This window comes from Akebia trifoliata, chromosome 10 (assembly GCF_017979445.1).
Source record: "Akebia trifoliata isolate Shusen 1 chromosome 10, ASM1797944v1, whole genome shotgun sequence".
Lineage (NCBI taxonomy): Eukaryota > Viridiplantae > Streptophyta > Magnoliopsida > Ranunculales > Lardizabalaceae > Akebia > Akebia trifoliata.
In genome coordinates this window covers 29,584,949-29,657,037 of record NC_141384.1, presented here as the reverse complement: position 1 = coordinate 29,657,037, position 72,089 = coordinate 29,584,949, and the positions used below count along the sequence as shown (strand labels likewise).

Below are 72,089 nucleotides of genomic sequence, written 5' to 3'. Positions count from 1 at the left end.
ATGAATCTGTTGATTATAAAAATGACAAATTCACTAGAAAAACATGTTCTGGAAACTAAAATAAACAATGTACTGAAATCAAAATTTAGAAAAATCCCAATAAAATAAGTAAATGATTGAGAATAAGTAAAAGTTGGGATGCCAATAGAAGTTCTCTCTCACTTATTATTTTTCTATATTTTTTTTAAATTTTATTTATTTAAGATTATATGAGCTTAATCATAATCCTAAACAACTATTGAAATTGTTTGAAAAAGTGTTGTAATGTTGAGATAATAATTTGAGTCAAACCCTTTTATTTTTTTAATGGTGTGTTTCAACTTTCAATTGGGGTGTGATAAATAGTTTATGAAATTGAGGTGTAATGGGTAAAAGTTTGGGTGCTAATAGCATCTCTCTCTGTTTATAAAAGCTAATGAAAAATGCTTGAATGGCTAGAAATCACCCATAAAAGGTTTTTTTTTTTTTCTTTAAAAAAAAAAAACAAATCCATAAAGGGGTATATCAGATATTAACTGGCCTTTGGGACTAAAAGAGAAAACTTCTATTGGCACCCCAACTTTTAATTCCCAAAACATATGAGCATTGCTACCATAACTTGGGGTTTCAAAACCCACCTTATACATCCAATTTAATTTTGAGTGATTTAGAGGTACCCCTCCACGTTTTGGTGAATATTTTGAGATTACACCTTTAGGGCTGTTAATGGACAGACTGGACAGGGATCGTGCCGGGCCTTTTAGGCCAAAAATTAGGCACTAACCTAACCCCTCTAAATATCGGGCCAGGCTTAAGAAACAAAAAATAAACCCGGCCCACCTACATTCAGATAATTTGCGAGCCGCAGGGCCCAACCCGTTTTCAAATATTTTTTATCATACCGAAGGCATACTAAATAATAATAAATTGATAAAAAATTATATTTGATTGTTAGACTTTTCAAACATATTTTCATCTCTAATTTCAAATTTAAAATATCTTAATTCTCAAAGAAACTACGAAGGGATCATTATTAATTTATAAGAAAACTATTATATGTTTGTATTTTAATATAGTGTAGCGGGCCGAGGCTACATTCAAATCGGGCCAAAATCGGCCCATTGACGGCCCTAAACATCATCCACATTTTGGTGAATATTTTGAGATAACACTGTGTTTTATAACTAAAGACATGACCCCTTGTTTTTGGTCTTCTCTTATATGACAAACGCAAAATGACCTAAATGCCTTCTTTAATATTTAGCCAAAGAAAACTGTTTATTTTTCTCTCCAAAATACGTCATCTTTGACATCTATGGTAAATTACTTTTAATCTATTGAACTTTGTCTTCAATCCATCGTTTTCAATCATCTCTTAATCCTTTGTAGAAAACTCTTAGTTTAATAACCAAATTCAATTGTTTTCTACTTTCCCAAAATATTCTATCTTGCTTATGTTTAAGTATATATAATTTTAAGGTTAAAGATGACTGATTTTGAGAAAAAAAATTCTAGAAGTTAAAGACAAGGGCATTTAGGACATTTTTTGTTATTCTATTATTTTAAGGTTGAAGATGAGTGTAAAATATCTCAACCAAAGAGAAGTTGAAGATGACTAGTTTTGAGAAGGAAAAATTAAGGGTTTTTGACTAGATATTAAAGATAAGGGCATTTAGGTCATTTTTTTATTAGTCTGTTAAAGAAGATCAAGTTCATGTGGGGGCATGTGATTTACTAATATTACATGTGCCATTAAGGTCATAAATAGCCCAATTTAATGTGGGCCTGAAAATCCTATTCCAGGCCCAACCCATCCAATATTGGGACACAGGTCCTGCAAAATAAAAATCATATATGGACGTCCAAGTCCGATCAAGCCAGCAAGATTCTGGCCTATTTAGGGGTGTACCCATATTCAAACTTGAAGCATATTTTCTACAATAATTTTATATTTATAACTTATATTATAAATAAATCATTAAAAATATACTATTGGGAGCTCGAAATCCAAACCCAAGCCCAAACCGTCTAATGATCAGGCCAGGCAAGGCTGATGAAAAATCATCAATGTCCAAGCCCAACTTGGCCAAAAAGATTCGGGCCTATAATATGGATCAGGGTAAACCCACTTCCAAACATTATTTTTTTAAAATAAATTCATATAAATATACTTACAATATATTATAAGTAATCATCCTCAATTTCGTTTTCATGTTATCTTCAACTTGGTCAAAAAGATTCGGGCCTATAATATGGATAAGAGCAAACTCACTTTCAAACATATTTTTTTTTAAATAAATTCATATAAATATACTTATAGTATATTATAAGTAATCATCCTCAATTTCGTTTTCATGTTATCTTCAACTTCTTTTTAGAAAACCCCTTATCCCCCCCCCCCCCCTCCTCGCTTCCGAGTATGATTTGTGAAGCCTGATAGTACTAATTAACAAGGAGATATTGTAAATCAAACCACACCTTCACGTTGATCGAGCTCAACGATGAGCTCGTTGGGAGGTTTGAAAAGAAAATTTTCCAGGTTATTTTCATGATTTAACTATTATTATGTAAAACCTTAGTTAGATTTCCTAGAATACTTATGTTTCTCATTTTTGGTGAAAGGTGTAACTTGTAGCTATGAGTTTTTTCTTCATAGTGGATTCGATGTGATTCATGGACGTACCTCAATCTTGAGGAACCACTAAAAAATTGTGTTTTTATGCATGATTTCGATTCGTTTCTTGATTCGATTGTTCCTCTCTTTTTTTCATCAACCCACTCCTAGATGAAAATTTTGGAAGGAAAAAGTCAAGTTTAACCTCAACTACAAGGAAATGTTGATAGTGGATTTTTTTTCTCCCTCTCCTCCATGGATGTAGGTAATTTGTCGAACCACATAAAATCTTATGGGTTCATTTTTCCTTTTTTATTATTACTCTTGAAACATTCCACAAAACAAAATCCTCTTGAAACATAAGAGACAAAATCTGTACCAGGTTTGGGGAAGAAAAAACAAGGGCATTTAGGTCATTTTTTATTAGTATTGCAGAGAACAAAACTCAAGTTGTTCAGAACTTGAGGATTTTTAACCAATAAAAAAGATAAAATATCATCTCAAGCCTTGTTTAAATTAAAATGAAGAACTAATTCATTTAAAAAATAAAATAAAAAGAATCTCCATTTCAAAGCTCAACACAATTCACTACAACACAACCCACCCACCACAACATAACTTGACAATTTACACATAACCAACAATCCCTAGCAATAGTTCAAGAGAGAAAAACAAAGAAAATACACAACAAACTTAGAAGAAAAAAAGAGAAAAAAAACCCATATTTGTTAATGATAGAGAGGGAGGTGTTCTTTTAAGATCTGGCCTTGAAAGGGATGGCCCTAATGACAATTTGGTGGTACACTGCAGCAAGAGCAGCTCCAATGAAGGGTCCCACCCAGAATATCCACTGAACCCAAACAAACAAACAAACATTAGTTCCTATTAATGGAATTATGAAAAAATATTTATATAATATAAAGTATGATAAGAGGGGTGTAGACATACATGGTCATCCCAAGCATGGGTTTTGTTGTAGATGATGGCAGCACCAAGGCTCCTAGCAGGGTTGATGCCTGTTCCTGTGATGGGGATGGTTGCCAAATGTACCAAGAACACTGCAAATCCTATTGGAAGTGGTGCCAATATCTGTTGCATATAACACCAATATATTCACATAGTGTGAGAGAGAATCAAGGATTTCTTGGTTAAAGGTTGAAGACCCATCCATTTAAGACATCTTTTTATTGGTCTCACAAAGAAGACCCAAATCAAGGGGTATGCCCTTTTGTTTGAAAAAACACAGGGGTATCTTTATAGAATATACACCATTTTTATTTTTATTTTTTAGTTTATTAAAACAATAATTGATTAGCAGGGACCACATACTGGAATAAAGCACCTTCCCAGCTACAAATCTGACACAACCAAACCAAAAAAGATAAAGAAGGGAACCCACCACAAACTCATCCAAAGACAAATGGCAGACAAAAACCACTTTTGGTTTCAGAAACCAGCTTTTAATAAATAAACCAAGAGCTTCTACTGGCACGCCATCTTTTATTACTTTTATTTTCAACTATTGACTTTTTTTTTTTTTTTTTTTTAATTGAGGCAGAAAACCCATTTGCAGGATCATACCAAAACCAACTTAGATTCACCAATACTACCATGAATTAATCAAACCTAGAAAACTAACTTATGATCTCAATTAATATTTCCAAGAACCCAAAGCGGGTCTGGTCTACAAGTGAACAACACAAAGATTATTAAAAAGAAAAAGAAAATACTTACAGGGACATGTGAGTCTCTGGCGTTTCTCTTGGCATCAGTAGCAGAGAAAACAGTGTAGACAAGAACAAAGGTGCCAATGATCTCAGCACCAAGACCATCACCCTTGGTGTACCCATGGTTTACAACATTGGCTCCACCACCAGCTGTCACATAGGAGTGATGTTCAAATCCCTTAATAACACCAGCACCACATATGGCACCAAGGCATTGCATCACAATGTAGAACACTGCCCTTGTTAGTGACAGCTTCCTTGCTAGAAGTAGACCAAAGGTCACAGCAGGGTTTATGTGTCCACCTGTATAGTTATTTAACACACAAAAACAATATTAATGGGTAATTTTTAGTACATAAGGAGAAGAATCTAACGGAAACCCAAGAGATATTATCACCACTCAAGGAGCAGAAGCAGAAACCCATCAAGTATTTCTCCAAAAAACATGAATCTAATATAAGCCCATCAAATATTTCTAAAAATACACACACACACACACACACAAAAAGAAAAGAAAAGACAGATTAAAGGGTTTTAGTGAAGAGGGAGGAGAAGAATTTCTCAGAAATCCAAAAGCCCAACCCAAGAAACAAGCTTAAGAATTTTTCTAAAGAAAACTAAGAGAACCCCATCACATATTTCTGAAATATACAAAGAAAAGAAAGATCCCAATAGGAAAAAAAATAGCTGAAGCCCATCAGGTATTTATCCAGAAGGTATTAGTGGGGAAAGATTAGAGTACTTTTTGGTATAGAAGGAGAAGAATTTTAGAGAAACCCAAGAGACAAACCTAACTAAATAAAAGATATGTTCTAACAATAGTAGAATCCCAACAAATATTAAAGGATTTTTAGTACAGATTAATGATGAAGAAGAATCTCAGAGAACCCAAGTAACAAAAATAAGAGATATTCCAAGAAAAACTAAGACAAACCCATCAACTATTTCTAAAATATAAATAAAACCAAAAAAATAAAAAATAAAATAGCAATGAAGCATATAAGGGGATTTTTTTTGCTCACCTGAGATACCAGCAGTGCAGTAAACAAGGGCAAAGATCATACCACCAAAAGACCAAGCAATCCCTTGGATACCCACAGTGGCACACTTGTTAGGAGACTTAGCGACACCCATAACAGTCAAAATGGTGATGTAGAGGAACAAAAAAGTGGCCATAAATTCTGCAATTCCAGCCCTCCAAAAGGACCATGACTTCCACTCTCCAGGCTCAAACAATGGTGCTGGTGGTGGTTCCTTATAGTCCTTATCTGTTTGTGCTGATGTCCCTATGGGTTGTCTTTCTGAAAACTTGTTTGCTCCAAGCTTCACATCCTCCTCTTTACCTTCCATTCTCTCTCTCTCTCTCTTTGAATTTTTTTTTCTTCCCTTTAAGAACACTGGAACTTCAAAAGCACTTATGAGTAATGTGAGAGACAAGAAGGATTGGTGGATACTTATATAGAAGATTAGAAGCTCTTATCAAATGATAGAAAGAATTAAAAATGGGTTTTGCTTTATTTGTTTCTTTTTGTTGGATAATAATTTGAAAGTACCCCTCTTTACTATGGTGAATAATTGAGTTACCCATGTGTTTTTACATTACATACATGTCATACCCCTTCACCTTAGATATATTCTTTTACAATAAATTGATAAAATGACCAAAATCTCCTCGTCTTGTTAAAATTCTTTTTTTTCACTCATTTTTCAACCTTGGATTTTCCTCCGAATTAGGGATGTCAATGCATACCCATTTATTCAGAACAAAAAATATTGGCTTTAGATCCCATTTTATTGGAATCGATTAGAATTCATTCTATTGGAGTCAAATTGAAATTGATATGGATTAAGAATAAAAATCATTTAAGGAAAAAAAAAATTATAATTCTGATTTCGATTCCATTAATTTGATAACTAAAGCTAGAATCGACTTATTAGCATCCCTATTCCCACTAGCTCTTTGTAAGATTTGATATATTATTTATTTATTTGTATTAATTATATTTTATATTTATAAGAACTAAATAAATAAATCGTTGATAAGCCAAGGATTGCTCAGGCATTTAACCAAAATTCAAATCTTATATATTAAAAAAAGAGTCTTGATTTTCTTACTTGCGTATTTTCACTCGATTTGATGTGGCAAGGGTATAGAATCGTTGATCAATTTTTTCAAGATGCTTCAGGATACACAAGAAATTGATCAAAGGTCGTGTGCCCTTGACCGGGTGAAAATACTAAGTCAGAAAGGCATTAGCCAAAAAAAAAAAAAAAACCAAATAAATCAACTTTTTATCCTTAAAGATTTAAAAGGATCCATTTTTTGCCATGTGCCCATGAAATTAAAGTTTAGGGTTTTTCAGTCATTTTATAATCTCTCGTGAAAGACCATAGTCAAAGGATCATTGGTTTCAAAACAGAGGGTTTCTTTAAATATTCATCAAATGGTGGGGTGTAAATGTCTAAATCACCCTTAGTTTTAAATGTTGTATTTAAAATTAATTAATTACTTCATCAATCAATCATCATCAATTATAAAATGAGAAAAACGTTAGGGTTTAAGATGATTCTGGAAATAAGAATGCTGACATGTGGTGGTTGGACGATGTGTTGTTCTTATCTGTTTTTGCAATCTTACCGTTCATTTCACGTGATCATCAATCATATTGAAAAGAAAGAAAGAGAAACAAAAGTTCTTTAAAATAAAGAAATAAAAAGAGAGAGAGAGAGAGGAAGAGTTATCGAGTGTTATAACTGTGCATCAACACCCGATGCGCTTATCTAATCTAATTAGCCTCATTGTAAAATTTATAACCATTAAATCTTGAACATTTTTATCATGATCACCAGGAATATGATCAGAATGGGCTCTATCAACCCTTTTAAAAATCCAAAACCCCATGTTTAAAAATTATTGATCACTTTGGTAATAACTTTATCCAATAACTTTGAATGTAGATCGAGGATTTTGGTTTCAATGAGCATCTGATCTGATAAGGTTCCAATCCGATAACCTATCTCATTTTTGGATCAATCATGCCCCATCATGATCGAGGTCAAACCAAAGAAAATGAGAAAGTATATTAAATTATTATATCATATATTTTGTATACTATATGAAGTTTATGCAATTTTCTATGACAAATCATGTTCGATTTGTCCCGAACCCAATCCAATTGTTATTGGATCTGGTTTGAATCCCAATGTTGAGATCCGATGAAAACCTAATCCGATAAGAGTCCAATCCGATGCTTATATCAAGTTTGATATGATCCCTATCGAATGGTCCCAATCAACCACAAATGGGGGTATATTAAATGATCAATGGGTTAGAGTTTGACTATTCTTACTAAGATAGTGAGGAAAAAAGGTCTCTTACTAAGCCTCATCCACAATAAAAAAGATCTCGAGATTGAAAAAAAATCCTCAAGATGCATAACAAATCTTGAGATTTTTTTATGCATCTCGATGTCTTTTTGACAGTTGGATGAAGTTTAGTAAGACCTTTTTCCTCACTGTCTGGTAACGAAAAGGGTTTCTCAATTCTAGGAATGTCTGTATCAAACTTATTAGCAAGATAACTATATCGTAATTTTTCCAAGGTATGTTCAACGGATCTATTTCAGAATTGTAGATTTGTGAAATGCATCTCGAGGAAAACATTTATTTTGAAGTACAATTATATAATTTTTTGAGAAATATTTGTTGGGGCAAAATATGAATTTGAAAAATATGAAAATTTGTGTGGTTGAGAAAATTTTGCCGTTAAACCGACCGTTGGGAAAGTGACGGACTTGGAATCATTGGCTGTTTGTGATGAAGTCGAGAAAGTGAGGCACACCGTCCACATGGGGGGCAACGGCTATATCTTTATGCAAATGTAATTACTAAAATACCCATCTTTGTAAAAGAAATGGGGACCATAGATGGTTCTTTATCAATTCTCACACATCTCACCATAGGAAATAATAATTTATGAAACAAGGAGTTGAGTTGACACCATTTCTCTCGATATTTCTATAATTTACATTTAAAGTGCATTTTGTGTGAAAAGGTAACATCTGTTATTTATTTATTTTGGTAACTCAAACTAATCTATCAAGGTGGTATGCACCATCCAACACCCTATCACATGTTATGACATATAAGTAGCCACATTTTTTCGGGGGAGAAGGGACCGGGAGGGTATGTAGTTTTTAAAGTCATGACTTGGGAAGCAGACTCAATCACTTTTAAACATCTCAGCTATCCCTTGGTTGGTAACAAAAATTAATTGAATTGATGTAAATTTTGATTCAAACTCCAATAGACTCATTAATTCTTTCTCTATTCTTAATATTTCATATTCTTTATTTTACAAACAAATATTTATTAAAACCTATCCAAATCTTATTGAAGGTCATATCTTGGCGTCCAAAAACATAACTCAATGACACAAGCTGGTAGAAAAAGAAATTCTAAGAACTTTGAAAGAAAAAAAAAAATTCACCGTTTAATTTTAATTGTAAGTACCTTTGCCCAAATACATATATATATATATATATATAAATCTTTTTAAACTTAAAAAAAAATAGAGTTTTTCCGTGAACTCTATAAGGATATTATGTTGAATTGCCAATGTGGTAATCCAAGTGGACCAAACGACCCTTAGTAAGATTTGGATACTAAGTTAGTGAGAAAAGTGTTTTTCATCTTTTTGCCTTAAAAATCTATCAATAATATTAAATTTTCACCTATAAGTAACCTTGGAGACTCTCTACAAGTGAAACAACCCTCTTTATTTTAACATTTTCTTTTAAAATAGTCTCTTAGAGGCATTTTTTCACCATTCGTTCTTTAAAATAAAGAGCCAACAAATTTTAAAGAGTTTTTTGGAGATGCTCTAAGTCCTCCATTTTAGTTGTTTTGAGGGTTAAACCCCATAATCTCATTATTGTAGTGTTTTTATTGTCCCTAAGCTCCACCTCACCTTAAGTGACGACTTGATCCATATTAAATGATTTTTTAATTACAAAAGTGCTTTTAAGTAGAACCATTTATATATTCTAAATAATTTAAACATAATGAATTAAGGGATCAACTAGTATATTGCCATTTTTAAAAAAATATTTTGTTGAATAGTTGCAAATCACCTAATATCAATTGCATGCCTACTTCACTCCCTAAGTATGATTTCACTGTTAAAAAATTATATTGCACTTCTTTATCTTATTTTGTCTTGATCAGTTAAAGTTTGTGATGTCGTTTGTTTTCTTATTCTTCATCATTACTATATCAAAAAAGAAAAAAAGTAAATTGATGTGTAATTCACAACTTGTGATCTGAAAATATAATTATATACTATGGAAAAACCTACAATTTTGAAGAATGTTTACCTTAGTATCACGTACATAACAGATGTCCCTTCTCTTGAGCTATTACAATGAGATAAGTGTGAGTATTATTGATATGCAAAAGTATTTTAATTACCAAAGCCCAAAACCCAAATCCCTGATCTAGATCAAGAATGAACCATTTTAACCCATCCCTTAACAACTTGTCTATACATGCATAATATAGGGGAGGCAACCTTAGCACAACCAACAAATACAACTAGAAAATAACACGAAGTTAGTGGGTTTTGGTTGAACCTAATTTTGTTTGTGTAATAATCACGTCGACCCATCTTACCCGATTATTAAATGGGGTCATGTCTAGGTTAAGGACCTCAACTTGCTTAATCCATTTTAACTCGTTTAGTTATCGTAACATTAATATGTCGTGTTAACTCACATACAACCTGATTTCTTTATAGCCGTTTTAAATCATGGGCTTATGTAGTATCTCAGATATCAACATTTATTTTAGGTTTTTTACAAGTTCCCATTTTTACCAAAATTTTATAGAATTTTTACGGACATGTTTTCATGGAATATTCTTTTTTCTTATGGAGAGTGTTAATATATCAAATGATCAAGGATTAAGGTTTTATTTTAGGAAAACCTCTTTACAAGACTAATATGATGACCAACAACCCTAAATCCTTATTTTAGTGGTTGTGGTTCTTTTTTACTATACAATTCACTCTCATTTTCTTAGTTGTTGTAATTTAAGAAAAAGAAGAACACCACAACACTTTACCTCTTTGTCTTTATTTCTTTTTCTTATAATCTATTTGTTAATATATATATGTGGGGAGTGTTCAGAGGCCCTAAATAGAGCCAAACATTTTACAAAACATAGTTAGAAGTTTTGGAAAAGATCATCCTCACCAAAAACCAACTCATTCTGAAATTTCTAACCCTAATTTATAGGTTGAAGAATCTTGGACTGTCCAATTTTTGTAAACCACTTTTGATAGAGTTAGAAATTTCAAAATTGGCTGATTTTTGGCGAGGATGGTCTCTATGATGTAAATATCATCTTCATCAAAAATCATCCCATTCCAAAACTTCTAAACCCATCAAAAGTAATTTACAAAAAGTGGACGGTCCAAGATTCTTCAACTTATAAATAGAAATCGAAACTTTTAACCCATATACTGAAAAAATGTGTGGCTCTCTTTAGGGCCTCCAAATGCCACCATATATATACTGTTTGGCGCCACATTGTTTACCAAACCGTTTAACAAACATATAGGGACCGTTCGATAACAGTCGAGATTGAGATTGAAAATAACAGTCGAACTGCGTTAGTTTATAAACTATGCATCTATTCACAGTGCCACCCTCAATTTTTTCTTATTCAGTACCACATCTCTCTTCCCTTAAAACAGAAACAAAAATAATAGAGAGAACTCTCTCTCTATCGTCTCTCTCAATTTTTTAAAATATGAAAAAAAAAAAAATTTAACTTGCGACCTTCGTTATCAACGGCGATTCGAACAAAATAACCTCGATTCAAGAGACGGTTCACGATAACAACACCCATGAACGAAATACCGCTCATGACACACACCAATTTCTCCTCTTCTTTTTCGATTTTGGTCTCCATACGAAGCTCTTCGTCATCATCTTCTTCTCCTTTTGGTATCCTGTATATACCAACGCACTCAATTAACATACGCCGAAACTCTTCTAACTCATGGTTTTTAAACTCAATATTTGGTCTCGTCTCGTTCAGCTCTGATACTGAGTTGACTCGGACGATACGTCTCGTCTCGTTCGACATTAAGACAATGATTTTTAACCATTTAAAAAATCTGAAAAATATAGGAAAAATTCATAAATGATTCCTATTAAAAAATGAACCCAAATATATATATATATATAATTAAATTTTTTTTCATAATATACCTATCAAAATAAATAAAGTAAATATTTACAAGTTTTTCTTCCATGAACATCTTGGAAATTAACCATGGATCTTGAACCTGAACCACAGAGATTAAATCACCACCATTAAAATCAAGAATAAACATATTCTTCATCTGTGAAGATATTTATAATAATCAAACAAATGAGTAAAATAAATTCATATAGATCAATCCAAAATTAATGATTTTAGCAAGTATTTTTTTCTTGTATATAATGTTTTTTGGCAAATGGGGACCTCCATGAATTGTCCTTCTCTAGTTGCTTTCTATAAATTCAATATCTAAATTAAGAGAAACTAATACAAAATTTATTGAAACATGAAAATAAAATAACCAAAATCACTTGCACTGATGCACCTACCAAACAAGCTCAAATCCAAGATAGATAAAAACTAAAAAAATCACTTGGGATTGTAAATTTAATAAGAAACCTAAAAACTTGATGGTTGATTGTGAAGTACAACCGAACACAATAACCTTGACCTTATGTCTTCATAATTAAGTCAGATAATGGGTACTGTTCTGCAATTGAATCTAATCTATAAAGGTTAACAATAAATAAAATACTCCAATTCAGTATGTTAATATTGAGAGTAAATTAAGAAATACAAATCTCCCAATTAATCACTAAAAATAGTCAACTTAACCACAAAAGATGAAGAAGATGAAGTTTTCTTCAAAACCTTGACTTTTTTTTGTTCACTTGGTGGAGAAGATGAAGAAATAATAGAGAAAATTTGATTTGGAGGGTGAAATAATAAAGGATTGAGGCTTAACTTGGTGGAGAAAATAAAGTTTTCTCCCAAAATCTTACATTTTTGTTCATTTGGTGGAGAAGATGAAGAAATAATGGAGGAAAATCGATTTAGGGGTAAATAATTGAGGATTGAGGTACAACTCGGTTGTTTTGGTTAACTCGGAAGAGATTTTCAAAATCTCGTCCGATACAACTTGTTTATCTTGCGAGTTAACATAATATATGCGATGTCTCGTTCGTATCGCCCGAGTTTTGTGAAAATATCGTCCGAGACGACTCCCTTATCTCACGATACGCGGTCGTCTCATGATACATTGTGAGTTGGTCTCGTTAGGCTCCGATACCGAGTTAACTCGGTCTCGAACGAGTTTAAAAACCATGTTCTAACCCGGCCATCCTGGTCTCCCTCGTCCGTACGATCCCCATCTCGTTACAGCTTAAAACCTTCTTCTTTTTGTTTTCAAGAAGAACAAATAATTTATAGGAAAAGAAGACTTATGGAAGATAAGTTCTTCTTCTTCTCTTTAAAAGTGACAGCATACACCCTACGTTTGACGTCGTCCCAAGTCTTAGACTGTTGGATGATTACGGAAGTTATTAAAAATCTCTAGGAATATATATAACGAAGGTTTGCAAGTTCTAATTTTTTTTTTCATATTAAAAAAAAATTGAGAGATGGTTTGAGAAAGATGATAGAGAGAGAGTTCTCTCTGTTATTTTTGTTTCTGTTTTAAGGGAAGAGGGATGTGGCACTAATTAAAAAAAAATTGAAGGATGACGCTATGAATAAATGCATAGTTTTTAAGTTAACGTAGTTCGGCTGTTATTTTCAATCTCAATCGTCCATTAGAGTTATATCTTACGGTCCCTATACGTTTGTTAAACGGTTTGGTAAACAATGGGGCATCGAACGAGATAGTAGAGCTATTTGACACACAACATCAACTATACACACATCAATTTTTTTGGACAATCTATTTTTGCGATACACATGCCTTCTTCTCTCTTTTGTGTGGATTTTAATTTTACCACTTATCTGTGTCAATACTTAAATCCACAACATTATTTTTGTGATAAAAATAAAACTTATTTTTTTCACCTTAGATTAAGATTTTATTGAAAGAGTTGTACAAATAGGATCAGGTTACCTATTTAATAAATATGTCGGATTCGAAATTTAAGTTTTTGATATAATTATTAAATGAGTCGGGTTTGTGTTAGAATACCCCTTCCTCAACATGACACGAACACAACCTAACCCGGCCCATTGCCACCTTAGCATAACACATGTCCCTTCCCTAGAGAATTGGGAGGGGGGCAATTTTGTCTTTTTAAAAGTATTGATATAGTGTATCATCCTCTCTCTCTCTCTCTCTCTCTCTCACACACACACAAATGCTTACCTACTCTAGAATGATAGTAAATGAAATGAGGAGAGATGGTGGGGGGGACCACATCATATGGTCATCACTCCTTTATTTGGGTGTGGGCTCAAATCCTTTGATTGAAATATTCCTAATAAAGAATTGCCAGTTATGCTAGACAACGCATACATATAAGTTGCCCTCTTGTCTTGTGCCCAACTCACATGGAACCCTCGGGGCCCATGCCAACGATTGGTGACAATGAAAACAACAGAAACCCTAATTTTTGCTTATAATACACTCCAAAAAAAATTTTTACTTCACAAAACCGCCGAAACCTTATCTATTGTCCACGTGGCCACCATATGATGTCATGAATTTCAAATCATTTAGGCACAACCGCCTGCCCACTGATTCCCTGCCACGTGTCTACTAATAAAAAATAGACAAATTCATTCATAACAATCATTGTTTTGACTTCTATAAGTTTATAATTTTTTTTTAAAATCATTTTTGGGGTATTTTAGAAACACCACCCTACAAAATTGGTGATATTAGGTTTACCCCCTGCATACATTACGTTTTCTTGATGATTTAATGGAGAAATTTTGATTTTTTTTTTCAAAATATTTTTTAAATATTTAAATTACTAAATCGAAATTTAAAAAATATAAAAATTTCACTATGAAATCATCAAGAAAAAATAATGTTGCCTTCTGATCAAGGGAGGTAAACCGAATATCATTAATTTATAGGGGGGTGGTTCTAAAACACCCTTTTTCTTGGGGATGGTACGTCCCCTTACTTGGTATGGGCTAGAATCATATATTTCTTTCCTCAGGATATACAACTGCACATATTTATGAGGATGCACAGTTGTGTATATTGATGAAAACGATCTATGGTTCGAGCCCATGCCACATCATGGGTGTCAGAAAATCATGACTCTCTAAATATATCAAAAGACTTACCACATGTATTAAATAAGGACCCAGAGTTGGGTAGCTACCAAACTCCCTTGTGTATTGGATCTGGAACCATTTTATGTATAAACAAAGGGATTAGGAGAATATATGGTAGAAGGATGAGTTTGTGTGGACAAATATTATATAGAACATGAGATGATAGAGTGAGGATTGTGGGGAATATCATGAACGCTTGTTTCCTTAATTTGATCATGAAATTGTTTTATATGATCACAAATTCAAATATAAATTGTGAAACACGAGCTATTTATAAATTACAATACAATTCCATCAACCAATCATCATCATCGAGTCTCATCTCAAAGATTTTCAGTCAGCTAAACAAATTTTGTTTGTGTTGAGTGTATATTTTCTTCCACTATCAGGTGTGTCATATCCCAGTTAAGCCTCGTGAGTTGTGACCCTCTTATATATATTAATAGTTCTCCCCTTCTCCAATAGATCAATCTTTTGTAATAGTTGGTTGGTTAACATGGTATCGAAGTATTGGTACGAAAAGGTCACGGGTTCGAATCTTTCCACCCTCATAGGTAAGGGGGGAGTGTTGAATGTATATTTTCCTTCACTCTCAGGTGTGTCATACCCTAATTTAGTCTCGTGACCTTCTTATACTCATATTTCTCCACTTCTCCAATAGATCGATCTTTTGGAGTAGTTAGTTAGTTGGTTAGCAGTTCGTATCTGTTAAGAAAACATGGATAATTGAACCAAGAAACAAATTGAAACAAAAAAACACGCATATTTTACATATTTCCTCAAGATTGAAGTACATTCATGGATCACACTGATTCGACTTGTGCGAACGCATGACTTGATTTATAGTACCTCCTTGTTGTTCAGTACTATCATGCTCCACAAACCACAATAGTACCTTTACATTTGCTTCCAATTCCATCCCGTTTATGTTTGAATTTTGGAGACTATTATATTAGAACATTAAAAGAGAAGCTTTAGTAAAGCATCGTTTAAGAAATCGTCAAGTCAACTCAAACTCGAAGTATTTATAAATTCAATACATTTTTATTTGACTTGCTTAAGTTGGCTAAAAAGTTTTTAATTGACTCAATAAACATTATCACAACGGAAGTGACAATCCATTCTTGAAAAATTAGATCGATAAAAAAAAAGAAGAAGTTTCTTTGCAATATTGAATCTTAGAGAATTAATTGACGTGTGTGGCAAAACTCTCTCTCTATTGAAACGTAGAACCGAAACTCTTCATAATTGTACTAAGAGTGTTTTTGTAATTTAAAATATTAATTAACAGGATTTAAAATATAATATTTAAGAACCTTCTTATAATTTTTTAAAAGTAACTAACGAGATTATAAGATCGTGAGATTGTAATTTTATTGGTTTTTTTTAATCATAATGACCTTGATTGTATTATCTTTAAATGTAAAGATGGGAGCATTTGTGGGAGCCAAATTTTCGTGTCGAAACACACTTACTCTTATAATAGTAAAGGTGTCTCCGAAATATTAATCATATTTATTGTTCATTTTGTTGGAAGATATAACGAGTCCATCTATACCAAAAGGGAGTGTGGAAGCATATTAAGGCTGTGTTTGGTTTGCGTGTATTTGGGCCTATTTATTGGTTGGTGAGCTTCTTGATCTAAATAGTCCAAGCCCGAGTTCGGCCCTAAGCATGAAACAGCGCCTAGGAACAATACCCAAACCAGCCCACTGTGGTCTGGGCTAAAACCCAACCCATTGAAGGCTACTTATGTGTCTTTTTTTCTAAAATTTTCAAATACTTGCAAGTTGTTTGGGCTCAAGTATGTAGTAATAACGGTAGGGCTTGGCCCACAATGAATTGGGTTTTTAAGTCAACATGTTGGATAATACAAGGGTATGGTGTTTATGGGCCAGTCAGGGTCCTAAATTTTGATCAATTTTTAACGGTTTGGGATTTATCCTAGGGATACATGACATTGAGATATGTGTTTTAATCTTGTTCAATATCGTGTTTTTCATGAGTTACCAGATCCCAACCCTTTTTTAATCAGCCCAGCCTGATCGTATGATTCAAGTCTAGACCCATAAGGCTTGAACTTGCACCCTGAAAGATGGACGTAGCTTCGTCATCTTCATCAAAGCCTTATCTCGAAGATTTGGGATATAATATTCAATTGGATGTTATCGAAATTACGATAAATTCCCCATACCCCAAATTAAAAATAAATTACTATTTACATAAGCCGCTGCCTACCAGTTGTAGATGGGGCTCGAGGCACATGACCTCGTGATGTGCAACATCTATGAAGTGTTCACTTTATACTACATCGGCATTCCCAAGCCCTTATAAACAAATGGGGTTGCATCGGGTTGGCTGTTGGTGTAAAAATCCAGTATGAAATATAGTGAAAAGTAAGAAAATTTGCCCATCTATAATGAAAATCTTTATTATTATAATGAGAGAAGGTGGAGTAAAAGTGGTTTGACTACAAAGTTTGAGTGACCATAAATACCTCCACTTTTATATTTGAATTTAATATAATCAGAGTCATTTTGGTAAAAAATCAAGAACATTGTTGCCGCTTACTTTTCAAATTTACAAAAAAAAAATCCTTTTTTTACTATGTAATATTAAAAAACCCTTTAATTAATATTTTATATTACAAATAAACCCTTTTGATATATGTGCACATGCCACCTTCTAGTTACATTAATGGGAATATAAGTCAAAATGTATTCCCAATTAAGTCTCAAATATCGATATGGTGTGGCTTTGATGATTAGTGATCTCTACTATTTATATTTAAGCATTTATCATCGTGGGCTTGAGTGTTTTTTATTATTATTTATTTATAATAAATATGCAACTAGAAGGTGGTTTGCACATGTATCAAAGGGACATATTTGTAATTTAAAAGTTTTATTGTTCTTTTATCTAAATGATCCAAATTATATTAAATTTAAATATGAAAGTAGGGGCATTTATGATGGCTCAAATTTTTGTGTCAAACCACTTCTACTCTGCCTTCTCTCATTACAACAATAAAAATAAGAAGGGACGGAAATGGGTTGGGTTGTGTTGAGGTAAGGGTATTATGAAAATTTACAAAACTCAAACCTAACCAATTTAATAATCGTGTCAAATACTTAAATCCAAGCCCAACACATTTATTATATAGGTGACCCGACCCGGCTCGGCTCATGTAACCTATTAAATTAAATTCTAATCTTAATTGAAAAAATAAGTTTTATTTTCATCATAAAAAATAAAATACCATTACTAAGAATAAAGTCACACAATCATAAATCAATATCTGCCAACATAAATTAAGTTTCATTGTCCACATGGATCACCATATTGGGAATCAAACACTATAGGCCTCCATATTTGAATGGAAAAAAAACTCAAATTTAAAAAAAATACAGATGTAAATATAAATAAATAAATAACTTTGTAAGAAAAGTATTTTTTATTTCCTAAATTAAAATATTAATTATTACTTATTTAAAAAAGATATTAAAACATTTCCTATATTATAAATATATATATATATATTAAAAATAATGTTTTATCAAAAAATTCTATGAAATTCAAGAAAAAAAAATTAGATAATTCATAAAATCCTTAAATAATTATTGATATTAGAATTTGATATACCTAATGTGTTTCACTATTTAAAATGACACATTAATGACAGGATAATTAAACGTGTTAAAATGGATTTACATCTTTAATTCATATTTAATCTATTTAATAATTGTGTTAGACAAATCAACACTATTATAATCTAAAACCAATTAATTTCATGTCATTTTCAAGTAGTGTTAACATTACCACCATGACAAATATACTCCAAAAAGCCCAACATCAAAGTCTCACTATGCTTATTTTAAGGCATCGGTCCTCTAATATTGGGCCCGCAGCCTAACAATTCATCTAAAGTATGTACCACGTGTAATTTTAAATGGTCTGGTCCAGTGGGCCCAGGTTGATGACTGTGGCCAGGCAAGGATGTGCCACGTGTAATTTTAAATGGTCTGGTTCAGTGGGCCTGCTTGATGACTACAAATGATACAGATTAAAATGTCCCATTGGATTTGAAATCTGACAAAAATTTCAATGAGGTTATCAATTAAAGACAAGACAAAACTCTCAAGGGAAGATATTTATATAAAGATGTCGGTATGAAAAAATTGACAAAGACAACCGAATGGCACGCTTGGTGGGCCACCACATTCTAGACCCACCTCCCTACAAAACACCTATCAATCTTATTTTAGTTGTTGATCAAAGGAATCTGCCACACATGATTTATTTTTAAAATGACACGTGGCATTTAAGAATTGTTTATTAAATTTTGATAAGGACATCTGTCTCTTTCGAAAGTTCTGGGGGGTAAAGTATGCCTTACGTTTATATATCTACCACGCGGCGGCCTGTAGGCAAAAAACTTTTATAAAGATGACTTTATAAATAGAACATTTGATACAGACATATTAATCAATTTGACACGTTTCATATTTCACCGTGTCCACCAAAGAGGGGTCGTTAAAACATCTAATCGTTCAGTTGGTTATAAGATTATGCCACGTGTCATTTTAGAGGACGTTGTTTCGAACTTGATACAGGTGTTCATCAGCAAAGGCATTTCCCCAATTTGAAACCCTAAAGCTCATTCCTCTCTCTCATTATCCGTTCGTCTGCGACAACCGCCAAATCTCTCTGTAAATTCAAAGCTCCCTTTTATGTCTCTAATCGCTTTCACAGAATCCGCATTTTCGTCTCTCTCTCTCTCTCTCTCTGTCTTAGGTATGTAAAGTTCATCTTTTTTTCTCATTTCCAACTCTTTTTCTTATATATTTCGGCTTGTTTCACAGACATTAATCCGAATTCTAGACCACATTTGAAGTTTCTGAAACATGGGTTTTGATTTAAAATGGATTATATGTTCTATCTGAGCTTGCCATTTTGATAGAAATGGACTTAATTTTGTTAATCGTTCAGTTTGCTATAAGATTATGCCACGTGTCATTTTAGAGGACGTTATTTCGAACTTGATACAGGTGTTCATCACCATAGGCATTTCCCCAATTTGAAACCCTAAAGCTCATCCCTCTCTCTCATTATCCGTTCGTCTGCGACAACCGCAAAATCTCTCTGCAAATTCAAAGCTCCCTTTTATATCTCTAATCGCTTTCACAGAATCCGCATTTTCGTCTCCCTCTCTCCCTCTCTCTCTCTCTCTATTAGGTATGTAAAGTTCATTTTTTTTTTCTCATTTTCCCCTCTTTTTCTTATATTTTTCAGATTGTTTCACAGACATTAATGCGAATTCTAGACCACATTTGAAGTTTCTGAAACATGGGTTTTGATTTAAAATGGATTATATGTTCTATCCGAGCTTGCCATTCTGATAGAAATGGACTTAATTTTGTTAATCTTATAGTTTTTAATGAGTTTCATGATAAATGAGTGATCTTGGAATTGGTCTTAGGGTTAAGGGTTTTCGTTCTTTTGGTATATATTTTTTTTCTTTAGGAGTAATGGGTTGTATTTTTCTTGATTATTTAGGGTTTATCTGTAGTGGGGCAATTAGATGTTTTTCTTGTAGTTCTTGTTTCTGTATTAGATATGATTCCTTTGTTAGTTGGATTGGAAGAGCAACTTCTAATAGAATTTTGGCGCATCTTGTGTTCTATCTGAGCTTTCCATTTTGATAGAAATGGACTTAATTTTTTTTATCTTATAGTCTTTGAATGAGTTTCATGATATATGGGTGATCTTGGAATTGATATTAGGGTTAAGGGTTTTTTGTTCTTTTGGTATTTTTCTTTAGGAGTAATAGGTTCTCGTTTTCTTGATTATTTTAGGGTTTATCTGTAGTGGGGCAATTTCATGTTTTTCTTGCAGTTCTTGTTTTTGTATTATATATGATTCCATTGTTAGTTGAATTGGAAGAGAAACTTATAATGGAATTTTGGTGCATCCTGTGTATGAGATTCTTGGTTTATTTTCGGCCATGTTCGTACTATTTTTTAAGTTTCCTCTGTTCTTGAAATTGGGGGATGTTAGGATACGTTATTTTAGTATATTTAGGATATACGGTTATATAATTTAGTATTTTAGGAATCTAGCTGCTAATTAGGTATTTTATTATTTTAGGATTCTTTCTATTTTACTAATTTAGGAAGTTTTATTAAATTAGGAGTCTAATATTTGTATGTTGGAGTCAAAATCCTTCCTTTATATATATTGGAGGATGTAATACGTTTTTTGGCTAGCAATCAATAAAAATAGATTAATTAATTTGGAGGAAGATCCTCCTTGAAGTGGATCAAAATTGTCTATAGGATCTAGGATCCTATCATCTGGTATCAGAGCAAACGATCTTCGTTCCAAACATGGTGACTGTTAAGGAGTCGAATGAGAGAATTGACTCATTTGAGCCTCAGTTTGATCAATTAAACTCTGATGTTCACGAGTTGAAAGAAGGGATGCGGGCGATTCAAGCAACCCTGGAGCGTTTGGTTGCAGATCAACTGCTAGTTCGAGAAGCGCCACGTGCTCTTGCTAATGTACAACAAAGAGTAGAAAATCAACAAGGCGGCATATCAATACAAAATCGTCCAATTCGTATCGATTTTCCAAGATTTGACGGATATGATCCGAAAGGTTGGATTTTTTGGGCCGAACAATATCAACAATTGAACGGTTGCCCAATGAACAGATGGTTTCCTTGGCCTCGGTTCACCTAACTGGAGATGCTATAGCATAGTATCGTTGGATGACTCATTCGATTGGGTTAATGTAATGGACTCAATTCACTCGGGCCATATTTTTTGCTTTGGCTTTCGGACTTCGCGGATCCGAGTAGGGCGTTATCTAAAGTCAAGCAAACTGATACGGTTCGTGAATTTCAAGACCTATTTGAAAAACTTGCAAATCGGGTTACTAATTTACCAGAATCATTTTTAATTAGTTGTTTTGTCTCGGGCTTACATGTCGACATACACGTTGGAGTTCATACTTAGGCCTGGTTCACTAACCGAAGCATTCGATTTGGCTATTTGTCAAGAAGAAACGATTAAGGTAACCCATGATTTTTCATTGTGCCAAGCAATGCCTCTTAAGCCAAAAGAACCTCCTGGGCTTCCTCCTATTAATCGACTTTCTCTGGCAGAGCAGCAATCGAAAGGTCTTTGTTTCAATTGCGATGAACTTTTCAAACCGGGACATCGTTGCAGGAAACCTCAACTACTCCTTTTGGAGACCAATAGGGACACGCTGAAAGACGAAGTTGCTTTTGAAAATTTTCCGACTTGAGGACAAGTCGTTTTGAAGGGGGGATGGATGTTAGGATACATTAGTTTAGTATATTTAGGATATACGACTATGTTATTTGGTAGTTTAGGAATCTAGCTGCTAATTAGGTATTTTTTTATTTTATGATTCTTTCTATTTTACTAATTTAGGAAGTTTTATTAAATTGTGAATCTAATATTTGTACGTTGTAGTCAAAATCCTTCCTTTATATATATTGGAGGATGTAATACGTGTTTTTTGGCAAACAATCAATAAAAATAAATTAATTAATTTGGAGGAAGATCCCCCTTGAAGTGGATCAAAATTGTCTATAGGATTTAGGATCCTATCAAGGAATCTTTTGTTTAAATGGGATTTGGTTTGTAGTGGTAACTCTTAACTCTGCTATCTCTCTTTTGGAGGCCTCCTTGTCCCCCCTTAATAAAATTAAAATTTTCATCTATCAACAAAAAAATTGTAATCGAAGACAAACTAGCGAGGTCCTTTCACTTCCTATGGGATATGGTCACATATTCCACAAATTTGCTGCACTTTTTTTAAAGTGATGGGCGACCAAAATGCGGTTTAATTTTGCTCACATATAAATCAGCTGGGTGAAACTCAATCTTTGTTATCAAACACACCTTTTGGTGGGTGGTGGTTGGTTGGTTTACATGTGGAGCTTTTCTTGGATTGTTTTCCCTTCGAACTGCATTTTTCTTTTGATCTGTCTTCATCTTTTTGTACGTAATATGTATTGGTTGAGTGATTTTGAAGGCTAGTTTTTGGTAAGATTTTAATTGGTGTGATGGTTACAAATTTATTTTTCAGTGGTTTCGTTTTTTAAGATTTTGTTACTTGTATATTAATTTTTTTTTGTGTGATTCATTGCTTGTGAGTTTTTAATGTAGTTTTTTTTTTTTTTTGGGAAAGTTTTTTCAGACTTTATTCTCTTTCAAGATGGGGATTTTCTTGCATGAGGAGGGGTAGACATGCCAAATGTGGATTGCTCTGCCCCCTCTGATAGAAGATTCTTTGTCTTGACCACATTTAGAGCACCCATTATCAACTTTAATCTCATACTTCAATGTATTGCCCCATCAGCTATCCATTCCATTCATAACTTCATATTTTGGAGACTAAAATCAAAACAAAGAAAGAAAATTAAGATCTTTGGCACATGGCAATGACTATTTGGCTGATAATTGCCATGTGGAGACTGCATGAGGTGTTCAAACAAGTGGAACCCCCCCAGGTTTTGATAAGCAAAAAAAAGTGAACCCCTTTAACACCCACCACAATTGCAACATGTGAAATCACTGTCATAGTAGTAAACTGTATGGTTACTCTGGATCACTCATCCTACTTGTAATGTCGGGCACTGACTGTTAATACTTTTCAAGCATTTTCTTGTTTCAAGGATGTGGCATTTTGGAACCAGAATTGATTTCTTATCTTATTTATGTACTTATTTACTGTTTAGGTAGGCGATCTACAGTCTGAGGTCTTGTCTGCTGCCTCCTGCATGACTCGAACATGATATCTTATTGCTTCATGGTCTTTTTCTTTCTGCGTTATGTGCGAGTAGATTGGTGAGATTTGAAGAAGCTTTGCAGAGAAGAATGCTAATAGTAATGTTCGTGGGATTTGGGAATGTGTGGTTTTCGGTAGCATTGTTAAAGGGTTATCTATTTAACAGTGACAACCTTTTGATGAGGGAAAAACTTCCATTTACTACAGTGCTTCTGAGTCTTTGAATTGGGAGGTGCAAGATTGGACTTTTTTTGGATCTCTTTAGTTTTACTCTTTCTTATTTGGAGGTTATTGTCAGATGTCAGAAGGTGATATGGCAATAATCAAACCCGAGGTACATGCAACTGTTGTTTTGAGATGTTACTTATGCATTGCTACTATGTAATGTGGGGTCTTTCTTCCTCATATTGTGTACTTGTTGGTCATCCTTTGTATTCCTTTTTCTTTCTCTTCCTTTTCGTCTTTTACTTTTTTAGTATCATTACATAATAATATTAACAACATAAAGTTGTTCTTGTTATGACATTTAATTTGCATAAAGGCCCTTAACTTGAAATATTATATCTTTACTTTTGGCTCTAATTTCTGCAAGTCCTAATCGATTTTTAGCTCCAACATCTTTACAAGCTTTATTCAAAATTTTATTTTTCTATTAAAAATTAAATGTTTACAAGGCCTGTTCCTTACTCTTCAAGGCTTTGGCCAGTGAGACATGTCATTCCACACCTTACCGTTTGAAAATATTGCACTATCATATGTTGATATAAGATAGGTACTCTTTTTATATATCGAGACGATCTGACGAAAAAAGAAGCTAAAAGGGAAAACCATAATGAATCTACTCTTGCAACTGAAATGTTGTTTAATATATCAAATAAGGTCTCCTTTGAGGCTTCAACAATCTGCCTCCCTCTCTTGAGTTCGATGAAGAAATATAAATTACATACTCTAAATAAGAGATAAAGAGTTAACTTCGATAGAGGTTAGATATATGCATCGCATGTGTCTGTGAATCCTAATACACATGGTAAAACCTTTGGATCCACTAGTTGAGGAATGTCCCACCAACCTACACCTAAAATCAGCCCGATAAGTATTTGTAGGTGTTGCAGTCTTACAATATATATTTGTTTATTAGGATGCCACCAGTCACAAATCCCATAAATTCATCTCCTCTTAACCACCCACCTTTAATTATCGACAACACCTCAATCTCTATTCTCTCTATCCTTATGAATAATAGAATCAAGGTAACGAAGTTGGACTCTTCGGACAACACCTTAATCTCTATTCTCTCTATCATTATGAATAATAGAACCAAGGTAACAAAAATGTTCTCTTTGGAGTATTTTCTGGCCATCGGTCCTTCTCTATGATGCATTATATTTAAATATGACTCAATGTAATTGTAACATATATGGATGTGTCACTTGAGTCTCTAAATCCTATATTTTTTGTGCAATGCAGCACCTCACCTCACACCGATTTTGAACTTTTAACTCTCGTCCCTGTGTTTATGTAACATAGTTTTCTCTTATGGTCTGCACTCATTTTAATTATGGTATTGGTTTGCCGCTGAAACTATGTTTTCTCCAATATGTTTCCTTAGGCCATGAAGTCTTATGTCTGGCTCCAAACCGCTGATGGTTCAATCCAGCAAGTAGAGGAAGAGGTTGCCATGTTTTGCCCAATGATCTGTCGAGAAGTACTTCAACTTGGAATGGGTTCTTCTAAAAACCATGCTATTACACTTCCCCCCCGTGTTAGTCCATCCATCTTAGGCTTAATACTTGATTACTGCCGGTTTCATCAAGTTCCAGGTCGCTCTAATAAGGTTTGACGTTTTTCTTTTCTTTCTTTTTTTTTTAAGGGAAAAAAAACTAATTTTGTAATTATTGGTTTCTTTCTATGAGTTTTTTTCTTTCTTTCTTGCTTTCCATGGCTTCCAATAATTGAGGTAGATTTCGATGAATCAGAGAAATGGTAAAATCATTCATTTACTTTCTGTTTATCGGGAAGGTTTATTTGAAACTTTGATCATTCTGGTGGTTAGGAGAGGAAATCTTTTGATGAGAAGTTCGTCCGGATAGATACAAAAAGGTTATGTGAATTGACTTCTGCAGCTGATAGTCTCCAATTGAAACCTTTGGTTGATCTCACCAGTCGTGCACTTGCTCGAATGATTGAAGGGAAAACTCCCGAGGAGATACGTGAGACGTTTCACTTGCCTGATGATCTTACTGAGGTGTTTGTTTCTTGTAAGAAATCTATATTCTGCACTTTCAGATTCTTTTTCTGTAATCTCATGCAGATTTAGTTGATTTCAGGAAGAAAAGTTGGAGCCTTTGAGAAATACAGCTGATGATCCACGGATCCGGCTATTGAATCGACTTTACGCTAGAAAGAGGAAAGAACTAAAAGAGAAAGAGAAACTAAAGGTGAATTCCTATCTTCCATATTGCAGCATTTATTGCAGTGTTTAGCTATTTATTAATTAGCTTTTGCATCTGTATTGAGTACAAATTTCTTAGTAGTCTAAGCTATAAGCAAATAGGACTCTTTTTTATTTTTATTATATATATGGGTAAGCTGGACTTGAACCCACGACCTCAAAGTTGCTTTGCAAAGTGTCAAACCAACTGAGCCATGGCTCCAAGCCCTTTGATAGGCAAGCTGGGCTTGAACCCATGACCTCAAAGTTGCTTTGGAAAGGTTCAAACCAACTGAGCCATTGGTCCAAGCCCTTTGGTAGGTAAGCTTGGGCTTGAACCCACGACCTTAAATTTGCTTTGCAAAGTGTCAAATCAACTGAGCCATGGGTCCAAGCCCTTTGATAGGTAATCTGCACTTGAACCCACGACCTCAAAGTTTCTTTGCAATGTGTCAATTGAACCTGCAGAAACCTTGTGTAACTGGCTATTAAGTTAATTAATAGATAATGGGTCTTATATGTGTTCAGAATGTTGAGATTGAAGAGGAGCATGTGGACGAGCGATCCGTTGACGACCTCTTGTCATTTATTAATGGGGGAGATGGAGGTATTCTTGAGCGATGTCCTCATCCTACATTCCTACCTACCTTGTATGCAGAATTCTAATGTATTTCTGCTTCCTTCAGATTCAACTTTAGCATCGCTAAAATTTAAATTTATGCGGCAAACTGACGATAGAGATTTATTTTTCGATTTGCATTTTGGTGCATCACCTTGTTCAAATCATTTTCCAAATCATCATATTGATAGTTATGAAAATCTTTGCTAATCCTGTGCAGAGTGTGTTATGGAGGGTTGGGGTTATTCTTTCATTCTGTTAATGTGTTTCATTGGAATACTTGGTATTTCTAGTGAAACTGTACTCTTTGAGTGTGTTATTGAGGTCCATTAATCCTGGATAAGCTTAAAAAAAAGAATCACGTATAAGCCTGGCTGGAGTAGTGATGTGTATTATCCTAAAACCACTTCTTTTTTTCATGTAAAAGAATATTTATTGTAGAAGAGAAGGCAAATGGCTAAAATATAGAAAAACACGAAGGTGATTTAGGGAATTATTCATTATAGAACCAACACAGCAACAAAGGGTTTAAGAGGGCATCATCTCTTCCCAACAGAAAACCAAAACATAGAAAACAACCCACTAAGTTCATAATAAGCATGACCCAAGTCCCAACCATATTTATAGTCCATCATAATGATCGACTCCAAAAAGGATTCCTTATTTTTAAAAATTGAGGATCATTCCAATGAAAAAAATGTAAAAATAAAAATTTCAGTTATCTATGTAGTTCATATGCATGCTTGGCTAAGTTCTTTTTAGCTGAAGTTACACAATTATTCCTGGAATATACATATTCCCAATATGAGGAATTTCTTTTTAAGACATAAAAATTTGAATAATAAGGTTTCTGTTTTCTTTTATTTTTTTAATATTTTCTTTCACACATTTTTGTTCATCAACTTCTTTTGAGGTAAGGTCTGTTTCCACAGATTCAAAGGGGGCTAGAGCTCCTAAGCATAAAAAGAAGAACCGGAGAAAAAAAGATCAGTCAAAGGACTCTTGTTCAAACAATGTAAACAACCACAAGGAGGTTAGTAAGAAAGTTATTTCAATTTTAATCTGGATAATTTATTAATCTTATTGGCATATGCCTCTCATTGAAATTGTTGATTCATAGATTAATATTTTGTTTTTTTAGGAGTTAGGTGCAATTTCTTCCAAAGGCCAACAACATAGTGATCATGGCAATACTTTTGTGCCGAGTCCTAGTCGGAGTTCAAAATTGCAAGGTGTTTCAGAAGATGGGTTCTCACCTAAGGTTGAGTCTGATGATGATATTGATTATGAACTAGACCCTGCAATGAAGGAAGAAATTGATAGGTAAGCAGGATTTCATGTTTGAATTATAGTTGGAATTTGAAGTTTTTTCTTTTTTCCTTTTCTTTTATTCACCAAAAAAAAAAAACTTATTATGCCTAAGTTCACTTGAAACATGTTAGTCGTCATCATCAAATCCTTATCCCAAAGTTTTTCGAGTTGGCTAAAAAAATCTTGTTCATTCAATTCTGTCTAGAGCCATGTATTCTCTTATTGCAAGTAAGTTCATATCCACTCTCACTATCTCAATCCACATTCTTTTGGGTCTTCTTTTTTGCTCTTTTAAAACTTTCAACTCAAATTGTAGTTTATAATTGGCCTTCATTTAACATGCCCAAACCATCTATATGTAAAACCTTTCAATAAATAAGAAAAATAATGAACTTGCACATAATGGGCTGTATTACTTGGAATGGTGGTTGTCATTCCATGAAATGATTTTCCATCATTGATAAACTTCAAGTATAATATGCATTTTTTGATAATTCAAATATAATATATACATCAGGAGAAACAAACAAGCAAAAGAAAATTATGATCGGATGAAGTCCTGAAATTCAGATATTTTTCTTAGAAACTTATGGAGAATCTGAATATTAATTTATTTGAGCACTAATTTTTAGCACTGATAATTTCTGGCTATACCGATTTAGTATATGTTTGGCATAGTTGGACTTATCAAAAATTGTTTTTCTCAAAGCCATATATTTCCCCTTCTCTTTTTTTCATTGTAGTCCATTTGTTTTTATTAGATTCCTGATCTACTTAATGATCGTTGCTTCAGGAAGATGGACATTTATTTACTTTTTATTGTACTTTTTTTTTTTCAATATTATTTCATATATAGTTTGCATCATATATATCTTGTAAATTGTAGGGAGGTGGAGGATTTTGCGAGGAGATTGAATTCAGACTGGCCTGAAAGAATGCAGGAAATTTTATCTTCGGGCCAAGAAGGAAGGGCTGTTCCAATATCCATGAATGGAAATGGTTCATTGCGGAGATTTACAAGTACGTTCATTTTTGTCTATTTTCCTTTTGTGAGTTTATCTCATGTTTTATTTATTTTTTTTTTTTTAAGTCTGACTAGCCTTATTAAGGGTCCTTGGGCTCACCTTGTGGCATCCAAAAACATGATCCGATGCTTCGAGGTTGTAGAGGACAAAATTCTATTAACTTCGAATATTTTTCCAAAAAAAGTATTTCACCATTTAATTTCAATTTGAAGTTTGGTAGTTACGTGGAATTTTGGTTGCTGTCCATTTTCAAAACCTTTGGATCAAGCCCAAAAAAAATTGGTTTTTATTTTTATTGAAGTTTTTTGATGGAATTTAGAGGGATGTGGTGTTGGATTGCTAATGTGGTAATCCATTTGAGCAAAACGACCCTTAGTAAGGAAAATATTTTTTGTTTTTTGGGTTACTTCATAAGAGGTACAGGCACACATTTTTCCCACTTAACGTCTCAGTGTCGTCCACTAACGAGACGGATAGACAAGTTAAACGTATCGGACGAGATTTAAAACCTAGGTTCATTTTTCTAATTGTTGGACAAGATGTCTCAAACAAATTGGAAAACTTGTCCGAGACGACTCGGTCTCATTCAAGGACGAGACAACTCGGTCTTGCTCACAGACAAGACGAGATGTCAAAACGAGTTTTAAAACCATGATGTGTGTTCTGTCTTCACACACGTGTTGGTAGTTAGTCTAGCTTGGTTCATGGTTTTGCTTGGTGGTTAGTATGGTGTTTGTTCTATAATGTTATGTCTTTCTTCATCGAATACATTAAATGGTTGAGGTGCCATGGAAAAAGCACACAACCAAGGATTCCTATAACATATACTAGAGTGCCATCCTATTTTAAACAATTATTGGTACAAATATATGTAAACTCTCAAACTAATTGGTTTGCTTATGCAGGGTTGGACCGAAGATAAGCTTACAACAATGGATACCCATTTCTTGGAACGGGCGTGGCTGGAATGGATTCGATGAGATGCTTACTAAGATTTGGCTGTTGCATCAGGAGAAAAGAGTAGGCAATGTCATCGGCATGGACCTGTATGTTTATTGGTTCTTTTTTTATTTTTCTTTTTTTCCTTTGTGTTTCAATGGAATGAAATTTTGATGCCAGAGGAACCTTTAAATGTTCGGAAAATAGAGAAAGGGTTTATGTGCGCCAATTTGAGCCAAAATTACCTATAGCCTATTAATCTTAACAGTGTCATAATTTCGGCTAGGGTGCATATCTTCACATTGACATCAGAGTTTCTGCAGATTCCTTGTATTGCAGATTATTCAGAATAAAAACTAACATTAGATGAAGCACTTCTTGTAAGGTCGTAGCATTTAAGAACACAACCTCTCATATGCTTGGTTTTTAAACTTGGTATTTCGTCTCGTCTCGTTCAGCTCCGATACCGAGTAGTCTCGGACGAGTTTTCCGATATGTTTGAGATGTCTCATGAGATAAATCAATAAATTGAATTGTGACTCATAAATCTCGGTCAAAAAATGACTTTGTGCGTTGGTCTCGTTCAGTTCTAATACTGAGTTAACTCGGGTGATTCGTCTCGGTTTCGAACGAGTTTAAAAACCATGCTCATATGTCATTGCATCAACTTTTGAAAGGGTGAAGTATAGTTAAAGTGTCAGAATTAGGAACACATCTTAGTGTACGTGTTTCCAGTTTTCATTGTGTTATTCCTTGTGGGTAAGATATCGCGTTAATGAGGTCGGCAAAGGAAAAAAACAAAAAAATTAATTGATGAACTGTTAATTTTTGATCAGTTTGTTGAACCCTAGAGCTGTGCTTGGATTGACAAAAATGGAGAGGAGAGAAAATAAATGAGTTTCTCATTTGGACTGTTAAGATGGGGAGAAAAGAGGAAGGGCAAAAATAAATGAATTTTCTCTCCAAAAGTGGAGAGGAGAGAAAATCTTTTAAAATATTTTATAATTTCAATTTTGCCCTTAAATCTCTTTTAATATATTTTAAAATTTCAAAATTGTCTCAAATTCTCTCCTGACAATTTAAATATGATGGGGAGAAATTGAGTTTCTCTTCTCTCCACTTCTCTGAAATTCAAACATAACCTTAATGAGGGATTTCATTCAATATATACCAAACTTTTTTAGACAGTTACTCAATAATTCAGTTAGTGACCTTACGCTCCTATCAGTCATCAAGAAAAATGATTCAAAATTGTCTAAGATCAACAATTCAAATGATTAAGATCAACCTTTGATACCTTTTACATCGTGGTCAACAATTGTAAATCAACAATCTTGAGGTTTGAACATGAATCTTTCAGATCAAAGATTCAAATTGTCAAGGTCAAACAGTTCAAATTGTGATTGATGAGTTGAACATTTCTTCTCATCGATTCAAGTTTGATGTTTTATCAGGGTGAGGGGGAGGCATTAATAAATTTGACTTTAGAATTGCTTGAGACTTAAAACATAAAATGACCAAAACACCTTGATCTTCAGCATATCATACTAGTCTTCCACCACCATCTTCAACCTCATTGCCCAAAATCCTTTTTGTCAGTCAACTCCATCCTGTTCTTGAGGGGTTTGGTTGCAGAGATAGAATCTTTAGATTGAAAATGAAAAAATATTTTCTTTGAAAAGTCGGAAAAAAAAAAAATCAATGGCTTAAGATTGAAGACAAGGGCATTTATTTTATTTTACATAAGTCTCTCACGGAAGACCCAATTCAATGGATATGTCATCAAATTAAGAACACAAGGCACCCCTAATTTTCACCCAAACCTTGTGTGATTTTATAATTAAAATGTAAACTTCTTGAATGCTGGATTTTTTTTTTTTTTTTTTAAATTCCATAGACTTGCTTCAATTGCTCCAAAAGAAATCAATATGAGACCTGTTCTAAAACAGCCATGATAGATATTACACTCTTCTCAAGTGGGCTTTAAGAGAATCTGGGTTCCTCATGCGTGACCACCCCGTTCTCTTGTAACTATAATTCTAACTATTACTACAACTAGTATATAAAACAGTCATGGATTTTACTTGGGTTCTTATTGAGTGGATCGGAGTTGGATATGTTGGCAGATCCTCTCGGGCTCCCCCCTCGTCCATAGATTGTGAAGATCGCCTCTCTTCTTCCCCAAAGTCAACAAAGTACCTGCATTTGAGACCGAATTAAAGTATAAGATACAACCTCAAAACTCTCTATGATGACATTGTTCCAATTTTTGTAGATTGTTGGAGAATCTAGACGGAAAGGAACACAACAATTTTTTTCTAGGAAGGAATAATTATCCGTATATTAGGTTTCTTGTTCTTTTAGTGTAAGCTTTTTGAAGAGTTTAAGAGGGTCTTTTTTAGGACTTTATAGTTAAATGTTCGGGCCTAGGCCGTAGAATAGATAGTAATTTTTAGAGAGCTTCTATTAGCACACTAACTTTTATTTGCAACACACCATTCCATAGGTAAACTGTCTAATTTGAAAAGGATTGGTGTGTTGCAAGTAAAAGTTGGCATGCCAATAGAATTTCTTTAATTTTATCATATGTATTTAGGTAGGTCTAGGACTTAAACAGGCCGTGTTCTGGTCGGATATGAGTATATTCATTTACAAAAAAATTTATCCGGATCTGAATCAGATCTTACTGGTTAAAACCATATCCGAACCATTTTGCTTTCACTAAATTCATATCCGGATCAGACCCTACTGAATTAATTGATTCAGGTCAGATAATTTTGAACCGTTCAAGATTTTATTTAAGATCTCTTCCATTATGAAGGGAGGCCTTGACCACTAAGCCCAACACTTATTAGTTAAAAAAAGAAACCTTGAAAAATACAAAAATATAACTTACAAAGTAATATATCATTCGGGGGGGGGCAGAGGCAGTTCAAGGGCTATATGTAAAAACATATGAAAAAACAATGGTTTTTCAAAATATGGGTTCGAGGTTTTGGATTGAGCTGATTTTTTGCGAGGATGGTCACTATGATGAGAAGATCATCCTCACAAAAAATCAGCTCAATCAGAAACTTATAAATCCATCAAAAGTGATTTACAAATTATTGACAAAAATTAGCAAAAAATCGACGGTAAATAATGGGGTTAGAAGTTTCATATTAGACTGATTTTTTTTTCCGGATGATCTTCCCATCATTAGAAATCATCCTCACAAAAAATCAGCTCAATCCAAAACTTTTAACCCATATTTTGAAAATTTATTAATGTTACATTGCTTTTACATATGTTTTCTCATATGTCCCTTGAACCTGACCCATCATTCGGATATAGGCAGGATATAGAGATAGACCCGTATTCTACCCGGATCCAACTCGGGCCAAAGGACATCAACCCATTTTTTTTAAAATTTGGATATACTTGAAGGAATCAAACCCGCTAAATTCGGATTCGGATTACTCGGATTTCGGATAAAATCTGACCCATTTTAAGTCCTTAGCAGGTCTCCTTGACCTCCTTTCTTATTACTAAACTTACTAACTATCAAAAAAAAAACACAGCACGGATGCCAGTTTTTCTGTTTGGGTTTTGGCCACGTACCGAGTGTGAAAGGGACGATGTAAAGAAGGGCAGGTTGGCCATGTCCGTCCATCAAGTTCAGAGCTACATATGTGATAAGGAGACCTGCAAATCCCATGAAATTCTGTGGGTTAATTTACAAACCTGATGATAGTCTCTGAATAAAACAACAAAGGTGAATAAATAAACAAGTCATATTCATGTAAACGAACCATAGCGTCCTGGTCATATCAAGTAGAAAAAACGGTCGCAGTCGTGTCATGTACACATATGACATCACCAACTGCCTTTATTTAGTTTGGTAATATATGTCAGAGACATGAGAACGGTAATCAAGCCCGTTTGCTCTCTTTCTCTATCTCTTCCTGTTCCCTCAGTTTTCTTTCATTTGTTTATGGATCATTAAAGTTGTGTGCTTCTAACAAGGATTTTTTCTCACCTGAACCATAAGCCAGCATTGCCCAAAGGAAGTATCCTCCTCGAAGATTTTTCTTAGAAAGCCAATCATACCTGCAAAGATGATCAGCATAATTTAATACATAGAGTGGAAGGTTTCGGGTCAAAGTAGTTCTAATGCATTTATTTCTCTTGTTATTAATGACCTTTCTTCGTAAATAGAAGTTTTGACAATATTTCTCTTGTTATTAATGACCTTTCTTCGTAAATAGAATATTTTCTCCTTAAATCTAAGAGAGCTGTCATTGGTACCCCAACTTTTACTTATCACACCCCAATTAGAGATTAAAAAATCCTCTTCAAACATTACAAAGGTTTCAAATTATAATCTCAACATTATAAAACTCGTTCAAACAATTTCAGTAGTTGCTTTCAATTATGACTAAACTCATATAAATCCTAAAACCAAAAAATAAAAATCTAGCAAAAATAAAGAATGGGAACTTCTATTGGCACCACAACTTTTACCCATTCTCAACCATTCATTTATTTTTAATTGGGGTGTCATAAGTAAAAGTTGCGGTGCCAATAGCAGACAGCTCTCAAGACTAAACGTTCAAAAAATTCCAAAACTTCTCAACCAAATTGAACGCAAATTTATATTCAAAGGGATAGTGTAGATGGTTGAAACAACAAAAGAAACAAGTGCAAGGCACGGATGCAAAGTTTGGACCTTAATGAAAATGCAATTAACAATCCTGGTAAAAGGATGTCGCCAAATCCGATGATGCTATAACCACCCCAGGGATCAAACATGCGTGGGATCTTCAATAGCATTGGGACACCATCCTCTCCACTTTTGTCACCACGAGCTACCTACAAAGAGTACACGAGAAATCTACATAACTCTTTCACAATGGACTATTGAAATGAGTAATTATCTACCAATTAACAAACTAGTAAAAAAAAAAAAAACTGAAACTTAGAAGAACTACTCACCACAATCATCACGCTTTCATGAAACCACAGCTTCGAAATGAACACCCAAAAGATGTCGTACATGAAGGCACAACTGAGAAGCACTGTACCCACCTGATTGGTTCAAGAAGCATTAGAAATCATGTAAAAGGAGACCTTACACCAATAGCAAAGAATACCAGTGTTCCTTTATTCCAAAACACGTATACAAACTAATTCTGATTAATAATAAATAAATAAAACAAAAATCAAGCTCCCCCCTCCCCCACGCCGAAAAAAAAAGACGCACACCACACTATCCAAAAAAATAAAAATAAAAGATAGCTGCTATTGGCACCAAATTTTTTTCCTTATTATACTCAAATTAAAAATAAAGAAAATAAGAGAATGGTTGAGAATAAGTAAAAGCTGGGGTGCCAATACAAGCTCTCTCTCATTCTAGATTTCTATATTTTTTGGGTTTAGGATTTTATATGAAACTAATCATAATTGTAAACATCTACTGAAATTGTTTAAATGAGTGTTATAATGTTGAGATTATAATTTGAGCCAAACCTTAGTAAAGTTTGTAGAGTGTGTTTTAGTCTTTAATTGGGGTGTGATAAATAATTTGAGAAATTGGGGTGTAATAAGTAAAAGTTGTGGTGCCAATAGCAGCTCTAAGAAAAAGGGGGAAAAAAGCACTTACGAGCATTGGTGCTGAAATAATAAAAGATGTTATGGCACATTAATAACTTTTGCAATCTCCTGTCCCTGGAATGGAAAAGATTTTGGAACAGGTCCCCATTGGTTGACTCCATAGACTAAGGGTTAATATTTATATGTGTCTCAATAGACTAAGATCAACATACATGAAAGATTTTTTAGGAAAAATCGTCCAAGACAGAGACAACTTGACCGAGTCATCTTGGTATCATTCATGAATGAGTGAGAAAGGGTACATAGAAAGTGTTATCTATGATGAGAAAGGAAATATTTTCTCTTTTATAATGGCTTTCCTGTTCTAGAGAAGATGCCAGTTTCCAGTAGAGATGAGACAACTTGATATACACCTTCCTCTTGAGAGAGTTTCCAGTTGGAGACCCTAAAAGTGAGGATCTCCAAAATATTCTGAAACAACATTGGAAGGTCGGAGTATAATTCTATAAAAATGTTTGTAGATTGCCCAAAACTCTGTTCCATAAAGCATAGCCTGTCCTATTACCTTCTTATAACATTTTTTTTTCCTTTTAGTTAGAAAGGTATCTGTCAATTAAATAGCACTCTAGAAGCAAACATCCACTTTAACAACAAGATAACATTGATTGCTCCCTTACAAAGGCTGCATTTCATATACTCCGTCTCGATCCAACAGGCATTGGGTTAGTAACAGTAATAAATCCTTCTTTTTTTCTCTTCTAAAACCAACGTCAGATGTATTATTATCCACATTCAAGGAACATACATACTTTACCTCTAAGGCAATGAAATACATAGAACACTCAAAACAAAATGCAATTAACATAGATGTTCATAATGACCATAAATTTGTTTGCATAAGACAAACATCTCCATTATTGACTACTCGGAAAAAAAAAAAAACATATGCATTATTGGAATAAGAAATAAATGATGGTGTTATGATAACACATACATCCATTTTTCACATTTTTAAGTCCACATGTATAACTATACTAGAGTTTGTCCGTGCCTACGGCACAGGCATCATCTTTGGGTTAAAGAGGGTAAAAGAGGAAAGATAATAAAGTTAAGAGGGGCATTATTGAAAAATGGGGTAAATGAGGAAAGACAGTAAAATTGGAGGGATATTATTAAAAAGTTTTGTGGGGGGGGGGTTGGGAGATGAAAGACAATAAAGTTGAAGGGGGTGAAGAGGAAAGACAATAAAGTGGGGTAGTGTGGACCCCATTCCACTTTAGCTGGAGTGGGGCCCACCGTTGTGTTTTATTATATAGATATATTGGACTTAATTATGCACAAACAAAACCGTAAGTGACAATCTGAAAGTAATCCACAATAAGCACCATGCAAAGCTGACATGCAGTGACATACTCAACTAGTAAAAGTTAAGAGAGATTGAATCCTCACCTTGAGATTGGGTACACGAACAATCTGAAGAACCGTAATTATTAGTGCAATACCCTGATTAAAAGAACGGAATGAGAAACTGTTAGTAACATTTTTCTATCTTTTAATTCTGGTTGAGAATAAAGGAAGATGAATTAGACGAAGTAGGGCCCTATATTTAAATTTGGCAGACACAATTGTAAATATGATGGTTCCAATCATAAAATCTCATATTTTACCAATATCCAGAAAAGTGGGAAAAAAAAACAAATTTCATCTTGAGTGTTATTGTTTGAATATAATGGTTATCTATCATAACAAACAGTGATATTATTACCAAAAGACAAAAATTATATTCATCAAATATGGGGAAGAGAAGAGAAAAGTATAGAAGACAATCAAAGAGAATAAAGAACTATTATTCTTACGAGAATATCTTGACCTATCCAGGCAAAGGAGACGCGGTTGCGATAATATGCCCAAAGAACAGCAAATGCTATGCAGAATGGAAAAACAGCCAATGTAAGGTGAGAAACAGCTCCATAGAAGGGTACTTTGATAAATGATTCTCCAGATCGTTTAAACCACCTGTAAATTCATATTCTTAGCCAACTACAAACCTTCAAATAGCTGAAACAAAATCTAATACATTTATGGAAAACTATAAACAAAAAGATCATCAAATAAGATAGCTTCTCGAGTAAGCACATATGATGGAAGAAATGTACAACCCGCTTGACCACAAATACTTAACGATATCACTGATAAAGAGAGATTTTATCTTCTTTTTATGAAGATAAGTTTTATTAAAAAGCAAAGAAAAAGAGGAGGTCGAGAAGACCAACCAAAAATCAGAAAAAAGAAGGAAAAAAAAAGAGAGGCAAAGGCAACAAGAACCACCCCATATACACACTCTCGTTAAAAATGAGATCCCATTTGAATAATAAATCCTCAAAGAAAACCCCTTTAAACAATAAAAAGAGATTATATCAAAGAAATAAAATAGCACAAAAAAAATTCATAAATGTAAATTAAATTCACATGTTAATTCTCATATTGCATATCAATACTTGAAGAAAATCCCCACAATTTCCACCAAATTATCGAAGTCCTATACCCAATACCCATACAATAGGAACAAAGCATGAGATGCATATAAGATAGAATGCTCTACAGAAACAATTTCCATAAACCCTCACTAAAATGTCATTAAACATCACAAATTCCCAACTCTACAAGCCTTTCCTAGAACTACATGAGCTACATAAAAAGTAAATAATATCATGTGCATAACATTGTGCTTATGAGGTGTTAACAATGTAGTTTTCAAGTAAAGAAATGCCCAACATGCTTCTAAAGTTGGCCATTTTTCGGAACTTTTCACAAAGTTAAAACTTCACGTGGAACATTAGTTGCACCAAGAATCCCTGTTTAAACACAGTGACACCTGATGTGAATCGTCATTTTTCAGAAAAGTAGTGTTACCTAGGTTTATGGCATGGGTGCTGAGTGTGAAGGTGTCACAAGTGTTGAGCATGCTGACCTCTAAAACCCCCCGTGTGGGGACAGCCATTTAAAAATAAATAAATAATGTAAATAAAAATAAAATAAAATAAAAATCTTGAAAAGAGGAAAATAAAGAAAACTACAAACTATATTATAAAATATAGAGTCAAGAACGAGAGTAAAAGCGAGAAATTATTGATTAACAAAACCAAAATATTGAAAAAAAAAAAGAAGACATGTGTTTAATGTTTATTGATATTCAAGAATATAAAGAAAATCTAGCTGTGCTAGAATTATTGAGTTTTGTTAAGCAAAAGAAACAATTATAAAGAACAATAGGTCTCGTGCAGAAAAGCCTCGACGCATGTTGACCCTACCTCAAGATAAAGCACATGGCAGGCTACATTAAGAAAAAAAAAACGGTAGAAAGATATAAATATATATATATATATATATATATATAATATATATATATATATATATATATATATATATATATATCCATAAATAATGCACAAAGCTATAAAAAAAATATTGGACATTTTTTTTATAGTTAAATTTTTATTAAAAATTAAAAAAATGCAAAAAGGAGTGGCTTAGCTAGCCACCCCACAATGAAGCATCCAAATCATATTCTATAAATCCATAAATCCTGCTTTTAGCAACAAAGGGCGAACCTGTGGCTGGTTTGATGTTTGACCACCAAAAATTCCTAACACGAAGAAAGAAACAGAAGTTATGTACCTAAGTGATGACAATACTATATACCTTGATAACAAAGCTACCAAGCAAGTTTGCAGACCCTGAAATCAGAAGAGAATTCAAGATTCAGACATAACTTTGAATAGGTTGACTAGACAAAATCGAATATTTCCAGAGTTCGATCATATGGCCATGAAAGGATGAACACACCTCTACCCCACCAATGCAAAAGAGAACCACCAAAAGCTCAATAAACCAACCGGACATAAATTCGTAAAGCAAAACCAAGAAGCACGAAGCAATCACAACAAACAGGACTGCTGAAAAAGTGTTGATATCCACCACACCAGTAGCACTTGTGTCTTCGACATTCAAATAATCATCCGAACCATCCTAAAAGTGAAAAAAAAAATTATCAAACCGAAAGAAACAATAATCTCTTTGAATAGAAAAGAGAGATGTTATTGGCACCCCAACTTTTACTTATTACACCCCAATTTCTTAAATTATTTATCACACTCCAATTAAAGATTAAAACACACTCTTCAAACATTACAAAGGCTTGGCTCAAATTATAATTTCAACATTACAAAGCATTATAACACTCGTTCAAACAATTTTAGTGGTTGTTTACAATTATGATTAGGCTCGTATAAAATTCTAAACCCAAAAAATAAAAATCCAGGATAAAACAAGAGAGCTTTTATTGGCACCCCAAATTTTACTTAATTTCAACCATTAATTTATTTCCTTTATTTTTAATTGGGGTGTAATAAGTAAAAATTGGGTGCCAATAGCAGCTCTCATAGAAAAGTATCATAAGGCATCAAATTAGCATCATAGATGAAAATTACCTTCAGTAGCTTGTCCTGCTCAATAGCTGCTTCTCTGGCACTCCATGCAGACCAATAAGATGCACATAAGATAGTACCGACTGCCATGAGCCATAAAAACACTTCTGCTATATCCACCAGCGGACGTTGTGGCGAGTATAATTGCACAGCAACTAAAGAAATTTTCAAACCGTTAGAAACAGGTCTTGCAAGTGACAACGAAAAGAGTAAACACATGGAAGATTTGAACTAATAGAGAAGATATGGAACTCAAAAGAATAAATTGTGTTTTCATTTGACCCCAAGAGAAATAAGAGAAGCTCAAGCTTGGAAGGTTGTGGGTTCAAATCTAGCTTCACCACTAAATAAACAAATAATGGAAAGCTTACCCGACGAGTTGTCTTTTAGACTGTTTTCCAAGACTGAACCAGCATCTTGTGGAAGCATGACTACAGGTATGCGTATATCAAGATCCGTTTCATTGCGTTCACAAACCATCTTGTAAAGCGCTGCAGCAAACAAACGGGAATATAAATCAAAAGACATGGAAGATTCTAGATGGCATGCATTGGCACTAATATACTCTGAAAGATTGTCAAGTTAAGGGCCTTTATCCTTTTTCTTATTTTGATAAAAAAAAAAAATTTATTAAAAGAGAGAAAGAGAGGTCAGGGAAACCATCCCAAACAAGGACCTCCACAAAGGGAGCATACTAATTAATTGATAAATTACAATACATTCTCATCTAACAAGGAAATCTTCAAAGAATACCCCTTTGAATTCTTTGAAGATCTTCCCCCCCTCCACCTCTCCTCCCTGCAAAACAAATGACCCAACATAGAAATGACTAGCTCTTGCAATGAATGCTCCTTGCTCGCTAACATGCAAGAATTCCTTTCCTTTCACAAACCCAACAAATTGCCAACGGGGTGAGACTCCAATGGATTTATTTTAGATATTGAAAATGAGAACCCCCAATCCAACCAAGAATGAAATAACAGTCAGATCGACCGAGGAAAGCAACCAAATATGCCAAACAACGAGACCAAATCTTCTGAACCATTGAGCAGTGAATAAGAATATTATCTGCCATCTCCCATTCTCCTTAGTCCTTACCCAGAGCACAAAAAATTGGTGCTGGAAAACATGTCCTAATAATATGATCCAACAAAGCAATCATTCCCAACGTTGTCGACCAAATAAAAAATGAAACTTTGGAAGTAACTTTCGTGCCCCAAATGGTTGTTGCTGGAAAGCCCTTGATATTTTCCTAAAAACCCGAGAGGTGAAACAATTGCACAGAGAATAATCCATTCCAAGTTCCTTCACAAATTCTACAGCCATTCAAGTCAACACATTTCAGAGATGATTCAATGCATATAAGCGACCTACCTTCGTTTTTTAATTCTCAATCATTAAAGGATCTCCTAAAACCAAGGTCTCACACCTCCTCCCTATTCCCAATCATTAAACTAAGCTAAGGCTCTTTCCGGGTGGCTTTTACTCTTGAAGGACAACCTCTTGAATTTCCTTTCAAGGATACCCATATTAAGTTTGAGACATGACCAGACAAAATTAAACAATCAAAGATAGATTAGATATAAGAACAAGTTTAATATCCTCCATGGGCTGCAGTACACTGCTCATCAAGTTCCAAAAATTGATGAGCAGTCAAGGTAGATGTCTTCAAATCTTTCTTACTAGCTTTCAAAATTTCCTCCAAGTGCCAATGAAAGTGCAAACCTCTTGGCTTAAGAGAACCAGTGGATCACGCAAAGATCATGGAAGAAGAAAAGAAGATAAAAGCCTTTATATGGGAAGGAAAGGGGGTCCAACAATGGCAAAGTCTCCACACTAGGTCTGAATTTATTAGAAAATAAGTCATGGGAACATCAGAGATCCTGAGCAGTTATTTAGCGGGTTTTATAGTCCATTAATGGGTGGATTGGACGAATTTTAGGGATGTAAGGGTCTTTTTTATATGTTTTAGGTTATTTTGAGTCCTATTTATTTTAGAAGTTTATTATTAGGTATATTAAGTTTGGAAAGTTTTTATGGAGGGAGTTTCTATTTTAAGAAAGTTACTATTTCGGGAAAGTTACCTTGGAGTATAATGTAGGGTCAAATTAGAAGTCTTTTAGATTTTAGCAACTACTCTTTTATATGTAAAAAATGTAATAGATTATTCTAGGAGTGTTACAAATGAATAAAAAAATTTACAAAAGGTTTTGTTCTTCTTGCTTGAATGTTGGGACATTCAACTTGGTGATGCAATGTAAATCATTAATATAATTCCAAGGTAAATTTATCATCTTCTTCTCCTTAATCTTCTTCTTCTAATATTTCTTTTTTCTTTTAACTTTTTTTAATATTATGTTTTGAACCCTCAAGGATCCTCTAATCTCATCAAGAAATTCATTCAATCCTCCCTAAACCATAAAACACCCTGTATCATTAATCTTCTCTCCAAATATATCATACATCCTATTGCCTAATCTTATTTCATATCACTAAACCTAATTACAATACCCTATTGCCAAATTTTGCATTTACCCCTTACCAATTAACTCTTTAGGCCTAAATATTTCACCCTTTAATCTTTTTCTTCACCTAATTAGCCCTTCCCCCACTCTTCCTAAAGTAGAATAGACTTATAATTGATAAAACCTCGGATGTCCTACATTAATTTAGGTATCATAGCCAGGTTGGAATATCTTGCATTAATAAGCCTTTTATTTAATTAGTTTTTTAGGAGGATTTATTAAAGACCAAATTTTATTTAATTAAAAGGTATGGATAGACTAGTTTTCTTTATTTGAATCACAGTAAATAAGGGCCCTATTTATAGTTTTCTAGAGACTTGATTGGATAATATCGACTTCAGAGATTTTGGAAGCCTTAGCTAATTCTGATTAATGTTTGGTATCCCTTTGAGGTTCATTTCAAGATAAATGTTTGTAGGTGTCTCTTAATTAACCAGAGACTATTTTCAGTTTTCTTGCATTTTTTTATTTTTTTTCTGGTTTTGAATCAAAACAAGTATTTTTCTAAGGGTCAATCATTCTCTTGCATCATAGAACGTCTAAGCGCTTTTTGTATGTCTGGGGATAAGGGGAAGGGTGGGAGATTTGTCTGATTTTTCCCCTCAACAATACAATTTTCTTTTACTGACCCCCCCCCCCCCTCCACCCACCCACAAAGAAAGATAGAAAGACAAGGAAATCTTCTGTGAACTTTCATTTGTATAGGTCTTAACATCCTTTCAGAGCATTGAATCACCCTTTCTAACGATGAATCATCATCTAAGCTGCAATGCCAATTCCTTCTAGGAGGTCTTCACCTATTCATTTTTTTTCAATGTTTCTCATGCTTTTATAAGCTCAATGAAAGAGTGCCAAAGCTAGCTAGGAATGATGATACCATGATCACCTCAACTCCCTTTAAATGTCAATTAGGACTATCAATGTCCCACTTAGACAATTAACAAAAGTACCCATCAAGGACAGGATATGAAAATACCTTTTTGAGAGTTTATAACAAGGATGGCTGAAGCACCAGCATCTTGTGCAACATTTGCCTTGGTTGTGAATTTGCAATTACCCCGGTGCACCAAGAGGACTTCTCCAGTAAGCTACAAAAATATGAGACTGCAAATTATGAAAATGTGACATAAATAGTACCAAATCTTACAGTCTACTCATCATATCCATGCATACTCATATATGCATGTTCGGGTTTGACCTTGTTCTTGGGTTTGCTACAACAATCAGGAGGATCAGAAAGGACAAGCTTGATTTGGTTGGCGTGTTTCTCCTTTGACTCCATGGTAGTGCCAAATCGAGCACCAACGCCAACAAACTCATTGACTTCTTTTCCATCAATCCAAGTCTCGACTTTCACCTAACAAACACCACAGAGTTGAATAAACATAGATGGAGAAGCCACAATAGAAAAAAAGACAAATATGAACCGAAACATTTCATCAATTGAGAAACATGAATAAAAGCAGTGGGAAGTGCATATAAGACATAGAAAACATGAATGTAGACGACTTCTTTTTATCAATAAGCCTATTTTTAATGAGATAAGTAGGTCGGTGCTGGTGAGAATAGAACCTAGGTTTCTGGCATCATCATACATAGACTTTACCAAATAAGCTAATTGGCACCTTCAATGTTAGACACAAATTAAGTGCCCTTCCAAAACAAGTTTCATGAATAAACCAACTAAAACTTCAACAAGGTTAAGCTAAGTTCCAACTTCCAAGACACATAGCTTCAAAACATCACCACCTATCTTTTTTAATCAAAGTTGGCCAAACCTCAGCATTTATCATTCTAGAGACAAATTTGATCATTTTCACATCATGTATTTAGAGTAGTTAACTGGCTGGCCAATCATTTAGCTCACACAAAGAGTGGGGGGGACATCATAAGTCCTAAATTCAGTAAGCTGTCACCTTTAAGATGCTAAATAACACATAAAGCCTAGAAAACTAAAATTGGGTAGCAGAGGAAACACTGATCATTCCAACCCAAAAAAATTAAAATAAAAACTTTTCCAACTTGCACTAAGAGAGGTAATTGGAACCCAATTCGTGTTTTCTACGAGAATCATCACCATTTTCTTTGAGACTCCAATCAAATCCTAAAAAGCTAAATAACACATAAAATAAACCCTAGAAAATAGAATTGGGTAGCAGAGGAAACACTGATCATTCCAACCAACCAAAAAAATAAAAATAATTTTTTTTCCAAATTACACTGATAGAGGTAGTTGGAACCAATTCGTGTTTTCTACAAGAATCAACACCATTTTCTTCAAAACTCCAAACAAATCAGCAAAACAAGAGAAGCACAGAGAAGAAAAAATACAAAACAAGGAGAGATGTAGAGAGATAAAAGATACCCAATTGAAAAAATACAGAAACAAGAAATGGATCGAAGAGAAAATCAGGAAAAAAGAAAGAAAGAAAAAATTACCAGAACGAAGTTATTGTTACAACCAGGCTTCTTTGGAGTATCATCGTCGCTGTGAACTATGTCCCCTGCAAGCACCGAAGGACTCGAAGATACCAAAACCAAAACTGAAACAAATAAAACCCATAAAACCCTCTGTGAATCCATGAAACCTAAGCTTTTGTGAATGATAGAGAGAACAGATGGGTCTTCTTTCTCTGCATCAAAAGAGAAAGAAAATGAATAAGTCTAGAGAGATGAACCTTGAAAGGTCCTTTGTACAATTGTACTCTTTCCTCGTTCAACGCTACAATTGTTTTTTCATTTATGTCTCCTTCATTTATTAGAAAACTTAAAAATGCCACCTTTCTCAAACTTTTAGATTTGCATCCTTTGACCATTGACATGTTCGTTAAAGTTACAAAATTACTCCATTCTTTTTCTTTTATTTCGAGCATAATAATAATTTAACTAACAAACCTACCTATAGAGGCCCTTACAAATGTATTGCCCATTTGGTAAGAAAGTCCTAGAGTCGAGCCCAAGTGATCTCGAGGTTGCACCTCATATTGCATATCTTGACGTGAAAGTGTGTAGGAACCATAAATGCTTCTTGCAATGTATCTCGATGAAAATCATCTATGGTTCCTACACATTTTCACATCAAGATGTATGACATAAGGTATAATTTTGAGATCGTTTAAGTAATATTCTATTAAAAAAAATAAATAGATTGTATTTGAAAGTAAGGGATAAGCTGTGAGTTGAAGCCCTTGTGGACATAGGATTCTCGTTATTTTTGAAACATCCCTCCACTTGGGGGTGTTTTGGAGTCGCCACCATTCAAATTGGTAAAAGGGTGTGAATGGTCACCCGATGTTTCATTTTTGAAAATCATATCATTTTTTATGTGATGACTCTTGTATGGATATAGCATGTTCGGTCCAACCTTTGATTCGAAGGTAAGGGGGTCCATTTATGAAGTAGGGAAGGTGTCAGGCACCCTACTCCACCCACGTAATGTGGTAACCTCGGATTCAGTTTTTTTAAATAAAAAGAAAATAAAATCAAAAAAAGATTCGATATGTGCCCTCAAGTGTGAGGGGCTTCGATGTTGGTTCAAATCATTGAGGGCACCCTTATGAAGAAGGGGTCCTTTGGTGATTTAAATCATAGTGATGTGTGCAAATGTGTAGGAAATGAGTGAGTAGAAGAAGGAAGTTGGGGGGTGTCTTTTTGTGAAACCCACCTTGACCTTCCTTGACTTCCTGTGACTTTCTTTGATGAGTCTTCTTTTTCTTTGCTTGACTTGTTTGAGAGAAGGTTGAGAGTTGAGATGAGTTGATAGTAGAGGTAGTAGAATGGGTTAAGAGAGAAAGGTTGAGAGAGTGATTTCTTTTTTATCTTTTGGAGGGTTGGATGTGGGATTTTTCATTAGGGATTGAGAGTTGAGAATGGTGGAGTTTTTATAGAATTTGTGAGTTATTTTGAGGGGTAGAGTTGGGTGAAATGATGAGAAGTGGTAGAATGATGTGGGGTTTAAGAGAAGGGTATGTATAAATTGATGGGGTTTGAGGGGTATTTGTGTAAGAAGGTTAAATGGGTGAGTTTTAACTCAAATGGTTTGGATCCAACCCAACCCATTTGGGTTGAGTGTTTGGTGAGGTGATTTTAAGATGGTGGTTGTGATTAAATGGTATTTGGTTTAAGAGAATGGAGGATTTAAGGAGGTGGTTGATGATATTTTGAAAGGGTGAGGGAGATGATGACATGTGTAAAAGTGGATGGAAATGAAGGGTTGAGATGAGTTGATAGGAAAGGATGAGTGTTTGATTTGAGAAGATAGGTGTAGGTTTAGGTTATAGAGATAGGTTTTGTAGGGAATAATGGGGGTAGATTAGGGGAGGGTGATATGTTATAAGTGTTTGATTTGAGAGAATGGGTAGGATAGGTTAGAGTAGGGTTATGGATTGAATTAATTTTTGGAGAGAAGTAATGGAGTTGGTTGGTTGATTAGATGAAGGAGGTGGAAGGGGGTAATGACATGTGTCACACCTTGATGATTGTGGTGATTGGTTGTGATGTTGGATTGGGTTGAGTTGAATTTGGGTATTGAGTTGGACTTTGGGCTTTGGACTTTGGTAATGGATTGAATTAAATGATGGTTGAGTTTTAGGTTGTAAGTTGGGTTTTGGTGTTTTGATGGGTAGGATTAATTTAAATGGGCTTAAGTGATGGGTTTAGTTTGGATTGGGAAGTGTAGGATAATAATAAATTTGGGCTTATATTGGGTTGAGAAGGTAGTGAGGAATTTTTAGTCCGTTGGCCACGTGAGAAGTCTTGGGCCGCTTATTGAAATTAAGATGACAAAATTTATTGGATTTTTGTAGGTTTGGGCTTCAAAGCCCATTCCAATTTTTTTCAATTTTTGGGGCATTTTGCGTCGAAGGCCCGCTCAAATTTGGGTGTCTACAGCCTTTTTGTTAGTCACACCCACAAAGAGTTTATCTTAACTAGTATAATTGGTTTGTGGGATATTGCACATAACCAAGGAGATTCGGGCGAGATATGTTGCTCTAAGAGGTCAGTTGCCTCACCCTTTCAAGTCAGGCCTACTGGTCCAAACACCCATCATTAAAAAAATTAAAAATTAAAAAAAAAAATTTAATTTCAATAATGTGATTGTGTGAAGATAAGACTTCTCTAATTTCAAATGAATTTTGATGAACAATCACAAACATATGGTTGAGATGGATGAACTAAAACATAAATTTCTTAAAGATCATATAGGAGAGAAGCCAAGATTTTGTCTACGTGAGGGAAACTTAGATCCTTACAAATTTTGTAAATAAATATAATTGTTAGTTCAATAGTAATGGATTTTTTTTTCTCAATTATTAACCGTAGTAGCACATGAATCATTTTAAATTTTAAAAATTCTTGTAGTGACGATTGCCTCCATTTTCAAAATAATGAGTCAGGTAACATAGCTAGGAATCATGGAAGTTCCAAATATAATTTTAAATGAGTTTTATTCATTTATTTTGCATTGGATTGACTCGTTCATCTTAGACATTATCCTTTTTTTCAAATTCGTGATATGGCAAGTGTCCTTTGTTTAACGTTGTCAATGATATTTTTAAATTTATAGGCATACCCCTCTAACTCTTGGGAATATTAGAATTACCTCTTTATTTTCAAATTAAAGATATGACCCTTGACCTCGGTCTTTTTTAATGGATAAATTAAATTATGAAAGCAATTTAAATACCTTCAACTTCATCTTGTAATTTTTCTTCTCGAAACCGATTATCCTCAATCTCCAGAGTGAAACATTTTATCTTTCTTTTCAAGTTTAAGATTCTATCCATTTCAAGTTTCAACTCTCAAAAATAAAGATATAATTTTTGAAACAAACGATGATGAAATTTTGGATAAAAAAATTGATAATTTTTTATGAGAGATTAATGTGAAATTGAAAACTATCTATTATGATGTTCAAATAGATTAAAATTTATTTAATTGATGATTGATTTTGGAAAGTCGAGCAAGGATTTTTATTCGAGAGATTTATCAGGCAAACCTAAAAGTTGCAATTTTATTACAAAAACTCCTTTAAAGTTCAGACAACTCCAAGTGAACCTTGATTTATCCAATAAACCTTAGAGTGGGGATCCACATCCTAAAATTCAATTTGATGCGATTGATTTGTTATTCAACAAACCTTGGCGTGGATCCTATCTAAGTCAATTTGTGGCATTCAAAAACATGATTTGATGCCACAAGACTATAGACGATAAAATTCAAAGAAATTATAAAAATAAAAAATAAAAAGGGCTAATTTTCACTGTTCAATTTTAGTTTAAAATTTGCAATTTCGATAGTTATCCATTTTCAACACCTTGGATCAATTTAGTTTAAAAATAATTCTTTTGAATCTAAGTTTTTCCATGAAATTCGAAGACTATGGTGTGGGATTGCCAATTTGATAATCCATGTAGGAACAACCCTTAGTAAGATTTTAAATCTTACTAAGTTAGTCATGCTAGCCCGATTCACAAAATAAGGTTGGTTCAGTAACAAATTTAAAGTAAAGAAGTTTTTGTAATAAATTTGGGTCTTCCGGGATTTCTCTCTTTTTATTAAATAGATAGAATTAAAAATGAGGGGGTTGAAGTCAATTTTCATTACTCAAAATGATAAAAGACCAAAGTCAAGGGTTATGTCATCAGTTTGAAAACATAGGGGTATTTAAAATATTTAATAGGACATAAGGGACCACATGTAATGTAATTCTTTGAAGCAAGCAGCACCGCTTCAGAGCATTTTCCTTTTCCTTATTCTTCACGTCTTTGGAACCAACTACCAACCAAAAAAGTGGATCTATTTTTAAATTCAATTAAAATTGGAATCAGGGTTGATGTAGACCTGACCTTTGTTAACGATCTATTCGCGAATTTTTCGATTAAACTTATTATTCTCCGGATTATTGAATTAATTTGAATAATTCACATATATTAAGTTAAAAATAATATTTTTTTTTAATTTTTATAAATCTCGAAAATAAAGAATGCTTATGTAACTTGTTTAAAGTGACACAATTCGATTTTGAAGAGATCATGTTTCAATGTTTCGAAGGAATCCACTTTTTTACACAAATATCCTTTTTGTCATTTAAAAAAATAATGATATGCCGCTCTATATTTATTTGAGACATCATCTTAATTTTTTAAATTAATGATTTATCTTTTGACTTTAGTCTTCTTTTATAAATCAATGGAACAATAACCTCAATGCCTGAATTATCACCATTATCATCATTAGCATCACCAGTATATCATCACATTAACCATCATCATCATCATCATTGTCATAGTATCGAATTTTTTGTTTTCGACTTTTTGAAATGAGATGTATAATACATGTATAAAGCATATATCGTATATTTTTTGTTTATCGAATTTTAAATCAAATTATGGCAACTCAAAATCGAACTCGAATTTTTCATATATCGAATTTTTGTTGTATCCCGAAATGGTAACAAGGGACTTGACTTGTTTAGAGACAGATTTGGTTTTAGTCAAATTAAATGATTTTTTGGATTGATATGTGGGTTGACCCAAGATCAAGATCAACCCGAGCTCAACCTAATTAATGGATGAACTTGGGCCGAGCACATGAGCTGAGCTTGAGTTTAAATCAGGTTGAGGGTTCGAGCAACTCAGTTCAATTTGAAACGTGGCTATGTAATAATATATACATATTTTTATATTAATTATATATTTTTATGTATTTATTGTTTAAGATAAGAAATTTTCATTTATATTAATTGTATTTCTTGTTTTTGATATAATCATTTTTAACTAATCAAGACAAAATTAGACTTGATCACAAATTCTACAAGTCCAACCCACCCAAAACTACCTAACTTGGGCTAATTGAAACTCAAACTAAGTTTAGAATCTTAACCTTGGGTTCAATGTTCGAATTGAATTCAGCTCAAGTTGAGGGCGTTGTTACTTGAGTTGAGACTAGATCTACACCCAACCGTCCAAGTTGCAACCCTAACAAAACATGGATCTCCACATTTGGAATATATATATATATATATGTAAAGGGTGTCGTTCTTTTGACAAAATCCTAGACAACATTCTAGACAAAGTATTTTGTCTTATATGAGTTAAAATTTTGACTATTTCGAAACTTTTTAGCCATATAATACAAAACTTTGTCTAAAATATTGTCTAGGATTTTGTCAAAAGAACGCTAACAATATATATATATATACACATACGAGATGGGATTATATGGATCGAAGGACAATCTATCTCTATTGATCATATGTCAACATGGCATCCAAAGACACAATCAGGTCCCACATGTATGTAAAACATAACCCAAAAAAATAGAATTGAAAAAAGAGATTTTTTTCACCGATGGATTGAAATTTTAAATTTAGGAGTTCATTGGCAGTTCATTTTCAAACTCAAAATTTGATTAAAAATTTGTTATTTATTTATTTTGACAATTATTTTCTTTCAAACCCAATCTAGATCACAGGCAAGAGGGTTGAGTTGCCATTTGGGCTAACGTGGCATTCCATGTGACCCAAATGTTGACCTCAGTCTATGTTCTACATGGTCCCTCGGTCCATACAACCTTTTTCATATACCATATATATTTCATAGAAAACGCAATTTTAATGTGTCCAATTCTTCATTTTCCAGAAAAACTATTCAAGTCCAAAGCGTGTTTTGATAATAAAGGGGCAAAACTAAGAGTAATAGTAAATTATTTTAAAATATTTGAATCCGACTAGTCTTAGTAAGGACTTCCTACGCAGGGGCGGATTTAGAGTGAGGGCTGTGGGGGCACTTGCCCCCACAAGAGCTTTCAAATTCTATGGATTAATCTACTATTAAAACAGATTTTAGCGGCAGATAAAGAAACCTGCCACTATTCCCTCACAATTTTTTTTTCTACTCTTGATTGCCCTCACATGAGCAAAATCCTGGCTCCACCCCTGTTCCTAAGGATCCTAGGTTCACTTTGAGGGATCAAAACACATGATATGATGCTTTAGGGTCATGGAAGATAAAATTCTATGAACTTCGAAAAAAAAAATCAAAGAAAAGTTTAATTCTCATGGTAGAATATTAATTTTAAATTTTGGGGTTAGGTGCAAGTTACCATTTTCAAAACCTTGAATCAAGGTCAAAAGAAAATGCAATTTTAAAAGCATCTCCAACCATGACTCAAAAATTTTACTTAGCTTTGTATAAAACTTCATTTGATATGGAGTACTTAAAAGTGACAAATTGAAAAACTCATGCTAGCCTTACTTAGTAAGATACTAATCTTACTAATGGTCTTGACCTCACATTGTGGCATCCTAAAACATGATCTAATGCCATAAAACTTTAGAGGACAATATTTTAGCAACTTTACAAAAAGAATTCATAAAAATGTTAATTTTCAACGTTGAATTTTAATTTTAAATTTGAAAATTCACCTTCGATGAAGTCGTCTTCTTTTTCTTTTTTTTTTTCTTTCTGAATCTGAGTTTTTTCACTAAAATCTAGAAGACTCTGGATTGCCAATGTGATCAGCCATCTAGGCCCCAACAAACCTTAGTAAGATTTGATTAAGACTCAAAACTCTCCTTTGATCTGGGTTTAAGTCTTAGTTTGATTCTCCATCAATTTAATATGGATTTAATTCAAGGGCTGGAGTACAAGGACTCGAAGATGTTCTCAAGGTATTCAATCCATTATAGCAAAACAACCCTTACTATTTCTTTGGATTGAGAAAATAGAGAGAAGAAAAGAAAAAAAATGAATTTCTCCCCCTTTTTGGGTTGTTAATTGAAGAGAGAGAAACAAAAACAATGGAAAGAAAAACAGAGTCTTTGTTTTTTTTCTCTCCAAATAAGAGAGAAATGGAGAAAAAATAAATGTTTATGACTAATAAGAATATTGAAAATTACAATACTACCCTTTTTTTCTCTCCAAAAGAAAAAAACAAGATGGAAAAAAACCGTATAATTTTTTTCTTTTGTTAATGAGCTTGTTTTCTCTTCATTTCTCTCCATTTGAAACAATGGATTAGTAAGGCTTAAAATCAATTTTTTTTTTTTTAATAACTGGACATCCTTATAGACAAAACCGGACCAACGATGATTTTGCACCTTCCATAGACCATGATCTTGTCCGAGGACTAGTTCAAGACAAGTGTAACATCCGCACATCACATGCACCAAGTAATCGAGGGTGTCTTAGTTGAGGAATTAATGCTCATATGCTCATACTAGATATCAAACTCACGATGTACGAGAATTAACCGCAAATGCCCGCTTATTGGTCGAAATTGCCATTGAGCCAACCCCAATCTTTACTAAAAAAATTGTTTCTCCTATTATTATGGACTACATTATAAACAATTACAGAACTACCACTATTTTTAAAGAAAGAAACCAAAATACACCAAACAGAGATCACATCACATCACTTTCATCTATGATTCTCAGCTAAGTCAGACCTTCACCTTAGACCCTAGATAATATCTCTTAAAAGCTTTTGGAAGGTAAACTGGCAACAAAAACCCAAACAGATTGAAACTCCAGAATACCAAATTAGCTACAGCAAGCCCTATTCCAACATACAATCTTCTCTCAGACCCACTAAATTGTCCATCAACCTTCCCAATCTCAATCTTCAACCACTCCACTATCGTAAAAATCCTCTTTGTGTTGTAAGAAACTGGAACAAAAACCCTAATCGGCAAAGAAAACCGCTTCGAAAACGTTATTCCCTCCTTGAAAACCTGACTCGCGAGTAGAAAAACATGGGGTATGGCTGCTTTGATTCCTTCCCTATCTCCTTCGATTATGCCATGGAAGATGTAAGCGATTGGGAGAATTAGTCCAATTAGGGCTCCAAGTGAGACGTAGAGACCAAGAATTCGATTTTTTTGGCCGAAAATCGGGGGATCGATTGCAGATGAGGAGTAAGAAGGGAAAGAGATCTTGGATAGGAAATACATGTAGAAGAAAGATAAGATAACGAAAGCCATGTCTTCGATGCTTACCATTCCAGTTGCAGCGAAGACGATCATGAGTGCTAAGGCGTTGAGATGTCGAAAGGTGAGAAAGCTTCTTTGGGGTTTTAGGGTTTCAGCAGATTTTGTTACTGGGTTGATGGGTTCATCTTCCTCTTCTTCTTTGGAGAGACGAATATCACCAACTCGACCGGACATTTTGTTAGTTTCTGTTACAATTAATCGAAATTACAGAAAGAGATTTAGAGTTGCAAAGAGAAGTTTGAAACTTTGAATTGGGTTTGAGAGAGAAATTTGAGTTTTGGGGATTTTGTTTCAGAGAGCGAACACAAATGTGGTTAGAAGAGTTTGGAATTTGGATAAGATGTATGAGGTGGCGGTTTATCAGTAATTGTTACTGATATGAAGACACGTGTCCTGTTGGTTGTATTAGTCCAATAGCTAAGTAAGAGACATGATCGCCATGATTTGGGTTAGTTACGAGTGTGCTTTGCTGATTGTAAATTTGCAATCGAGAATGAGAATTGGGGATAAGGTTATCCTTGGACACCACTTGGAATTGAGAAATAAGGGATAAGCCTATCCTTGGAAAAGAACGGTTTAAAACTTGGGCCGATTAGTTCTCCATTTTGCCAAAAATCTCATCTCATTCTTGATTGCAGTTTATTAATTCGTTTATAAGGCACTATCAATTTCTTGGAAAAATAATTTGCAAAGTTGATTGGTTCTAATATTAAAATAATAAAAAGAGCGGTTGAGAGAGAGAGAGAAGAAAAACTTGAAATAACACACTAAAAACCCAAATTATTACAGAAAATTTAGTAACACATGAACCAACTAATCTCTTACCAGAACCCCCCAAAATAAAATAAAAAAGCCCAATAGATTTGTAAAATAATTCCCTCTAAATCCATCCTTTTTTTTTATCCTCCTATCACAGAAGACCTCTGCTAAAATTGGAACCTCTGCTAAGAAATATTAAGTTGGATATGAAACTGCACATTGATATTTAATAAATAGCCCTACCTCTGTCCCTTGGGCACTCTTTCTCTGTGCTTGGGGATGTACTTTAGCCTGGAACCTTTGTCTGCCGCCTTTGCTCTGAACTTCGCCTTAGTAGCTCCAATGCTTGCATGTTCAACATTCCCAGGATCAGACAACCGATTCTCCGCACTACAAAGAATACCTCGATCACCATACGATGGTATCGGTTCAGTTTCGGGAGATAAGATCAGCTTTACATGGTCTGCTGCAATCGCCTCCTTCCATCCTGCATGAAATATGGAATCAATCAATTGGATAAGTCAGCAATCAAAGTGGATATGTTTCCAAAGAAGTATATCAATGATGAGACAAGAACTAAAGTTCTTACGCTGAATGAGGAAAGCCTCTGCATCACGGCTGCAGAACAATGGAATTGCACCTTCAACCTTCACCTCGTCCAATTCAGCTTCTCTCTTTCCGGTCTGAACAATGGAATTTCCAGCTTCATGCCTTCCCACTGGCCTCCAAAGCTTCACCTTGGACCGGTTTGTGCTGCTGCTAAGCCCAGAATCAGGTCTCACGGGCTTCTCTTCGACCTTATTGTGCTTCAGTGGTTGTTGGTCAAAAGCACACTGATCAAGGGGAGCAGCCGCCATAATAGTACTGTTACCCCCGTTGCAATCTCCAAGTATAACAGAAATAGAACCTATCAACACCTCACAGTTTCCACTAAGATCTGGTTGATCTTTCGTTTCTATTTGTACTCTAGCATTCAAATCTTCCTCCCTATCCTTGCTAGGTTTGGTTTTCCGGGTCCAGACCTTATGGCCATTAGCTAAAGAAGTAGCCCTCTGGTCCTTGTGGATTCCATGCTTCTGGACGGGACCAGAATTTGATGCTGGAAGAACCTGCGCAGTATGGAAGCCATTAGAAGCACCACGGTGCGAACTCGACACTGGCCGTCGAGCAATGATAATGTGTCGCCGACCACCTCCTTGCTGCATTTGGTGCTCAACATTCTGGCAATTGGTTGTGTCAGCATAAGCGGAAGCCACGTATGCATTCTCATCATCAAATCCTGAATTGAACCTTGCATACACTTCTTCATTAGTGTTCGGAAGTTGGGTAGATTCCAGAAGTTGTCGAGAAGTATTCTCTGATGCTTCCAGAGAATACAAATGGGATGTAGAGGTAACCAACGGACTGGATGTTCCGGCAGAAGAAGATACACCTTCCAAGGAATCTGGGGAACCTTCCTTGAAGTCTGCTTCATCCCCGTCATTTTGTTCCTTTACTTTCTTCTCTTGTTGTCTAAGCTTCTTCAGTCTTCTCCTTTCCAAGAGCTCAGCTTGCCTGTGAGAAATAGAAAAGAAAACAAGAATACCACTTCTTAAGTATCAATAATAAAATTGTGCAAATAGAGGGCCAGTAACTATCCCGATGGGCTCTAAGACGAGTTAGAAAACAATGTCCATGAACTAGTACAACAATTTAATAACATATTCTATATTTTTTTTTAATCAACAAAAAAAAAAAAAAAAAAATGTATCCAGTTAATAACCAACCCATAGACACTTTTTTCCCCCCTTAAATAAGCCATAGACGCATGTACACGTGCGTGTGCACACACACATATATCGTAATCTTCTAAATTTAAATCGTGGATGTATAAATGTTAAAACATGATTCATCAAGTGCTGGCTTCAGACAGGTAAATGTCTAGCTATTCCGGAAGAGAAACGACACCTAGCAGATACTATTGACATCTTCCAATCATGTATGTGAATTTTTGCATTTTCATCATAACATCAACATAAAATTGCCACCATTTTTATATTCCTAACTAGAGTTACTATTTACTAAACAAAAATAAAAATCGACCCCTTAAGGCTTAAATGAAACAATCACTGGGTATTTCAGGACAGAGATACCTTTTCTGAGCAGCTTCCTCTTCCTCCACAAGCAACTTCTGACACCTTAGAGCTTCTGCATCCTTATCAGCAAGCCACGCCTTGACCTGAATCACAGTGTCAATCAAAACCACAATAAAGGTTAGAACATCTAATTAATAGTTTGGCCATATGTATGTAACAAATAGTAGCAACACCAAGGTGTGGGCATATCAAAGACTCTAAAAGAAGAGGGAGGAAGGCCACAAAAGAATGTGAATTGAAGTAGCGAAATGATCGGAAAGTGTAAAAGGGAGAGATAAAAGACAAGATAGAAGTACCATGACAAAAACAAGGGTATGACACATTCAGATCATCATCATCAAAGCCATATCCCAAATATCTGGGATCAGCGTGATCATATATTCAGATGTAACAAGATTCTTCATTTCAAGAATGGATCTACACAAACTTACAAGACTATAATCAAAGCATTATCCTGAATATCTTAATCAGCACGATGATATGTTATGTGTAGAATAAAAAAAATACATACTAAGTTTTGTTCCACCAGAAAACTGGTGCAAGCAACTCGATTCTTCATTTCAAGACCAATCTTCCCAGCTTCCCCATCAAAAACATATTTCTGCATGGATACAGCAGTGCCAACACATAGAAATGTCCCCTCACTTGCATCATCAAGGATACTAAATAATTCTTGTGAGGATATAGGAAACCTTGAAGGCCTAGCTTGGATGACATCCTGCAGAAAGTATGTGCAATATTTAGATACTTGGAACAGAATAAATAATTATAATCGTGGAAAAACTGATCTAAAAAGGCAGGGGAGGGAGGGAGGGAGGGAGGGAGATGTTAGCTTACCAAAAGAGCTGCACCAGCCTTGACATAAACTTGTGGCAGCGAAGAAAACCCAGGTTCACGGATAAATGATGTCAACGCTTTAATAATTGAAGATCCAGGAACTTCCTACAATGTATTAACTATTAGATAAGTATTGTGCGGAAAAAAGAAAACACGGGACAAAAGACATAAAAAGAGCAAAATACGGAATGCAGTATAAGAAAAAAAAAAAAAACTGACTCAGTAATTACCTCCAATGCTATGTCCTTGAATGATACAATTTCCTTAGCCTCATCCAAAGACAGCTGAAAAATACACAAACAAGTAAGAAAAGTTCAAAATACGAGGCACACAATCACACAAAAACAAAAGGCAATATGACATTACCTTATCCCAAAATGCTCCCAAGAAATCCCTATTTTTAGGAAAGTCCTACAAACCATCAAATCATGAATCAGATGATGAATACCAAATAGAGACAAAATAATCAACCACCAACATTACTAATTCAATTTAAAAATGCAAAACCAACACATCTACTACTGTACAGCAAAGAGAAGCTCGCATTGTTGTGTTAGCTGATTCTATATTCTGAAAATCGTAGTTCAAAGTACAGTTCTGTTCAGAATTTTCAGCAGAACATTCTGGTTTCAGCCAAGACCGTTACAATTTCGACCTTGACCAAAACATTGCAATAAAACGAGATTTTAAACCTTTCCTAAAATAAAACAATTGCAACATCTTTTAATTCAATGGTTAAAAGGCTTCAAGAAATTCTACATGTACAAAGTGACATTTCTCACTGATTCAGATTAAGGAACAAATGAACTACCAACCTATCACACATATGCCACCTATGTCAATCAGATGATCCCAACCAACCTCACAAAGATTTTTTCAGCTTAGTCACCAATGACTTCATTCACCTAAAAGTACACAATCAATTTGAATGGCTAAGGATATCAGAACGATGAGTTGAACTACACCCAACCCAATTTGTCACAGCACATGCTCTATACTGGCACTAACAGGTTCCTTGTGCATCCATCCAAGATCCATCCACTTAGGTGGTCCACCAATTTCATCATTCAAGATTGTTCAATTGATTGTCAACTCCTTATGATCAACAATATCATACACAAATAATACATTTTCTTTCTCAAAAAATCAAAGCCAACCATGAACATTGGAGACAGTATCGCCCGTGAAATAAATAAAAAAGCACTCAAAAATGAATATGCTACAAAATCAAATAAAAAAATAAAAACATGTGAAAACCTTATCAATGTTCAACAATCGGCGGTGCACACGTATATGCCTTCGGTAATTAATGGGCGAGCAAAATTCCCGAGTACATTTATCACACTTTTGCATCTGCACCTTAGGAGGCGACAACAATGGCCAACCTGGGAGATCTGTGACAAGAGAAAGAAAAGCAATAAATAATCAACATCTTTTATCGCAACCTGAAGCAAAACCTATTGCTAGCTACAACCCAAATACCTGCTTATGACACTTGACATACATTTTTCAGGCTCACCATTGGCCTTAGCAGCGGCCTGAGCAAAGGCAACAACAGCCTCGGGAATTTTGAGAGTTTGCATGTGTTCAGAGGCACTCTTCATCCCTTTTACAGGGACTCCGCTACTTATTATAGGGCGAGCAGATTCCTTAACCCCATTCATCTCAGATGCAAAGGAGCTCACACCATTGCAATGCTCTAACAGATGTTCCTTCCCGTCTACAGTGTGGTTAAGCTTTGAACCTTTAGAAAGTTTGTTAGTACCTTGCTGGTCTAATGCGTGAAGTAACTGAATCCACTGAACTGGGCTGTCGCTCGCCCTTGAGAAAGAAAGGACGGGTTCTTTTCCTATTGCTTGTCTGATGAAAGTGTCAAGGGAATCGTTTCCCTCCTCAGGTTTCCCAAGCTTCTGCCCAGGCTTCATCTCATCTACACTGTTATAAGACCTTACTTTTGTTACCGACATCTACAATTTCCACTCAAATATAAGCGTGAGGAACACCCCTGCTCAAAGACCAAAAAGACAATAAACAAATACTGAAAAATATGCAGCAACAGTTAGCAATTCCATAAGGAAATGTATCACCAGAGCATAACTAATTACAATCCATGAGGTTTTACAGAAGAGGAGTCAAGTTTTCATCACACGTCAACAGTTTTTCTCAATATAGAAACTAAAGACAGAGTACCATTTAAGTTAACTATATCTGCAACTTCTTCCATTATGTGCCATAGAATGATTTCTTGTCACTTATTTGCAGTGGAGAAGTAAAAAAGGCACAATAAAAGGACATCAGCAACTAGGCCAACTCGAGTAATGAGTCACACCACCACAAAACTCACAACCCCCCTGGGGCAAAGCAACACAGCATTGCTCTGACAAACATTTAAGGGTAATTTTTTTATAATAATACTTTTATTAATAGAAGAAAAGAATGTATAAAAGGCAATCGAGATGACGAACCTAAGAGAACAAAAAAGAAAAAGCTACCTCGAGCAAACAGACTCCAACCTAAAAACAACTTCCTCAAAACGAACCCCTTTGGACTCAAGGAGTTTACACTAGAAAAACAACAACCCAAGGAAGTTTAACTTGACGTCATGAAAAGAGGGCCCTGCATCTTAGAAAACTCTCTTGTTCCTCTCCGGCCATTAGGGTTGACAATGGGTCAGATAATACCCGTTTACCCGACTCATCCGACCCAAATAAATTGGATATGGGTAAAAAAAGTTCAGGCTGAGAGTGGGTAAAATTTTGGATGAAGATTCAGATAAGAAATCGGCTTTGTTTAGCCACTTAAAACTTGGCTAAAAATTTGGATTTGGGTAGCAAAGAGATAATAGAGAGACTTGTTCTTGCCTAGCCAGTTGGGTTGTCCAACCAAGAAAGAAATGGGATGCACTGTTTCGAACCATGTCTCTCAGAGAAGCGCTCTTTCGACTACCTTCTCGGAGAGGTATGGTTTGAGTCCTGGTGCGGAACTCTACTCATGATAATTCAAGATAAGAGAATGTCCCCTCTAGCAGGCTCTCTATTTTAAAGGTTCAGCTCTCTCTATTTTAAAATTAACCTAAAATTTAGTTGAATAATCGAGTTTGGGTGTGTGTATGTCAATTCGGGTATGGTGTCGGTAGAGGCCTTACCCGAACCGTTGCCAACCTTACCAACCATAGTCCCAAGCACAATGTGAAAGGAAGGAAAACCCACAAAATTATTTTCCTGTCACAAAAGCCTGTTTGATCCCAACTTTGCAATAAAGACAAAATTGAATTTGGCAACACCCAACTAAACTCGAAGAAAGCTAAAAAGCGAAACCAGATGCTAATGAAAGATGATAACGCAATATGAGAAGGGGGTCCACAGACTCCCCATTAGATTTATAGATGAAAAAATAAAAGAATTTTGGCATCAGAAAACCTCTCTCAATCAGATGATCAATAGTGGATAATCTATCAATACAGTCTAGACATAAGAAGCGTACTTGCATAATTAGATAGCTATTGCATTAATCAGGTTTACTTTCTATGTATTTTACGGTGACAATTTTGATGCTGATGAAGTTGAGACTCAAACTAGTCATTCTTTGTTTCTTTTCAACCTCGGGTTTTCTAAATGTTTATGTCACAGCATGCTAAATTGTCAGAGATGGTATAGCTAATATCTACAACTCATTTTTTTTTTTCGTTTGACAAGAAAAAAATCGTCACTTCTTGATTTCCCCATAAGCATGAAAAGTAACAAAGTTTGTGAACTATTCAGTAATGGGTCTGGTCAGCGGAGTTTAATTTGAGGCACTAAATTGAACTTAGTTTTATTTATGAAACCAACAGAGAAACTGTATATGATGTCTTGGATTTTGTGATGTGTGCCTTCTACAACCAAGAAAGAGTAGCCCATGGGCCTTCACTTCCAATTAAACAGAAACAGATCACCGACCATTCAAAACACAAAAGTTTTATGACCCTAAAACGTCATAGAAACAACCCAAATCAGCCAAATCGCACAAAAAAATAATAAAATATAATTATGAAATAGCAAAGTATCCAAGTGGGAACAATTACTAAACATTTTCAATAAACTGAACCTAATAAAGTAGTTCTGCCTAAATCCTGAACTAACAAAACATAATTCTTACGGATCAAAATTTCCTCACCCATGCACTTTACAAACCCTAGATTGCTAGATCCACTAAACTATGCATAATAATAAGAAAAAAGCAACATTCACGTTTTAAAATTCAACCAATTCCAGATACGACTCATATCAAAATGGTTCTCAAATGAATCGCGCATGAATATTCCATTTTCACATCCAAATCCAACAATTTCAACACAAAAATAAAATAAAAAATAAATAAAGAAACAAAATTGCAAACATTCAAAGTTAAAGTCGACTATATCATATTCAAACCACTTCACTCCACACTGATCCAAACATAGAAGCAAGGAAATAAAAATAAGTAAAAATAAAATATCTGAATCAGATCAAAACTGTATAAAAAATTAATAATAAACAAAAAGTCTCGGATCGAAACCCGAAACACCGTAACAATCGCAAAAAAACAACACATCAAATCAAAACCGAAACGAGAAATTAAAATCCACAAAACCAATAACATTGAGAACCGATCGAATCGTTAAACCGAAACTCTCTAAGATTTCGTAACGAGAGATCTAAGATCAACAACATAGGATACAAAATCAAAGTGGCGGTTTACATACCAGTTGAGATTTAAAAGATCAGTTCGAACGAACAAATGATAGATAGAGATTTGCAAATATCGCTGAAGATCGCAGAGATTCTAGGTCGCAAGATAAGAGATGGGAAACCCTAGAAATCGGTAAGATCGGTCCGAAGATCTGTAGAAGTTGTCGCCGAAATCTTGAAGGAGAAGAATGCAGTTTCGATGGAGGGAAGTATAGGGTAAGTAGGAAAGGTGGAAGAAAGAATATAAGGGGCGAAATTAAACCCCTCTTAAGGAAGAGTAAAGATCATGTACTCTTGATTGTCTAATTGCAATATAACTACTGGGTCTCCAAGCCACTTGGTTGGTGGTGGACCACCTCTTAGTAAGATTAGAAAATAAATATTTAATGGGTGATTCAAAATCATGATCAAACATGCCTGAATCTAATGGCTATTAATCAGATATCATTGATCATATTCATAAAGTTTTTGGTTTGTAGATTTGTGGGACAAGCGTTGATCGTTTAATGGGCCCCAAAAGGGTATGGATAGATCTTTTTGTCGTTATCGTAAATGTCTTATCTCAATGAGATGGGCAACATTGACATCGTGCAACACTTTCTATAACATTGTTTGTGTAGAGAACCATCGATTTTCCACGTCTATATCACACTTGTATATCAAGAAAAAGCTTCTATGGTTCTATTCACACCATTGCATCGGTGCAATGTCAGGGCAGTGTTGTAGGAAGTCAATTTATCATTAATCTATTTCAATTATTAGGGTCAGTGATAATAATCATATTTTGTCGTTTAGGTTTAACATTAACCATAAATGAAGGGAGTGGCATTAGGTTGGTCGAAAGATTTAAAAAAATGCATGGAGACATTGAAAGTAGATACGAACATTCTTTTAATGAAAGATGACATGCTTCTGGACATAGTGAAATGGAAGAAAATAGTTCATTTAACTGATCTCAACTTATAAATTTCAATCAAGGCATATTCATATACTAGATTTTGTTGCTGCCTATTGTCACGAGCATTCTCTTTGTGATTAAAATGGGTAGAAGATGAAAGACAATAAAATTAGAATAATATTATTGAAAAACGAATAGCAGATGAATGATAATAAAGTCAAAAGGGCATTAGTGAAAATGAGATAAAAGAGGGAATGCAATAGAGTAGAAATGTTGTTATTAGAAAAGGAATAGAAGAGTTTTTTTACCAATAAAATTAAAAAATTCATCGAGATTTGTAGTGAGATTAAATCTTAATCCTCTTTATGTAGGGGATAAAAGGAGTGTAGTTTGCAGTTGCATTTTATTATATAAATTATAGTTTTCTCATGTCTATCAATGCGAGCATGCTCTTTGGGGTTAAGGGGATACTAGAGAAGAGACTAAAATTGGAGGGATATTATTGGAGAGGGATAGTAAGGAAAATGCAATAAATGTTGAAGGGTCTTATTGGAAATGATAAGAAGATGAATGATAATAAAATCAAAAAATCATCCTCAAGATTCGTAGAAAGATTAAATCTCAATCACTATTTTATGTGGGAGATAAGGAGAATGGGATTCACCGTTGTGTTTTATTATATATACTAGAGTTTAATCATGCCCACGACATGATCATTGTTTTTAGGGTTAAATCAGTAAAAGATGAAAAATAAAAAAGTTGTAGGAATATTGTCAGAAAATGGTTTGAAGGGTTATTATTAGAAAAGAGGGAGAAGAGGAAAAAAATAAAGTTAGGTATTATTTAAAAAGGAATGAGTTATAGTGATATTATTGGAAAAAACGTATAAGAGTAAATGCAATAAAGTTGTAGAAGTATTAATGAAAAAATGGAAAAAAATAAATATAATAAAGTTGGAAGGGTATTATTGAAAAAGATAATAAGAGAGAAAAGACAAAAAAATTGAATGAGTATTGTCGAGAAAGGAGGATGGAAAAGTACAAAGTTGAAATTATTCCTCAAACAACATGAAAGATTGAATCTGAAACACTTTTTATAAGAGATAATATTTGGGAAAAGACAACCGTTGTGTTTTATTAATATATTTTCTTAATACATCTTTATGTATTGTTTGTTTATTCTCTTACGCGTTTTCGAAGTATTCAATTTGTAAAAAAAAGCTCCTTGTTTATTTTCTTATTACTTTTTCTCCAATATCCTTATTCGTGTAAATTGGAAAACACATTATTAAAAGGGAAAAATGAAAAAGACACGCGAGTAACATGTTTAAAAAATTTGTGGTTACCTATGAATCATTTTTCTCTTACTACAAAATGTAACGAGTGCAGATAAGATCACAAGCATGTGAGTGTACAAGCCAGTCATGAGTCGCACCTGAGCGTACACGTGAGATTGAGTATTGGATAAGGTGACTCTGATTATCGCTTAAATCGAGTTTACAACCATTCAAAAATTGTTGTGTCGACGAAATACGAAAGAAGAGGGATAGGATCTGGAAGAAAAGAATTGAGACTAGGCTTAAAGAAAATTCAAGCTTAACTCTCATTCTCTCTCTCTTAATTTTGTCCCATCTAAATGACCTCTAAGGCCTTATTTATAGAAGTTAAAGATGGTGCAATGCCTTTAAGTGTTGATGTTTGTCAAGGCTTGATGGCACATGGCAAGTATGTTAGCCAAGTCATCTAAATTTAACACATCATCAACCCTTTCTCATAATTGGTCCACTGTTAGCTTATGTGGCAGCCCAATCAGAAGCATATTTGACAAGCTACTCCACACGGCGAATGACTTAAAATGTGCCATCTACGCAAAAACAAAATAAAATTGTTATGTTAGTGCCTTGTATTTTGGATGGTATGATAAACTTGATGGAATGATTGTACACTAAATTTTACTCAATTTCACAACTTGTTGCCGAGAGTTAATTTTGTCTTCGTACCATCTATGTATTCATATCGAATTTATTGTATGATTTTTAAGAGGGATTTTCAATTTTTTTTTTCTTTGATAATGTGAGATTGAAAGATTGTAACCTAATTTTAATGAAATAATAATGGATCTTATTATCACCCATGTAAATTATGCGTCGCGTTCTCTTAACTTTTAATTTATATTTTTTTTAATTGTCTTTTCTCGCACCTACTTCTCTACAAAAGGGAAAATGAACCGGTTGATTCTTTGCTCCCACATGTCTCTATATTGATGGTTTGTTGGACACCACTATTGTCCTTTAAGAAAGATTCTCTCGCTTGAGAGAGAAAGAGAGATGAAATAATTGAAATGTTGCATAACTAATTTATCATTAAAAAAAAAAAAAAAAAACTAGATTAATGCTGGAGTGACCTCAGTGGAGGACACATGGGGGACATCTTGCCATGACGGGGCATGTATGCCTGTAGATGCATTTTTTTTCAAGATACGAGTAAAATACATCTACGGACTTGTGCACGCCACCACATCAAGGTGTCCCCCGCTGAGGTCACTCCAGCATGACTCAAAAAATAAAACCTTAGTATGAAAGCAAAAAGTAATTTAACAATTCACGAAGCTGGGGAATTTATGGGAAAACCTTTTTTCATTTGAATTTCAAATTTATTATTATTATAGAAAAAGGAGAAATTTTGTCCGTTTAAGTTGTCACCATAGAACCTAGTTTAAAATAATTAAAAAAAAAAAATGGAAGGATAATCGCTGGAAAATCAGTTTTCAAAACAAAAATAAAAAAATAAAAAAATAAAAAATATATATATAAGAATAATGATTTTTTGATGCAACCTGTGACATACACCCCTACGAAAGAACTGTAAACCATTTGCATTGGGATATGCAAAAATATTTTTGTGTATCGCGATGCAAATGATTTACAATTTTGTGATAAAGGCGTCATCACGACTCAAAATATAAATAAATAAATTGAGAAGATTGGGAGAAGGAGGAGGGGGTTTGAAGAGTTTGTAGGAGACCAAAGTTTTAAAAGGAATTCATGGTCGGTAAAGTGTGAACAAGAAGCAACCTTAATCACATTTAAATTATGCTTGAAAATTAAATTTTGAATCACTATGTGTATCTATTTAAAAAAAATCCAAGATTTGTAAAAGAACAATATTATTTGAAAATCAAAACTGAAATTTAGCACTTTTTTCCTATATCACACTTTCTTGAATGGTTGAGAGAGCATCTCTTAAAAAAAATAAAAAATAAAAAAAATGTCCTCTTGAATTTATGGCCTTTTAAAAGAATACTTTGAAAATGAAGGACCACTGAACCCTAAATCTAAAGAAAGAGATTTTGCATTTTAATTAGAAACTATTATTAACACCCCAATCTTTACTTATCACACCCAATTTCTTAAATTATTGTCCCACCCCAATTAAATATTAAAACACACCTTACTTATTCTCAGCGATTGACTTATTTTATTGGGTGAATCTCCATGTCTTATGTTGAATACAATGAAATTCCGATTTTGGTACATTGTTCATTTTAATTCCCAAAACATGCATTCACCATTTTTATAAACTTTGAACTCATGAGTTCGTCACTTTTAATATCTACGAATTTATTGATTATAAAAGTGACGAATTCACTTGAAATACATGTTTTGGGAATTAAAATGAACAATATACCGAAACCGGAATTGGGACATAAGTTGCGCATGTTTTGGGAAAAACCACTATTTTATTTTTAATTAGGTGTAATAATTAAAAGTTGTGGTGCCAATAGAAGCTCTATTTATTTAATATGGTTCTCTCAACCGTTTATGGATTATTTACTCTTCATAAGAAAGAGAGTGTGTGAGTGAGGGGAGAGAGAAGTCTAGGCAAATGAATGGGCTCCAAACCTGAAATGGACTAACTTTGTCTAGCCCAAAAGTGTCAGGATTGATCACCTTGCCCAAGCCAGTCCATTCCAAAGCTTGAACCATTGACATCTACCTACAAGGCCCAGTTTCCTTTTATAGAAGAAAATTGGAATTTTATGGATCGTCTATATTAGTATGATCCTCATCGATCCGACTTCAAAATGTTGGAATAAGACTTTGACGATGATGGGTGAAATACGTAAGATCTTGGATTTGGAGTACAGTTCTTGAAACCCAAGGGGATGTACTCGTACTCAAAAGTTTGACACATGGCCATACCCGAGATCAGGTATCGGCCACGATGATCGGGAAAGTATTAAAAAAAAAAAACCATATTTCACCCACGAGGTTATATTCCAACTGTGTGAGTTCGAATCTACATGCACCCCTCGAATTACACGTCACACATGTGTCGTGTTGGGTGGCGGGTGTGCCCCAAGATTAGTCTTGCCAACGTGTGAGGACACTCGGGTTAGCACACAAAAAGGATGGGAAAAAAAAAATACAGATTTCAAATAAAAGCATTTTCATACCTATTTAAAAGTGTTTTTTTTATTTTTTGATTAGGAAAGTCTTATCTTTCATGGTATCAGAGAGGGCCTTTCGCTCCTCCATGTCACCCAGTTCATATCTCCACGTGTTTTTGCCCAGTCCGGCCCAGACGTGTGGGGGCATATTGAGTTTAGTCCCACATCAGACACTCATTGCATTGTCTCTCTCCTTATAAGCTCGTGGGCCTCTCCACTCATAGCCAATTGATTTTGAGTTGGGCCCCCAAATTTATCAAATAATAAGTATGATTTTATTTATTTATTTATTTAGTACAAGCATTTGAGAACTTTTTCTAACCTTCCATCATCCTTTATTGTAAAACTAAGTCTTTGTGTCTTAATTTAATGGACCTAATTGGATCCAGACCACAAATTCCTATTATAGCTAGATGGTTGCCAGTCTTTGGGCCCACTAGATCAAAATCAACTTATGACGCTTCACTCGAATCACCAAGTCCAATGTGGGAACCATTCGCTGTTTCAATTGGGCAAATCTCTCCTTATCAAGGATTTTCCTATTTTGTAATTTGGTCCAGTCCGGCCCAGGCTTGAAACTGGAAGGAATTCAATTGGGTTGGACTAAGTTTATGGCCCAATTAAAATTCGGCTATTTAAGACCTGCCTCGACCCGGCCCATTAACAACCATAGACATCAACTTCAATTCAGGAGTTACTGCTTATGCAATTCGATATAATGGGTCACAGAGAATCCTCTCTCAATATGAGTTAGATAAATGGACCCAATTATTTTGAATTTAAAAAAAAATCCAATGAACCACAATATTCTATTTAAATTTCATTTTGCTATTTCGATGTGTAAAAAAATTCAGAAAAATTTAATATAATACCTTGGCCCCTCTAAGGTTCATGGTTTCGATCTGTGTCCACGAATTGATACAAAGCGAACAAGTTCGTTGTTCGGTAAGTATTGGTTTCGTGAAAAAAGAAAACCCGTTATTATTCCTCTATTTTGGTCAAATTTATACATAGAGATACCCCCATGTTTTGATCAATATTAGATATTATCCTACTTTGTCTTTTGGTCAATGTTAGAGATTCACCTATGTTTTCAAATTAATGACATGCCCTCCTTGACTTAGGTCTTCTTCTCGGAGACTGGCCTTAATGTCCTTTATGAAACTACATCTATGACCCCCTGACGTGGCATGGGCTAGAACCACATATTTTTTTCCCTCGAGATACACAACTGTACGTCCCCATTAATATGTGCAATTGTGTATCCTGAGGAAATAATCTATGGTTCTAGTACATGCCACGTCAGGGGGCATGTGTCGAAAAATCATTATTAAAAAAAAAATTGCTTGATCAAAGGCTTTGAAAATGATCGGTCATTGCCTTCGTAAATTTAAAGTCGCTAATTTCATATAAATCGTTGTAGGGGCTACTTTCAAAAAATATCCAAAAAATATAATAATATAAATAAAGGTTCTTTATGACGCCCAAATATTGAATGATTGATAAGGGTTTGTAGAAATGACCTTAATTGGGTAATAAATTTATTTATTCTTCCTTCAATGACAGATTTGTTGACTTATTATACTACTAAAGATAAAAGACATAAAGTGGGTATTTAATTTTAATTAATAGAAAACCCAAATTTTTTTATGGTAATATTGACCTAAACCCTGAGGGTTCTATGATTTATTTGAGATACCCCTTGACTTTGGTCTTCTATGACTATGAGAGACTAGCAAAAAACTGTGGCACCATTCTAGATATTTTTAAAAAGACCCAAACACCCTCTTGGACTTGTCTCATTTGATTTTAGAATAAATAACAAATTTTGGGTTTGTAATTTAAGCCAAAATTTATGATTTTCTTGAAGTTGTTTTTCATTGTATTTGAATTGGTTTTCCTCACCTCCTCTACACCAACAAAATTTATGGTTATATGGGCTAGCCAATAGGGCCTATCTTCCGACCCGGACATTAAAAACGTATTGGGCTAGCCCAAACTAGTCCGATAACTAAATGAGCTTAATAACACTATCCAAGCTCGGCCCACGATGGATCGGACCAAAACCCAATTTATTATATCTCATTTTTTTTATACTTTACTGGGATATTTCAAATACATATTATAGCTCGTATGCATGGATCAAGCTAACATATAGTGTATTTAAAACTTATAATCTCATATTAAAAGAGGTTTTGCCTTAAATTTGTAGTCATATTAAAAACGAAATAGCAAAGATAATACAATCGCACAAAACACAAAGATTTACGTGATTTGGCACTGTACCTATGTCCAGATAATAGAACCAGAACAATCACTATTTTCTCATAAATTTTATAGTCCTAGAGATCTCTAGTTATATAATCAAGAGTTACCAAAACATGTAAAACTCCCTAAAAAATGGAAGACCTTTTAGAAAAATATTACACAATTGCCCTTTTCGTACCCCTTAAAAAGTTCGAAGCTGGGGATCTGCCCCCTGCACCCCTACAGCTCTGCATAGCACAACATAATACAAGATATTTACATAACACTCTTAACATGAATCTTGATCAACCATTTCATTTTTTCATGATAAGATTTTTTTTTTTTTTTTGGATTCGATAATATATAATGCGGCTCTAGACAAAATTGAATTGAGAAATAAGATTTGTCAAGCGATCTCAAAAACTTTGGGATGAGACATGGATGATGACAAAGATGAAGACGACTTGCAAATTTACTAATAATGGCCCATTGAATAGTTGTGAATGAATCATGATTCCACTACTAATAAAGTCACCCAACCCATCAATTCATGAACACTAAAGTAAATCTTTCCAGATGATCTTCCATACTTTCTTGCCTGGTATATGGCTTAGCTTTCAATGTTTTCTTTGTTATAAAATACTTATGAACATGGAAAGCATATTCACATTTATTGAGAGAAAACCAAAGTATGGAGCATCCAATGCTTAAAGAATGTGAGTTTAGAAATTTTGGAAACAATCTTGGAACAAAAGGCCCACCTTCAAAGAAAATTTAGATAAAGTTAAGTTTGATTTCGTCATTAATCTTATGATCTTCATTGACCTAATTTAAAAACCACAATCAACAAAAACAATACTATGTTGTTGTATCCTATGTTTAAGTTAACCATAACTTGCAAATCCAAACCACAAATAATTCACCCCCAAAATGACCTAAAGCACAAAACTATTAAGAAGAGTCATGATACTCTGAAGCCCCCTCTGACATACACCCCCATCACAAAATCATAGATTATTTTTCTCAAGATACAAAAGAAAAATATTTATGATTCTACGTATCCCAAGGCAAATGATCTACGATTCTATGATGGGGGCGTATGTCAGAGGGGGGTGTTAGAAAATCATTATTCTATTAAGAATCATGTGTCATTGAAGTCGGAACAATTGGTGTTTTGGTATTTATGAATTTTGGTGATTTTTTTTTTTTTTGCTGGCCCGGACACTCGGTTAGCGAAAAAAAAAAAAAAAAAATTTCTGATCCTCTTCTCCAATACTTTGAAATCTTTGCGGGCGGGTACCTCTTAAAGACCATATCATTCAAGTTAGACACAATCTTATAGTATTTCTCCATTAAAATATGGAATCCATTCAAAATACATCAAATACTCCCTTATTTATTGTTTTATAGTGTAATTATGCCTCTATTTTGACAAGTTTTTATTTTCTTGTTATTCTAGATTTGATTAAATTGGCTTCTATGAGATCAGGGTACTAGTGAGGTATGTATCTCTCTACCGATCTTTTGGCATGTATGTGGGACGATCCCAACTTGGATGTTGAGTAGTCCCATCATCCATGTCGGGGTCTTTAACATTACTCATACGTCTTTTTCGCCTATTAATATTAATCATAGTTATCTCAAGCCGATATTATTGAAATTAAGGCTAAAATCATATTTTTACCCCTCAAATAGCTACTAATTATTTATGGCATTGATTTTGGCTGCTACACTAACTAATGTCATTTTAGTTCTTTGGGAGGTTGTTAGAGGTCAAACCCATGACTCTAACCCTTACATCCTAACCACTAAACTAGGTGACAACCCCTAAATCAATTGTGTAAAACCATAGTCACCAAATTCTTCGAGTTATTTCAATTTTTTGTAAAATTTTCCGAATTAGAGATTGGTGAATAAATCACCAAATCAACGAATTAGTCAGTTATTTATTGATTAATATTGGATTATAATAAAAAAAAATTAATTTTCACCCTCAAAATGTTATTTTCTTCAACATTCAAGATTAGATAGGGTTAACCCCGAGGGATTGGCTCAATGGTAATTTCGGACCGATAAACAGTCAATGCTCGTAGGTTGTGAGTTGGCTACCCAATTTGAGCATTAAGTCCTTAAAGGCCACCTGCGAGGGTGCATCCTCACTTACCTGGTGTGTGTGATGTATGGGTATTGCACGTGTCACAGGACTAGTCCTTCAACAAGACCATTGTCTATGGATTGGGCACAGCCCAGATATGGGTCTAATCCTCTATCTACAAGGATACACAGTCATCCCAAAAAAGAAAACAAAACAAGATAGGGTTTTTAGGGAGGTTGAAGGTGATGGATTTTGATAAGAAAACTAAAGACATAATTTGGTATATATTCCAAAAAATTTCCCATTTTTTATAAAACATTTCCGAATTAAGCTCTCACCGAATAAATACCTTGTGCTTATATGGTAACCTATCTCCATTCCCTGAATCGAAATTGATTTTGAATCTAACTTGAACCAAAAAAACAACTAATGAAAGCTTGTTCCTAACTATTTCTTTAACCAAATATGACCTTTTTTTTTTGTTAGCCCACGTAGTATCCCCACCTTTTGGTGAGACTA

The 72,089-nt window shown here is 34.2% G+C and overlaps 5 protein-coding genes across 9 annotated transcripts; 1 reads left to right on the top strand and 4 right to left on the bottom strand.

Moving 5' to 3' along the window:
• Positions 1-3,130: 3,130 nt before the first annotated feature.
• Positions 3,131-5,759, bottom strand: LOC147393718 (aquaporin PIP1-3-like). The gene is made up of 4 exons (XM_086455953.1): positions 5,343-5,759; positions 4,328-4,623; positions 3,542-3,682; positions 3,131-3,443 (listed from the first exon to the last, which is right to left on the bottom strand). Exons 1-4 carry the CDS (start codon positions 5,668-5,670, stop codon positions 3,348-3,350), a joined length of 861 nt encoding a protein of 286 aa, XP_086312079.1. The 5' UTR covers positions 5,671-5,759; the 3' UTR covers positions 3,131-3,347.
• A 13,548-nt stretch (positions 5,760-19,307) lies between these two features.
• On the top strand, positions 19,308-30,107 carry LOC147393717 (SKP1-like protein 21). 3 transcript variants are annotated; one of them, XM_086456748.1, is made up of 10 exons: positions 19,308-19,491; positions 23,468-23,851; positions 25,127-25,351; positions 25,571-25,762; positions 25,845-25,955; positions 26,477-26,555; positions 27,500-27,600; positions 27,709-27,890; positions 28,765-28,898; positions 29,809-30,107. In XM_086456748.1, the coding sequence occupies exons 2-10, from the start codon at positions 23,816-23,818 to the stop codon at positions 29,823-29,825; spliced, it is 1,077 nt and encodes a 358-aa protein (XP_086312874.1). In that variant the 5' UTR covers positions 19,308-19,491; positions 23,468-23,815; the 3' UTR covers positions 29,826-30,107. The 3 variants fall into 3 exon arrangements, with proteins under 3 accessions (XP_086312874.1, XP_086312875.1, XP_086312873.1); XM_086456749.1 differs by lacking the exon at positions 19,308-19,491 and adding an exon at positions 19,598-19,932 and having other exon boundaries at positions 23,472-23,851; XM_086456747.1 differs by lacking the exon at positions 19,308-19,491 and adding an exon at positions 19,598-19,932.
• A 1,643-nt stretch (positions 30,108-31,750) lies between these two features.
• On the bottom strand, positions 31,751-45,127 carry SPPL2 (SIGNAL PEPTIDE PEPTIDASE-LIKE 2). Its single transcript, XM_086456746.1, has 14 exons — positions 44,886-45,127; positions 43,645-43,803; positions 43,423-43,534; positions 40,293-40,412; positions 39,925-40,076; positions 39,281-39,463; positions 39,137-39,171; positions 37,291-37,450; positions 36,884-36,937; positions 34,817-34,909; positions 34,551-34,693; positions 33,861-33,931; positions 33,443-33,526; positions 31,751-32,041 (listed from the first exon to the last, which is right to left on the bottom strand). Exons 1-14 carry the CDS (start codon positions 45,027-45,029, stop codon positions 31,935-31,937), a joined length of 1,617 nt encoding a protein of 538 aa, XP_086312872.1. The 5' UTR covers positions 45,030-45,127; the 3' UTR covers positions 31,751-31,934.
• Positions 45,128-52,800: 7,673 nt separating this feature from the next.
• LOC147393715 (uncharacterized) lies at positions 52,801-54,014 on the bottom strand. The gene has a single exon (XM_086455482.1). The coding sequence runs from the start codon at positions 53,613-53,615 to the stop codon at positions 52,893-52,895; it is 723 nt and encodes a 240-aa protein (XP_086311608.1). The 5' UTR covers positions 53,616-54,014; the 3' UTR covers positions 52,801-52,892.
• Positions 54,015-54,185: 171 nt separating this feature from the next.
• LOC147393714 (C2H2-like zinc finger protein) lies at positions 54,186-62,112 on the bottom strand. Of its 3 annotated transcripts, none has more exons than XM_086455479.1 (10): positions 61,896-62,112; positions 58,677-59,177; positions 58,430-58,566; positions 57,539-57,583; positions 57,403-57,456; positions 57,173-57,277; positions 56,847-57,053; positions 56,333-56,418; positions 54,790-55,754; positions 54,186-54,687 (listed from the first exon to the last, which is right to left on the bottom strand). In XM_086455479.1, the coding sequence occupies exons 2-10, from the start codon at positions 59,137-59,139 to the stop codon at positions 54,440-54,442; spliced, it is 2,310 nt and encodes a 769-aa protein (XP_086311605.1). In that variant the 5' UTR covers positions 59,140-59,177; positions 61,896-62,112; the 3' UTR covers positions 54,186-54,439. The 3 variants fall into 3 exon arrangements, with proteins under 3 accessions (XP_086311605.1, XP_086311606.1, XP_086311607.1); XM_086455480.1 differs by having other exon boundaries at positions 58,938-59,177; XM_086455481.1 differs by lacking the exon at positions 61,896-62,112 and having other exon boundaries at positions 58,655-58,797.
• Positions 62,113-72,089: the final 9,977 nt, after the last annotated feature.

Bases quoted from the DNA above. Each gene is read 5' to 3' on its own strand.
- LOC147393718 (XM_086455953.1), bottom strand. From the start codon at position 5,670: ATGGAAGGTAAAGAGGAGGATGTGAAGCTTGGAGCAAACAAGTTTTCA. The intron at 4,624-5,342 runs GTGAGCAAAAAA...ATAACTATACAG, and splicing joins CTGCACTGCTGGTATCTCAG to GTGGACACATAAACCCTGCT. The intron at 3,444-3,541 runs GTATGTCTACAC...GTTTGGGTTCAG, and splicing joins CCCATGCTTGGGATGACCAT to TGGATATTCTGGGTGGGACC.
- LOC147393717 (XM_086456748.1), top strand. From the start codon at position 23,816: ATGTCAGAAGGTGATATGGCAATAATCAAACCCGAG. The intron at 25,352-25,570 runs GTTTGACGTTTT...TCTGGTGGTTAG, and splicing joins TTCCAGGTCGCTCTAATAAG to GAGAGGAAATCTTTTGATGA. The intron at 27,601-27,708 runs GTTAGTAAGAAA...TTGTTTTTTTAG, and splicing joins ATGTAAACAACCACAAGGAG to GAGTTAGGTGCAATTTCTTC.
- SPPL2 (XM_086456746.1), bottom strand. From the start codon at position 45,029: ATGGATTCACAGAGGGTTTTATGGGTTTTATTTGTTTCAGTTTTGGTT. The intron at 43,535-43,644 runs GTCAAACCCGAA...ATATTTTTGTAG, and splicing joins GTAGCAAACCCAAGAACAAG to CTTACTGGAGAAGTCCTCTT. The intron at 39,172-39,280 runs GTGTGTTCATCC...TTCTGATTTCAG, and splicing joins TTTGCATTGGTGGGGTAGAG to GGTCTGCAAACTTGCTTGGT.
- LOC147393715 (XM_086455482.1), bottom strand. From the start codon at position 53,615: ATGTCCGGTCGAGTTGGTGATATTCGTCTCTCCAAAGAAGAAGAGGAA.
- LOC147393714 (XM_086455479.1), bottom strand. From the start codon at position 59,139: ATGTCGGTAACAAAAGTAAGGTCTTATAACAGTGTAGATGAGATGAAG. The intron at 58,567-58,676 runs GTATGTCAAGTG...CTCTTGTCACAG, and splicing joins CAATGGTGAGCCTGAAAAAT to ATCTCCCAGGTTGGCCATTG. The intron at 57,457-57,538 runs GTAATGTCATAT...TGTATTTTTCAG, and splicing joins TGGGAGCATTTTGGGATAAG to CTGTCTTTGGATGAGGCTAA.